Raw genomic sequence first — 67,166 nt, forward strand, 5'->3', positions numbered from 1 at the left:
CCTTAGCTGAGTTGAAAGCCAGTTTTCAATCAACAAAAAAACTTTTCCCTGCCTTGAGATAGTGAGAGCCTGAGGCAGGTAGGGAAAATTGAAACTACACGATCTTCCTCTGTCAGAGATGCAGCTGAAAGAGATACACTAAGGATATGCTAAAACTGTAAAATGATAGATTTGTTTGGATCAGCTTGTCCTGGTACAGAGGAGTATACTAGCTTTCAAATTACATGCTCAGACCAATCATGTGGAAAGTCTCTTGTTTACCTCTCGTGAACCATTTGTAGTGGATGCATGAATGAAAGCTAAAGCTCCAGAGGCTATCTCTGACCTCCTAACAAGAACAGTTAGTTACATCTTTAGCAGAATTACTGAAGTCATTCCAGCTCTTTCACTCATATTTTATGCATGGCTATTTTCTTGAATTTCTAATTTGTGTTTCAGAATGCATCGATGATTTAGTTCGCTCATAGGATATAGATTAGAATGCCTTTAAAAAAACAAAACAGTATCCATCTAAATATTGAGATGTTTATGTATAGTTGATTATATTCTAGAAGATGGGGCAGATTTTCAAGATCCCCTCTATTTAGTGAGGGACCTTGATGCTGTGTGTCCTACTTTACAGAGGACAGCCCTTCAGAAGTACCCTCAAGCTGCCTTCTCCTTCAGGGCATTGTAAGCCTGTGAGAGGTAAAACTACAGTGCCTAGAATTCTTTGAAGGAAAAGCACTATATGGTAGTAACACTCAATCCAGTGAGCAAGTGCTGTGGTTTCCAGCTCTCAAACATGCGAATAAATGTCTAGTGCACACACCATACTGTCATGTCTGGCTTTAAATAAAAATCAGGCAACCAGAAATGTAATGAGGCTAAACAAAGTAAACGAAAATAAGCTAAAGGATACCATTCAATTGCCCAGTTTTTCAAAAGCAGACAACGACTCTCCCCCCCCCCCCATGATTTAGCAAGGGAAAAGGCGAGAAAAGCTAAGCCTTACTGTTAATTGGTCTATTTATATAATGTTTGCAGCCACGTTGGTCCATTATAATAATAAAAAATAAAATCAAACCTTTATTGGGATTAAGCAAAATGTTACAAAACAGTCAACGATAATGTGTCTTTTTCAGTCTGTATGTTATATTAAACAAAAATAGCCAAGTAAGCATAGTGACTTATATAACAATCATGCAATGTTTGAGAAGGCACCAAATTAAACATTGTGTGGGCTTATGCATGGTGATCGTGTTAAGACATTAGGGCATGTGAGCATGCACAGGCAACTGAGCATGGTATAATACACACAGTGACTCATATACTGTAACAATCTTACGCTTTTTTTAGCAGAGCCCCAAATTTATATTAAATGTAGACTAATATGTAGTGATCATTTTCAGATATCAGGGCATGTTCATCTTTGTGCATGTGATGGAGCAAAGTATAACACATTGTCTGAAGACCATTGTGTATGAGTCACTTTGTGTTATGCTGTGCTTTGTCAACTGCACATGCACACACACCCCTGCAATATCAGCAAATGATCATCATATTTGGTGTGATTATGGTGCTTTTGTGAAAAAGTACATGATTATTATATGACACACCATCATCACCCTTCACCACAACATCCTAGAGCAGTTCACAATATTAAAACCAGTTTAAAATGAATACAGTTAAAAGGATAGGGTGGTTATAGGGTATGTATGTATTGTAACTATACATGCAAATATATTGTACAGTATTGTACATGCAAATATATTGTACAGTACCTGGTCCTGGCTATAAATACGAATCAAACCGTCAGAAATGAAGTGTGTGTTTGGGGAGCTTAAAACAATGGGATTTAAATAGGCAATAGGCCACCAACAAGCCGTCCAATTGTTTCAAAACAGACAAGGCCTTTTGGTAGTGGGGAATTATGCCCGTGCTCTGGCTCGTTGCTTGATAAAAATAATCATCAGAACACAGACCTGGACTCCACTGAGTTTCTGACCTCTATGAACCTCCTTCTCATCTAGCACTGTGGACTGCACCCCTGTGCAGTGAGGGCCCCTAGAAGAGGGATCAGTCATGATTAGTCTGACACTTTATTAATAGATGTTTTAATCATGTCCTTGAAGTATTTCCCCTCCCCCCAAAAAAAAGATAGCCAAAGAAGAAAACGGATTACTGAAATATTTCATACATTTACACTCAAAGTTGCAGTGTTTACTCAAAAGGAAGCATGCTGTGTCCAGCGAGGTTTGTATTTACCTGGGACTGCAGTTTCAGAGATTTTCATGCTGGCCAGAGGAAATGTTTTTTTTTTAAAAAAAAAATTAAGCTAACAAAAATGTAACTGCTTTCCTATTTTCCAAAAATCTTTTTTGTTACTTTGAATCCAGTTTTGGGGTTAGACTAAATGTGATGCTGTAAAGGGCAGGCTCAGTTTCTGTATTTATTTATTTATTTAAATATACTAATCTGCTTCCATCAGTTTTATTTCTTACATTTAGTCAGCAGCTGTGGGGCTATGTGCTCTTCTGGGCACACTGCATAATAGACAGCGGAACCTCGGAACATATGAAAATTTCATTATGTTTCATATTATGTGCAATGCTTCAGAGCAGATATTTAAAGGAAGGTCTTGCAAAGTCATCTTCTGCTTTCATGTCTGTGCTCCCCACTTAGCAATACTCCCTGAAGGAAATGTGCTATTATTGACGGAAAGCCCAGTGGCTGACAAGACAAAAAAAAAAAAAAAAAAGCTGAACAGTGTTCATGCAGGAATTGCAAATTCACGCAAGAACACATGCAAAGCTGGTTTCTTTTTCTTTTCACAAGACGACCTGCGATGGTGTGCAAATCTGTGGCTCTAAATTCCAGTGTTCACATTAGTACTGTCGGAGTGTGTGTTTTCCCCCTCCCTCAAGTTAGCCACAAAGCATATTGTTGGAACCAAGGTTGGAGGTTCCTTTGGGAAGGAGGGGGGAGCCACATATGCCATTTTTTCAGCGACCTTGGGAGCAAGGTGTGTCTGATATCATGTATAATAAAGAATACACCAATCAATGGATGATCTGCCCATCTCCATCCACTCAAATTGGGTACCTCAGTTGGTTAGAGCATGGTATGCTGATACAGTAATGCCAAAGTTTGACCCCCATGTGGGACAGCTGCGCATTCCTACATTGCAGGGGGTTGGACTAGAATATGATTCCAACTCTACAGTTCTATGAGGCTACGAAATGGAGTACCAGCCTTGAGTGTTTTTGTGTGTATTTTTCTCTCTGGCATGAAGTGACTTATGGGGCTGCAGAGGCCGAATGAGGGCGAGGCTGAAGGGGACTCTCCCCCTTTCTCTAACAAGGACTGACTGCTCCGAATAACAATGACAATTTTGAAGCGAGGTTCCCCAGTGACAAAGATTCTTCTCACCTGCCAGGCCCACCCAGCGCCATCATTTAATATCCTTTCGGCACTAGGTAAGGGGGAGGGGAAGTATTTCTTTCCCCCATTTGACGGGTGGCGATATTTTTTGCTACGTTGAGGTTTTCTTTTTCGCTTTATTTGGGTCTGTTTGGCGGGGTTACCGCACGGCTTTTATTGTGAGGTATTTTGTTTCTCATTCTCTCCGTTATGTTTCCCCGGATGGCTCTTTGCTCTTAAAACGAGTCGCTCGCAGGCCCCTTGCACTGGACGGGTAATTTTATTTACTTAATTTCCATAGCATAGCCTATTGTTCTCGTCAGGAGAAAGAGAAAGAGAAAGAGAGAGAGAGAGAGAGAGAGAGAGAGAGAGAGAATCCTTTTCCCGCGCTTAAAATAACGGCATTTTCTGAGAGAGAGCGAGAGAGCGGTTGGGCAAACGAGGATGACGCACTAAGAGAATTTTAATTTTGAGGGCGGCGGCGGGGGGGGGGGCGGAATAGGGTTGTTGGAGGGAAAAGATCCGCCAACCACGTGACGAGCGCTGACGGGAGAACCGTTGGCGTCGAACGGGGCCTCGTGACGCCACAAGAGCCCCGCGTGCCGACTAGGCGTTCGCCCGGCGCCGCACAGGCGCGCGCATCCTCCTCCTCCTCCTCCTCCTCCTCTCGGGTCCCCCTCGCGCCTGGCGCGCGCCGCGCCCGCTGGCCTCCTCCTCGTTTGCCTCCGCCCCTCGTTTCCCCTCCCCTCCCCCAATTCCCTTTTTTAACATTTCACTTCACTTTCTCCCCACCTACCCCCCCACCCCGCTCCCCTTCGTCTGCGCGGACGGAGGGAAGGGGAGCGTCACTTTGGGGGGGAGGGCGCGGGGTGGGGTGGGGGGGTTTGCCTGGAGCCCCTCGGACCCCTGGCTGGCCCAGGGGCTGGGGGGCGAAAACTATGCCGCGCCAGGAGCTGCTGGAACCACCCGAGCAAGCGAGGAGCAAGGGCAACAGGCCATGAGGAGCGACCACCATGGAAGCCAGATATCCTTCCTGGGCTGTTTTCATTCCCCAGCACCATTGGGGGAGAGTTAACGACGTTGTGTATTTCTAGCTATGCATACACCCACAGTCCTTGTGATTGCACATGCATATATGCATACCTATATGCACACACACACACACACACACAAACACACCCCAATTTCAGAATTGCACATGGCAGGGGGCAGGCTCACCCACTGCTAGAAAGTGCATCAGTAACTCAAGGCAAACCATTTCTGGTGAAAGGGCATGGGGCTTTTCCCAAGAAAGGAACATTGCAACCTGCTCAGCATACCGGAAAACCAATTGAACTGCTTTATGCCCGCCCCGCCCCCCCCCCCCATGAGACCACTCGTGCTCCCTGTTGCAGCAATGCTTCATTCACAGAAATACTGTTTTAAGTGGGTATCCATATACACATCCTGGAGCTGCTTCCCAACGCAAGGAAGCATGTGTGAAATTGTTAGGAAATTATGTGCTATTGACATGTAGCATTTGCAAGCACCATTCAGGATTTCCCTGCACCAAGAAGTTTGCAATATAAAGTCTGGAAGCTGATCTATCAGGGAGTCCTTATACACTATAGTGCTAAAGTTCTCCAGAAGGAAATGCGCCACCAATACAACCCCCAAAATGAATATCTGGGCACTTTGGAGGCAGTTTATCACTGCAGTACTACAGTATATGGCAGAAAGCCCTCTTGAATGCAATGGGTCATACTTTCGGAAACATTTGTGTAGGATTGCAGCCTATACAAATCTTTGTGTGTTGAGGTTTGGAAGTACCTGGTATATTGGACACTTAATACAGTCCCAGTGAAAAAAATTACATATATCACAGGAACCTTTTAATCTTTGCTTTTAATATTATTGCATCCTATCTTGTGTGTTACTATTAGCTCTCCCTTCATTTATTTTACTATAAAATTGTACTATATAATTTTGTACTGCTTTGTTTTGCCCTACAGTTGCAGCAATTTTCACAGTGCCTTGGATCATTCATAGATAACAAAAATAGCAGAAAAATGCATCTAAAACACTGGTTGAAATAACAAAACAATATTCTTAATCCCCCCCTTATAATCTAAGTGACTTGGTGCAGGAACTTGTGGGTTGTATCTAACTAAGGTGTATTTAGAGTAGACTACTGAAGTTAATGAATGTGTTAGTTGTGTCTATTAACCTCAATGGGTCTGCTATGAGTAGCACTAGCATTGGATAAAACTGCAATGGGAAGGATGGGATTGGGGATCCTTCACAATCTGGCTAAGGGAGAAAAATGATAAATGCTTAATAAAGACCGCTGATTTCCTTAACTAGTTTTCCATTTACGTGGTTTTTAAACGTCATCCATGACAAGTTTAGAAAAGGAAAGATTAATTTTGAAAGCACTTTGGAATTGCTTACTAAATTTGACATCCCCTTTGATTATGTGCATGTGAAATACATTTTTAAGGTGAGAAAACCTATATAACTGAATAGGATTGGAAGTACTATTAATCTGCAAATTGTTACTTTAAAATAAGGTTTTAAAGATGAATTTACTATATGTGAAATACCGAGCAGATTAGTTTGTCACTGAGTTCAATTATATTTGGAGACATTACTCTCTGTTCAGTATTGTAAAGTCTCTGTCGGGGACTGTGTCATTACTGTGTTCTGTACAGTGCTTTCTAGCACACTGTTGGAGTTACGTCATTACATATTAAACAGTACTAGCAGCAGCAGAGCGGAGTAGGAAAAAGCTTGTTGCAGAATAGACTTTTCCTCAAGCTAGCAATATTTGGTCATCACCTTCTGGCACATTGTGGTCATATTTTGCATTGGCCTTATACATTCAACACCTCAAAAGTCTAGCCTCTTTCATTCATATGGCATGTTATATGCTGAGCATGGCAACCAAAAGTGCCAAAGCTTCCCTCCCCACCCCCTGCTGTGTCCCCAATACTGAAGTTTGTAATACTGTATGGAGTTTCAATGGAACTTAAAAGTTTGGCCCTCATATGCAGCATTTTCCACACATTGCTTCTCTAGGACTTCCTGCTGGCCTGACAAAGATCATTCTCACAACAAGGAACGATATATTTTGGTCCTCATTTTATGTAAGATGTCAAGGAAATAAACACTATTTGATTTTTTAGAATACATCTGAAGGCAGCCCTGTTCAGGGAAGTTTTTAATGTTTGCTGTTTTATTGTGTTTTTAATATTCTGTTGAAAGCCACCCAGATTGTATTATTATTATTATTATTAGTCTCTGTCGGAGGTGCCCTTTTTCTCCTTTTCCTTTTAAATTTTAAGTTGCTTTTGACAGACTTATCTAATGTTACATAATTCCATGTTTATCCTGTTTCAGTATCCAACAGACTGTTACAAAAGTTACTGGTGGTTTAGCTAAATATAATTATATATACACATATATGTAACAATTATATGGCCATAATGAGTTATTTAAATATTGCTTTTAAAATATAAATATGTTTTTGTATAATCTGCAAATTTTGTCACTTAAATGAAACAGTTAAAATAAACTGCATATAAAAGGAGAAACTATTAACCTTATTATTCTCAAATGTATTTCCTCTTTTTCTTAAACCAAAACATTTTTTTAAAAAAATATTAAACATTTCCTCTCCAAGGGTAAGAACTCTTTATTTGTTGTATGAAATGAAGTAACATTTCGTGTGTGAAAAAATCAAAACAAGCTTGTATTTATTGCCTCTTGAGAGTTGGAAAGTTAAGATGCTTTTCAGCTGGATACATTTGTTGAAGAATTTAGTTACCTGGTTTTAATTTTATGAATGTGTAGCTTTTGTACAGAATGAATATTCTGTTGCTGCTTAATGCAGTGGCAATGCAAACCTATTTTACTGTGCAAAACAAGCTTTTTAAGTTCTCATGCGTATGTCAAAAAGCCATTAATTACATAGGAGAGAAACATGTTTTACAAATTTGAGGGACAATCCAGCCAATATTAGGTTGATAACAATAAATATTTAAGTATGTTTTTATCAGTCCCCATTGACACATACAGAATTTTAGTTAAAAATGCTTAGTTTTTACTGGATCATGCATGCCCTTACATTTTTGCTCCATATGTTATTCCCTGAAAATATTTGTGTGTTTTTTTCTGTTGCATTTCCCCCAGCCAATATCCAATCATCTCTTATGCTGCCTTTACCACCATCTTCATAGTCCCTGCTGCTGCTTTTCTCATCCAGGTGCTTTTTCTTTATATCTTCTTCAGTTACAGTGTTCACCCATTGGCATGATCCAGTCAAAGTTAAGCACCCTTAAAACACATGTGCATGTCCATAAAACAAGCTCATTGTAATAGCAACTTGGAAGTGCCTAACTATAAAATCAGAAATGACTTAAAGTGCCTGCTGAAATAAAAAGATATTTAAAAGGCGCTGGAAGTTCAGTGGGGAAGGGGCCTTTATGATCTCAGCATGAAGGGAGTTCCAGAAAATTGGACCCACAATACTGAATGAATATGAGCTGTGCATCCAAGCCATGGGGATTGGTAACAGTTACTCCCCCGAAGACCTCAATGATCGGGCAGGGCTGTAAGGAAGCTAGCAGTCCTTAACTACCCCTCTGGAAATTGTTCTAAATTAGATTTGGAAGGAGCAATCAGATAGCAAGTGTGCTACAAGCAATATGAAACAACAGTGGCAATTAGGAGTAAATTAAACCTAATGCATACCACCTAAAAACGAAAACAGACAACAGCATTTCATGCCTTGGGCAATCAAATAGAAGGGAAAGGATAGGAGCACATGGGCCTAAGATATGCCTTAAGGTGCTTAGGAGAAAATGTGTGTAGGAAGCAAATTAAACGAAATAAAATATGGGTCATTGCCCTCCAATGCTATTGTCAAATAGGAAACACTGCCTCTTAATTTATACAGGTTTTATGGGGCTACTGCCTCTTGGTGTGATCAAATCACATCATGGGAAGTGAGGGCAGATCTCACTAAGAACTGTCTGAAAGGCTACTACTTCAAACTCCAATATAATATCTCTGACTGGAAGTAGTCAGAAATACGTCGCTTAAAAATTATGACTGAAGCTTTATTTGTCAGAACCTTTTAAGAATTATGAATAAGTTCCAGACTTGGGCCATTTCACTTAATTCCTATTGAAATCGGTGGAAGTTAATTAATGACTTTCCCCCTCCATTTTAATATGAGAGGGGCATAAGTGAAATTCAGTAGGGCTTGCACCCAAGTAAGAAGAATTAGGATTACAACCTGACAGGCCATTTTAAATACAGAAAGCTGGTGGAACCTACCTTTATTCGAAACTGTTCATTTGCGGGGCTATGGTTGGCTGAGTCGGCCTAAGCCTTGCAAGAGGGAACGCAAGCATTCAAAATAGAATTTGATTTATACCACCCCTTTTGCCGACGCATATTCCGCTGGGTTGCCAGGTCATGTGGTTGAGCTGAACAGAGTTAGTCCCCACCCACCACTGCCCTGCCCCCAGAATGCCCATTTTTTTCAGGGCTTATACCAGCATACTATCCATTGGTTTCGTTTTAGTTAGCTGAGCAAAGCTGTGCCAGTATGAGGATGTTTCACTGGGGTATCTCTGGCTGAGTCAGAGGATGTGGGGCTTATGCTGTGCTGGGCATCCCAGCAGATCTTGGCTTTAGATTGCCCCTTAAATTAGTTTCACTCACATTAACCGACCCATATTTGAGTACTGTTGTTCAGAGAAATTATATTATCAATTAAACATGGCCAGATTGCAATTTTTTTTAGTAGTGTGCAGCTTTGCTGTAGTGTGTAGAATTAATGGCGTGTCTGTACAAGAGCATGTAATATTCCCTGTGGTTAACTGCAAATGATAATTTTGCACAATAGTATGCAGATATGTTCATTGGCTGTATCCACAAGTTGTAAGAGGAACATTAATAATGCAGAAAACCTGACGGAGCTTTAAAATTTATCAAACAGCTAATGGATAAAAGGGAGGCCTTTACTGCAACTTCACAAATGAAATTTACTAGCTCACGAGCATTTTTATTAGTATACTTGTTATAGCTGTGTTAGTCATATGTGGCTCAGAAAAGAAACCATAGTCAAGGTGTTATGCCTGGTGTTCTTATATACTACCTTGCATTTGATTATATCAGAGAAAAGCCTTTCCATGCAGAGAAATGCAAAGCAGCCCTTTCCCTACACAGCCCTTTTCTCTGTCTGATCCTGGTGTCCCATTCCACTGGTTCATAAGATTTGAAGAACTAAATGTGCAGGTTATTTAAGTGGAATGTGTACGTTTTGAAGACATCTCTCATCCTCAGTTGCTTTCATGTCCTCCTGCAAACATTTTGGAGATACCTGGCTGGCCACTGTTGGAAACAGAATGCTATACTAGGTGGGCCTTTTGTCTAATATAGCAGTACTTTTTAATGTTCGTTTTTAACATTATCACCATAAAAGAAATATATAGATACTTTAAAAAAATAACTAATTTTCTGCCTAAGAAGTACTGTATCTGATGGTTGCATGGAAGTGCCTGTCCTTACCTTGTTGCATTAATGATGTCATGCTGTGCATTTTTTTATGCATTATTCTTAACTCAGCCCCTCCCCTTTAAGCAGGCAAGTGATTCATTGAAGTCTGGAACTATTACTATAGAAGATTTTAGAGGAATTTATCGTACTATAGCACACAGGTGTGAAATCCATGATCTTTTCAAAACTCAGTCTCCGAACCACAAATTGCTCCCGCTTTCAAATCTAGTCCAGTTTCTTAGAAATGAACAGTTTCAGCCTGAAGTTGATGAAATGGTTGCTGCTCAACTCATTGCAAAGTTTGAGCCCATCGAAGAAGGTACACTGGATTTTTAAATATCTAATTTCATAATTGTTCTTACAATATTTTTAATAGCATTAATCACTGGTAGCTATTTTTTAATCTTTAAGTATGGTGCAATCTTATACATCTTTATTAGAAAATGAACAACTTAGTTCAGTGCATGGGAATGCAACATTGCGCTAAAGCTTGAAGTTGGATAGTGTCTGTTCTTGGGTACAATTACTGAAAGGTTCACAGAGTACCTTTGGAAAGTGGTACCTTCACAGAGTACCTTTGGATCATGGGAGCTGTAGTCCCAAAACATTTGGAGGGCCGAGTTTGCCTATGCCTGCTTTAGAGAGTTAAGTGAATGCTTTAAGCAGGTAGGCAATGAAATAGTAGGTGTAATCCAATGTTGGTAAATCTGAAATGATGTAAGCTAAGAAAAAAAAAGTATCCACACGTATGCTTACAAGGATTAGCAATCAAGAGAGTCATTGGAAACTGCATAAAATAGAATGCATGCTTGCATGTAAAATAATGGTGCGTCCACAGTTTGAGTACTCTACAAAGAATTAGTTGCCTGTGAAATAGTATTTAAAAGATAAATATTTTGTCTTCCTATTCATGGAATGTACAGGGTGTATTATAATAAACTTATAAAATTAAAAAATTAACAACAGTAAAGTAGTACACAATCTCAAATGACTATACAAAAGTAAGTATAAAACAGCACAAAATAAATCCAACAGCCCCCAAAATTGTAAAAACCATGCCAATTATAAGGTGAGTTAAACATATGGGAAGGTACGTAGAACCGTCTTCCCTAGAAGAGGCATCCCAACCCCTGCTAACACACTGTAGGTTAGGAAGAGATACAGAAGGAAACAACAAATGTGTTCATTTTTCCAATGAGAAAAGGCTAAAGGGATGTGAACCTTGCAGCATCAGAAAAATGCAGAGCCAGGCAAATATATCTTTGAAACAGGGTGCATATATTTACCTTTGGATACTGTGAGGACAAGAAGACACTTAATTTGTGATTGTAATCTGAGAAGTAAGGAACAAAGCGATTTCAGAAAGGATAGTCTGGTTCACTGGCTGTTAAGTAGGGCAGTCTGAGCCCATCCATCTTGAAACGTGGGTTCTCTGAAATAGCTTGATCAGCTAGAGGTAGAATGGGAAAGTATAGAAGTTTTTGAAATACAGGGTTGACATCTTCTGTTCAAACATTTTGTGTGAGAAGCACAGGAAAATTGGCTGGATGGATCATTTGCCCGACCCTCTCCAAATATTATTTGTCAGTAATGTCAGTGACTTCTTTAACCAAAAAATAATTTTGTTCTTTTTATGTAAAATTTTTGTTAGCTTCAGAGCCAGTTTACTATGCATTATGTGACAATCTATTCAGTTGTGGACAGTGTATTTTAAAAACTCCAATTTGGATAAAGTCCAGAAGTGATCAGAAAAGGGTTTTTTTTAAGAAAAGAAAAAGACAGAAGGAACATGTTACAGAAACAGGTCAAATTAGCCCAAGGAAAAGACAGCGCGGGGGGACGACGACGACGACGACAACCAGCAATATATTTCTGGATATTACATGGAAATGTTGCAAAAATGACAGAAATGAATTATTCACACTAGTCAGGATGGAAAGAGAAATAATGGTTATGGCCTCATTTCTTCAGCTGATGTAAAACATGAGAGAAGTGGAGTGCTGCACTTTAAGCAAAAACCTACTAAAGGGATTGAGATTGTGCCAGCTCAGTTGGCTGCTGTCCGCACAAAAATTGTAACAGCGCAACCTCAAAACCTTAATCTCAAAACTGCACCTTTATAATTTTCTGATTCTCTTCCATTTGACCCCCACCCTTCAGTTATCTGTTGATGTGAGCCACTAAGAATTCTCTCTCTTTTTTAAAAAAGTAATCTTTATTGGTTTTATTTACACACATTAAAGAATTCTCAGTCTCTGGGCTGCATCTTATATTATGATTTGTACTCTAGTGCACATGCCAAAGTACAATATGTGATCATTCAGACTTCTTCTTTTTTAAGTTACACATAAAGCATTGAACCCTACTTAAACTCAAATGGATTTAAAAGTTAACTCACAATCTTTACTAGAGATTCACTTCTCAAGGGGCAGATTTTATGTCTTTTTGGGAACAGCCCAATTATAACATATTTCCCAAAATCATTATTAAGTTATCAAATCAATAGGTTGTTATGTTGTTCTTCAGGAACTGTTGGTGACTCTTCCTGGTTATCAAGCCTTAAAAATTGCAGAATGAGATGCAGAGCCGATTATTTGCCTTTTAACCGCAGTCAGAATCGCAGTTGCAAATTACTCAGAAGAAAACAGCAACACAGCACCAACAATGCGGGAAGAAAGGGGAGGCTATTGTAAAGTGATAGTTTTATAGTTGATAGCAGGAGTCAGAAAACTTTTTGAGCAGGGGGCTGGTCCACTGTCCCTCAGACCTTGTGGGGGACCGGACTATATTTTGAAGGGGGGGGGAATGAACGAATTCCTATGTCCCACAAATAACCCAGAGATGCATTTTAAATAAAAGCACACATCCTACGCATGTAAAAACACCAGGCAGGCCCCACAAATAACCCAGAGATGCATTTTAAATAAAAGCACACATTCTACTCATGTAAAAACACGCTGATCCCAGACCATCCGTGGGCTGGATTTAGAAGGCGATTGGGCTGGATCCGGCCCCTGGCCTTAGTTTGCCTACCAATGGGATAGAGCGTCAACCAGTGAAACTGGCTTATTTTATCAATTTGAGACTGTAGGGCTACCTACACTTACCTGTGAGTAAGGGCTTATCCAAACTTACCTCTCCTCTATGCTTTCTAGGCATGGTTAGCACTTTAAAGCTCTGTGTCTGAGCACTTTTCCCCGCCCCATAGCTTTCCGCAAGAAAGGCCGCTCTTTATTGCTGAATTGGAGCAAACAGCGATCCATGGAAAACCTGAATTGACCTTCATTGAGCTCCAGCTTTAAAGAGAGTTTCTTTGTGGGGAAAGCTCAGACGAAAATAAGCTCACTCAGATTTGGAGTTTAAAAGCGCGGGCCTGTGCCTTGAAAGCTTGGGGCAAAAGATAAGCATGGCAGTGTGGATAAGCCCCAAGTCTCATTGAACTCAGTGGGACTTACATCTGAGTAGACATGGCTAGTATTGCAGTGTAAGCAAATCTAGGCAATGGGATGATAACTTTGTACAAAAATGCCATTATACCATGTAGTGCAAAATGTACAGATAAAGTAGTTGTTTGCTTTGTACATATCAGGCAGCTGTTTGTGCTACTTTTACCGGACACCTTCATTTGCCCTACCTGCAATAAAACATGTCTGTCTCCCATATTGGTGTCTAGAGCCACAGCAAGTGCTGTAACTCTCCAACGGTTTGACTTTACCCCCCATGGCACTCTCTTTCATTGTCTATCAAGATAGACATGCAGCATAATTCTTATTGGGAAGGCTGCCCACAAGGAGGGAAGACTTACCTCTTCACACCCCCACATCATGACATACAGACCCCGCCTCCTGGCAAGTAGGAGTCTTAGGAAAATAACCCCCATTGGCACTGGTTGGGATTCCCCTCCCCCCATATTTCAAGTTGCGTTGGGCAATAACCTCTGTCCCCGGTAAGAATTGGTCTTGCACTCATAATTATTCTAGGAAAATGCGTAGCTACATATTTGGTAGATATTAATTTTGCACCTGTCTTACTGGCCTCTAAGACCAGCAGTGCTTGAAAACAATACCGGGTTCCTACAACACAGTGGTGCTGGCAAGGACATGTTCCTGAAAGTTTGGAACAGTTTAGATGCATGTTTTGCTTTCAGCACTGGAGCAAGGGGATGGCTTCCCTTCTTACACGGCTTCTAAGAGCCTAACAGCCCAATCCTCTCCCACTTTGTAGTAAAGCAAAGAATTGGGTTGTTATTTAATTAGCTACAGCCTGCCTCTCCCAGGGGCTCAAATGCAAAACAGTCTTTCTCCTTGAAAAATATGGTTTCTCTCTTCCCAAAGGGCTTGCAGTCTAAGAAAGAGAGGCTTGGAAGTAATTGGGATCAAAGGGAAGAACAGAAGTAAAGATAAAATGTACTTTATGTAGAAATAAAAGATGGCTAAGCACTTCGCAACTCTGTGAACACCAAGCTGTCTCCTCCCTTTTGCACCTCTTAAAAGGTTCCAACTCTCTCCCCCACCCCACCACAAACACCCCCAGCCTCAAATGCAAATTTGAATACCAAACACAACAAAGACAAAACTTTTTACAACCCACAAAAAGTAGCTCAAATGTCCTTATATGATCCATGAGAATTGAACTTTTTGTATGGTTTAAAAGTATGGTCATAAATTTTATTATATATTTATTTATTAAATTTGTATACTGCCCTTCATCTGAAGATCTCAGGGCAGTTTGCAACATAAAACTCCCCCCCCCCAATTTTATTGTTTTATCTTTTTGTAATCCACTTTGAGGTGCCCCCCCCCCACAATCAAGCTAATGCTATTCTAGGCTGCATCAACAGAAGTATTGTATCTAGATCAAGGGAAGTAATAGTACTACTCCATTCTACCTTGGTCAGACCACACTTGGAATACTGTGTCTTTTTTTTGCTGCTGCTGCACCACACTGAGTTGAGTCAATGAGTCAAATATAAGATAGAGGATGTCTGTTTTCTAGCAGTACATATGAAAAGGATCCTGGGATCTTAGGGAACCATGAGCGTAACGTGAGTCAACAGGTGTTGCTGTGGAATCCTGCTGAGAGTTATATAGAGATTAAAATTTCCGCATGGTACCATCTCGGTGTATAACTAACTGTGAGGGAATAATATTTTATAGAAAAACAAGATAGAAATAGGATTAAGCACTTTAAAGCCTCAGGATGCCACAGAGAGTTTCTAGGCATGTAAGGAGTGTTCTGCCCCACCTAAAACGCCTTGAAATCACAGCGGTCTTCTGCAATATTCCAGTATATACCCTTGCACTTTTAACATAGCCACACTGCCAACTGGGGTTGACTGCAAAGACCATATGCCCGTGTTTATTTGTTACGCATGCATGCAGTGTATATGCATGGATTAATGGCAAAGTACATTCTCTCAGTCAACCCTAAAACTGGCTGCTGCACTGTGTACCAATTGGATTTACCAAATGCTCTTCAAAAGCAGCCCCATGTATTACACATTACAGTAGTTATCCTGGATAATGGTGAGCAAAATCATACCTCTCCAATATTGTTTTGAGATAACTTGCTGCATGGAGTCAAATCAGACTTGGGTGGACCCTTCATATGCTGGACCACTTTTCGTCAGCCCCAGCCAGCAAGTCTAGTCGTCAAGGGTGGTGCAAGTTGGGAGTTCAACAATATCTGCAGGGCCACAGATTCTTCATCCCTGAAATGAGAGCAAAAGCCTCACACGCTCCATCTCACATCAACATATTTAGTCTGAAATGGTTTGAAATTTTGCTTAATTCTGTAAGGAACCATGGTAGAGATGTAATTATTTTCCCTGTAACATTCTGGCTTTCAGCAAAGAGAAATTCACAGATGACATTTGAAGGATTTCTAAGATACATGACATCTGAGGAATGCGTGGTGTTTAAATCTGAGCACAAAACCGTTTACCAGGATATGACCCGTCCACTATGTGAATACTTTATTTCATCCTCGCACAACACCTACCTCATATCTGACCAACTAATAGGGCCAAGTCACCTGTGGGGTTATGCAAGGTATTTGTGCCCATTTTAAAATAGTAGCTTATAAAGTAGAATAAGTAGTTCAGAGAAGCAGCGTCTCCTGATTTCCCGCCTCTTACTTACAAAACCCTATTTTGAAATGTAAGAGACAATTATGGCCCACTCAGAAGCACAAACGGAAAATCAAGTGCCCCCCATCTCCCCACCCCACCCCGTGAATGTACAATGAAACTGGGTGTCTTTAACAGAGTTTGATAAGTTTCACTATGTGGCAATGGGATGGTTTTGGGGACTATAACATTAATGGCTGCTCTTTGGGACTGTATGGTGATTCAGTCGTGATTTCCCATTTGTGGAATGCCCCCCCCTTAGTGAGGTGCATCTGCCTCCCTCATTATTGATTTTCAGGAGAAATATAAAAACATTCCTGTTTACCCATGTCATTTGATGGCTAAAAGACACTGCTCCTGAGATTGCTAGTTGAGAATGTTTTTAAACTTTTATTTTTAAAGAATGTTTTAAAATTGCCTTCAGTTTTTGGATTTTAAAAAAATCATTGCGTGTGTTTGCTGCCTTGGGCTCTTTCAGGAAGAAAGGCATGATGGAAATCAGATCATACATACATACATACATACAGGGCCGGCGCATCCATTTAGGCGAACTAGGCAATTGCCTAGGGCGCCAAAATGGAGGGGGCACTGGCCAGGCTTGGGCGGGGGTGCGGGACGAGCTAGCAGCAGCTTCTCCGCTGCAGCGGAGAGGTGCTGCTTGCCCCCTACACCACCCCCTGGCTCCCGCTAAAGCAGGCTTGGGCGGGGGGCGGGGCAGGCGAGTAGCGGCTTCTCTGCTACAGCGGAGAAACTGCTGCTTGCCTCTCCACCCCCTACCTCCCGCTAAAGCAGGTTTTGGCAGGGGGCGGGGTGGCACCAGAAGATTGGACTCGCCTAGGGCGCCAGAAGCCCTAGCACTGGTCCTGCATACGTACATACATAACATGTTCTTCCAACTAGGCCTCTACGTGGGTATTGGCAGGAGGGCAAGCTAGTTGTAGGAGATCAGAATCCCAGCCAGCTCCCTATGTAATGAGTATGAGAAAATGGATGTAGGGGTGGGTAAATCTTGTCAATTTTGGTTTCTCAGTTTCTCATTTTGCCAATCTTAATATCAATTCTCCACATTTCCACATCAGTTTGTGTGTGTGTTTAAGAAGTCCTCATGAAAAATCACTAGCATTTTAATACATATCTCTCCTATGGCACACATTTTTGTATGCAGTTTTGCCTAATAAACATTTTTTTGCAGGCAATTTCTTCTTATACAACACATTTTAGTATGTTGCATTCACTAATATACTCACTGATACACACTTTCCCCTGATATTTTTGCTTTCCATTTGATTGGAGAGTTGCACCACAAGGGTTGGAGTGTGAATTAGGTGGATTCGAATTTAAATGCAAAGCGCATCAGATTTCTTCCCCGTTCTTAACTGGATGCAAAGATGCTCAGAGCAGCAAACCAGGGATGTTGTTGCAACCATTGCCTGGCCCCAGTTGTGAGCTTTCATAGTTGGGCAGCCTAAGGGTTGCCTCTAGCTCTGCTTTCTCTGAAAAGCTGCCGTGAGTCAAATGGATCCATGTCCTATCCTTCAGGTGATGGTTCCTTTGGGGCTGTCCACTAGATGCAGAGCAGGAGTTGGAGTTGTAGGGTAGCTTTATTCACAGTGTAAGGTTCTTAGGAAGAGTCAAAGTTAGAGGAGGACAAAGCAGATACCAGCAATGCTGTGGAATATAGATGCTGTGAAAAAAATGCATGCATGAGGAGTACCCATCTCCCAGTAAGCAGCTGTATGGAAGCACCCTTTGTTAGAGAGAAGGGTGCTAGCCAAATCTACCTGGGGTGCTATTTTGCATTTGTAGAGATTTATTCCTTTATTTATTACATTACATATATTCAACTTTTCCTCCAAGGAGCTCAGGTTGAGGCACCTGGCTCTCCCACTCTCCATATTATACTCACACCAACCCTCTTCCTTCCTTCCTTCCTTCCTTCCTTCCTTCCTTCCTTCCTTTCTTTCTTTCTTTCTTTCTTTCTTTCTTTCTTTCTTTCTTTCTTTCTTTCTAGTGCTCTAATGAAAGGATGCCGCTGCTTAGAAATTGACTGCTGGGATGGACCAAACAATGACCCTGTTGTTTATCATGGACATACATTAACAAGCAAAATTAGCTTTAAGACCGTCATCCAGGTGATCAGCAAGTATGCCTTTTTGGTAGGTACATGTGCGACAAATGCGGGGGTTTAACAGCGCACAATGACCAAGGCGCTTTCAGAGTTTTGGCCGTAGACAGTGTATGTGATGGTGTCCTACCCATGGAACTTCGCCCAAGAATGTTTGCCCGGCACTGTGCAGAGCTATAGGTGAAAAAAATCCATATTTTCCCAAGCTCTTTCTTATGGATGGTAATTATTTATTGCTGCTTCTGATTGTTTTCTGAGTTTTATTTTATCTTTATACTGCTCTCTTACTATTGTTAATAGTTTTTTTTTTTAATGAAGCTGATAATTGCATCCACCATAGTTGGGGAACTAGATGTTGTTGAATTCCAGTTCCAATCATCCCTGACCATGGCTGGGACTAATGGGAGACAGAGTCCAACAACACCTGGAGAGCTACTGGTTCCCCATCTCTGCAATACACTTTTGCATATGATTGAAGTCTCCCTGAGCTCAGTGGGACTTCCTTCTGAGTAGGCATTCAGAGCATTGCACTGTAAATATGCTAATGATATTTGCTTTTTGAATTTTAGCAAATGAAAGGTGGTGTAGAAATGTCTTAAAATTAACAATGTTAAGAAATAGTGCATTTCAGGTTTTGCTGTTTTGGCCATGTATGCTGTGGGTGTGTAGGCGAATGAAAATGAATTAGAGAATTCTAAGCATTGGAAAGGGGCCTAAAGGTAATTTGGCCCATTCCTTAACCATCCCCACAAGTTGAAACAAGTTGCAACAGTTAGAAAGCAGGGACACAGTGCAGAGGTCACCACAGGGCAAAAAGCCAGTATGCCAGTAGCCTTCTGGCATTTGTTGAACATGTGTGGACATAAACTGCAGGAGGTGTGTGTGTGTTGGGGGGGGGGGGCTTGTGTGTGTTTTTGGTCATATCTGCCCCCATCATCTGCACCACCTTTTCCAGTCTTGACTTTCCCACTTAATATAGTAAGGTCTGAAGAGGGATTTTCCGCATGCTTAGCTGAGACAAGAAGTGGATAGAGAAAGGGCACTCTCTAATAAACACTAAAACTCAGGGGTGTCCAATGAAGCTGAATGCTGGAAGACTCAGTACAGGCAGAATGAGGTACTTCTTCACTCTCATTGCTCCTAGTAAACCTGTGAAATTCACTCCCACAACAAATAGTGCCAGTCTGTCAAATGTATTTGTGAAAAACTATTGGCCATTCAAAAAACAGAAAACAAACAAACAGCAAATAGTACACTTTAACAACACATGTTGTACAATGAAATTTTGCTTGATTGGCTGGGTTGCTAATGCAAACGTAGAAACCTTATTGTGTCATGAATTTATCCTCATCCATCAACAAATGACAGGTTTTCTCCCTATTATTCAAAAAAGGAAACTCTGAAGAATTTTTTTTAAAAAACTAACCCTAGAAGAATTTAACAGGGAGCAATACAGTACATATTGAACAATATTTCCAACTCTCCTTGGCCACAGTACACAAACATTAGATTTGCAGGTATGCTGGTATATCTCCCACCTAAATATGTTGTGGGTATAGTTTGAAATCTCAAAGCTGTGCATACCTCCCTCAATGCATCAACCTGTAATTCAAAAAATAAACTGGAAGACCTTGATTAGATTACCCTGAATAAATTGGGGAGAATTACATATTTGGAGATGAGATCTACAGTAGCTAAAAGAAGGTCCCACTCTTTAACTTCACTTATAATAGTTTGCAAATATAGGGGTTGCAATCTTGCACACCATCAACAATCAGTCTCTAATTGATTATATGGATTTCACATTGGCTAGCCAAGCTTTGTGCAGACCTATTAGAAATTTGCTTCAAATAATGTTTTTTGGGGGCAACCTTGAATCTGGCCTATGCTGTAATTTCGACCAATATAGAAGCAAGGCAGTCTGAACTCTGGAAAATATGGCCAGGAGGGAACCTAACCATGGAATTGCCATCTGGGGATGTTTGGAGGTGCAGTTGGTGGGAGTGAAGCTGTCGCTAATAGTTCTGCACTCTTTCCATGGTTTATACCTGCACAATCTTTTGAAGATGGCCTTGCTTGGCCAGGAAGCTTACTATGTGGCTGCAGGCAAGTTCTATTTCTCATCCTAGCTTACTTCACAGAATTCTCGTGGAGAGAAAATGGGATAATCTGGAGTACTTTCCCTTCAACAAAGGATAAGATGAAATGTGGCAGATAAACTATTTCCATCTGGTGCCAAGGACAAAAATGAAAGAGGCTTTCACCTGTCAGTCTTAAATCTTTAGCATTTTAAATCAAAAGGCAATCTGGTTCAGCTGGTTTTGAAGGAGATTACACAGCAAAAATTCTTGCACATATCTGGCATTTATTTATTAAGGGAAATCTCGTATACACTTATTTTAACATACTCCTTTCTCTTAGTATATGTCTGGATGGCACCATAAACTAAAGGGACACAGTGGTGGTTGGCACCCATTGTGATTGGTAGGGCAGAAGGTAAAGAGACTAACAGAAGGTGGAACCAGAGCCAAAGTTTTGCCCCAATCCTGCTATGGCAAAGCTGGTTTAATTGCAAACGAGAGTCAGACAGGTGGGGACTTTCTGAGAGCAGGATGAGGTTGGTGGGGAAGTGACTCATTCACCCTGATGGAATGCAACAATGAAAGCACTGCAGCAACAATGAAACTTCAGGATAGTAATCGGAACATGACTCACCTTATATCCAAACCCTTTACAAGCTGTGGTTTGTAGCTGTAGGGCTGTTTCATGGCCCAAGGGACTTAGGGTGTATGCTTCTCTTAAGAGCACCTCCCCATGCCATACAGGCAAACTGCTTTTAGAAAAGGAGTGTGTCCCCTCACCTCACCTCCCAGCCTCCACAAATCTGTTTGTAATATGACATTGGCCTTACTTGTGTAAAGGGGAATAGCCAGAAAATCCAAGTTCTTGGGTATGCCAGAAGTAGCTCTTTGAAGTTTAACCTATCACTGATGCACACGCATTACAATACCACCACTGGTTCTGTACAGTAAAATGTATACCCAAATCCCAGAACAGCACTTGTGTGTGGTCTGTAGCTCAAAAGAGCACTGCCGTTTCTTTGAGAGGGGCTGCTTCTGCCTAGACAAATCAGCTGGGATATAAGATGTCGCAGTATTGTTTTGTATCTTTATTGCAGATAACAGTGCATGCTTCTCGTAGTATTCTTTTCTCTTGTTTTATACTGAATTTTCATATCTGTGTAACTGGGAATTACAGTACTCATTGAATTGTACTTCCAGGTCTCCGATTATCCTCTGATACTGTCTTTGGAGAATCACTGTAGCCCTAAACAGCAGGAAGTAATGGCAGATTATCTGACAAATATCCTGGGTGACATGTTGGTTATATCTACGATTGATGATATAATGCCAACTGAGCTCCCTTCCCCTGAGGTAACAAAACTGAGTTGCTCTTTCATAAAAGATAACAAGGAGGAAATCACTGCAGTTGGCATGGTTATTTCCTAAGAAGTTTATCATGCTACTCCCATTAAAATATGCAGAATTTACTACACCTGGAATGCATTCTGTTCGGTATAGAGTTTTTGTACAAATAGAAAATAACCAGAATGCTCCCCCCACACTAAGAAGAAAATATGTGTGTCAAAAAATTCAAGTGTAGACAGAAAAATTGGAAATACAATGCACTTTAGATTCCCTTGAACCTTCCAATGCATGTATTCATGATTTATTATTACCCTAAGGATGATAACACACCTTATATTTGTTATGCGATTTTAGTTATGTGATTCTAAAACGAAACAAAAGCCTGCAACATGTCAGAAAGGTACTTGTGTGGAATGCATTAAAAGTCTCACTACCTGAGCTTCATATCCCTCAATTGCTTTTCAAAGCAGACTTTAAAATATGCATTCTGGGAGTTCGCACATGTTTTTTTTCCCATCCTACATCTCCATTCCAGAGTTCTTGAATGAAAACACCAGATAGGCTACTGTACTTACTTGAGGTTGACAAGCATGGCTTGCCATGAAAGCTACTTGGCTGCAAGCTGTTCTCTGTGTCGCCACAGCTATGAATCAGGACAAAAGAAGGGGGCCAATGACTTCATGCACTATCCTAGCAACTTTTTCCCATGGCAGCTTCAAGGGATGACATTTAGAAAAGCTGGGATGGAGCACAACAGCTGAGTGATAAAGATTGACACTTTTGTCCCAGCCTTTGTAGTTTAAAGGACTTTCTGCACCAGAGTTTAATGTGGATTTGAAGCTCCTTGTGTCTCTAAACTATTTGTGGCATCCACTCAACATCCCCCTTATCCGAGTGACAGCCCATGAACCACATGAGTTGGCAGGGTGCACGAAAGCCCACCCCGATCTGCCCACTTCTGGCGCTGAAAACGGTGGTTGTGCATGTGCTGAAGTCACACAAATGGTGAGTTTCCTGCAGCAATAATGTGTGAAAAGGATCCTAGCCCTTGTGAATTTGAAAGGTACCTATTTGAATAGTTTTATTTGCACGGTCCCAGTTTTTTATTTGGAGATTTGCCCACTATTAACAAATACGTTCTAATTTTAAACCAGGAGTGAGCAACCGCAGGCCCAGGTGCTGAATGCTGCTGCCCTCCAGACCTCTCTGTTTGGCCCCTAGGGTTCTCGTTGGGCCACATCCCTCACTCCCCCACTCTGTGCCCTCTTCAACTGCTTTTTGCTGGAATGTGTCCTTGGTCTGTAATAGAGGCAACTCCCCATTTGTGTGCATCCAGGACGTGCATGACCACATGCCTTTTTTTGCACCAAAAGAGGGCAGAACAGTGGGGGGGGGCAGACTTACTGTCTCACTGTCGCACATGGTGCCTTGGAATGCAACCGCTGCGTAAATGGGGAGTTGCCTGTAATGCTATTTGCTTGCCTAGATGAACAGATGAGTGTGGGGAGGTGTGTGGGCTGACAGCTCTGATTTTTGCATGGCTGGAACATAGGCTATTGTAGAAAAGTGAGAGGTCCCCCCCCCCCCCGGAAGGTTGTCCACAAGGAAATGTGGTGCTCAGGCAGACATTGCATGTTTACACATGCAACTTTGGCAATTGGGTATTATTATTATTATTATTATTTTTAAAAAGGAGAATAAATGGGTTAAAGCCATCTCTTTCAGTTGCGGTGCACCATTAAAACCTACACAGGAGTACAGTGTAATACTTTTTATGAGGAGAATTTAATCATACAGATGCTCAGCAGTACTGTTCTTAATTGCAAAAAAGGAACAAATGGATCAGGAGAGAATTACAGATATAAAGCAGAACTCTTGGGAAATAATGCCATCTTGCAAGTACTGTTCACGTTTCTTGATTTCAGGTGGAAAGGGATATAAATAACTTTAAATGCACTGCAGAACTCAAAAGATTCGCTGTAAATTGATTCAGGAGGTATGAGGACTTCGGAGGGGGCTGGAATTCCAGTTATTGTAAAATCAGAGTACCTGCCCTTTCTTTTCTCCTGTGCTATGGAAACTCGAAATGTGCTCTTTTGTCTGTGTGTCTTTTCTTCTTGTTTCATACCTCATTCAAGCCAAATTTTCGCTAGAAATGTGAAAAATACTATCAGGATTCATTTGATGAAGATGATAACGATTGCCTGGTATCTCCTGGCTCAAACTCAGGCAACCTCTGAGCTTAACATGTGAGGAAAAGCAACAGACAAAGCAAACACATCAATAGCACAGCAAGCAGTGCCAGTGAACAGCTAGTCATGTGTTAGGCACAGCTTTGGGCTAACGGCAAAATAGGAACCCATGAGTCTCCAGAGGTTCTTGGATGTTGTCTCCCATTGCTCCGACCATTGGCCATGCTGGCTGGGACTGATGGCACTTGGAGCAACATTTCCTGGAGGCCCACACGTTCTGGATCATTGTCTTCCATTTTTAATTACTTTTTCTTCTTCCTTCTTGTGTTATTTATGTTTCTTAATACCTACTGCTTTCTTGTCACAGTCACTGAAATTCAAAATAATGATTAAAAATAAGAAAATTGGGACGCTTGAAGAAACGCTTGCAAGGAAGGGCACGGATAGCCATGGTCAGACAGGGGAATTTGAAGAGGAAGAAACAAGTGATGAGGAGCTGGACGACAACCCTTCGCACCCCAAGCAACCCCTGCTGAAAAAGAGAAGGGCACGCTGGAAAGGCTCAGCTCCACCTCGGAAAAAACAAAAGGTATGACCTGAAGTCATGTCTAGTTAGATCCCGGGTTTAAAACCTGCCAGAAAGCAAATACACCAGCCCTCCCTCCTCTTTCTGACATCTTTTTCACTGCTCTAAGATTTACTGCAATGTGCTCTGTGTAGGGCTGCCCTTTGGTCCTGAGGCTGCAGCTAGTGTAACGCCATCACAAAACACCTTCTTGTTGGATTTGTTCTGGCTGCCAGTTTGCTACCGGGCCAAGTTCAAAGCTTTGGTGCTAATGTATAAGGTATTTGCAGCACATGGCCAGGTTAATTGAGAGACTGCCTTCTCCCTTCTATTTCCAGTAGGTCAGTGTGTTCTGCAGGGGAGCTTCTCCTTAAGTTCTGAAGCTAGGGGATGCCTGCTCTACAGTAACTCGGAGCAGGGCTTTCAGTGTTGTTGCCCCTGTCTCGTGAAACTGTATCCCTGTCAAGACACGACAGGTGCCAACTACCTGCACTTCCTGCAAACAACTGTCTGCAGCCTTAGTTCCATATTGTATAGTTTAGCCATTAAGTGTTAAACAGAAAGGATGCAAATCTTGATTTACAGATCTTCAGTGTGGTATAGTAGTTAGATACCATATATTTAAAGAACCCCCCCACACCCCTAAGAATCCTGAGAATAGTAGTTTACCTCTAGCAGAGCTGCAGTACCCTTAGCAGACGATAGTCCCTAGGATTGTTTTCAAGCGGAAATGTGCTTTAAAATGTATAGCGTGTATCAGGAATGCCAACTTGGTTCTGCGACTGTGGGTGCCTGTGGCTTTGGGTGCCATGCAGTGTGCATGGCCCTGGTACCAAAATCTATGGGTCCCCGGCCCTTTCAGGAGGAACTTTGTGGGTGCTCGGGCACCCAGGGCCCCAGGGAGTTGGCACCTGTGGTGTGTATGCGGCTTCAGAATGGGATTGGGAAAACATGTTCATATCCCCACTCATGAAGCTGGCTAGGCTAAGTCACTATCTTTCAGTCTGGACTACTTCTTCGGGTTGTTGTGAAGATGAAGAGAAGGGAATCCATGTATGCTGCATTGAGCAATGAAGGTAGAAAACAGATATGAATTGATTTGACTATGAGTTGCAGCCAACTGAATTCTACTCAGAGAATGAAATTAATGGACCTAGTTTTGTTTCATTATTTAATTTTAACGAGTTTAACTCTGAGTGTGATTGACATTGAATAGAACCCCTTCCTTTGTGTGCTTTCAACAGAAATTGACATCTCAGTTGAAACTGAGATAGTATCTTAAAAAAAAATTATTAGCAAACCTTCAGTCATCTCCCATATCATTTATAGATGAAGAAAATAAAGATTGCCCTGGCACTGTCAGAACTTGTGATTTATACCAAATCTCGGAAGTTTGTAAGCTTTGAAGACTCAAGAGAAAAGCAGTTTTTTTACGAAAACAATTCAATTGGTGAGCTAAAAGCCCGAAAGCTGGCAAAACTCGCAGGTAATGTTGCTGTTTTCTCTTGCTTAAGCCTTCTGAACTGTCAATAAACTTTATGAGGCAGCTCGTCACCAGCTGGCAGGCAGTGAGATGTTTTGAGCGTTGATTCAGCGCTCTGCATGAGTTGAGTGGCTAAAGGTTTGTGTTGATTGGCTGTTAGCTACATTTCATCCAAGCCAAAAATATATGAAAAGAGGAAAGTACCAGTAAGTGGAAGCTTGCAGGGTTAAAAAAAAAAAAAACCTATAAAAAAACACCCTTGGATAAGTGACTGCAATTTTGTTCCACTGACCAGTGTTGCTTGGATCCAGTCCAGGCAGAGTTGAACCTGGCCTGGAATGCAGGAGTGTACCTTCCCTTCTGCCTCTCTCTGCAGAAAATACGTCAGTTGGGTTTTCCGTGGATTGACATTTGTTCAGACTGAGTGGTAAACAGCGGGTTTTCCTGGGGGGGGGGACAACCCCCCCAAAAAAACAAATGAACAAAAACTCCCACTCACTCTCTAAACTGGTTTGGCATAATTTGTCCGTTGCTAACCCTGATTAAAATAAACCTGAATGCTCTTCTCGATTTATACAGAGATTACTGTTTTCATCAGGGTTTCCAAGGTAAGTTCATGACCAGATTGAACCAGGTACATTTTAATCAGGACTAGGAATGATCAAATGTAACACCACACCAGAAAAAGGGGGTGGGAAGTGATTTGTGCCTAAGTAGGATGCAGTAAGGATGAAATAATGGTTTTGAGCCTGTGACTGTCTCTTGATCCATAAGACCTGTTTCTACTGTATTGGACAAAAAGTCCACAGAAACAGAAATATATCAGGTACAGGCCAACCTGCACGTTATTTTATTGATGCGTTTTGGGGACAATGGGTGCTTGAATTTTACTTGGGGCGGGGGTCAGCAGCTGTGAGCTCCCTATTCAGAGCTTCCTCCTCATCTGGATCAGGGCCTCACACTCGTTCCCTATTGAAAAGTACCCCCCTCTGGCTGCTGTTTGCTGCTGAGTGCCTTCTTTTGCAGTAAACAGCTGTTTCAAGGGCAAGTAGCAGGTATAGAGAGGGAGGGTCAGCAGGAAATGGGTGTGAGCCCCTAATCTGCATCGGGGAGATGTTCCAGATTGTGGCTTCATGGCTGCTTCCCCCCCCCCCCCCAAAATGGTGGCTAGTTTAAGAACACTGTTAAATAAGTTAATAACAATTAATTGGGCCACAGTATTATCATAATCATAATTATTATTACATATTACATTTGTTCTTTGCTCTATCTTGCCAAGGGCAACCCAGAGTGCCTTACAAACAAACAAACAAACAAACAAACAAACAAAACACCCACCCATCGATTTATCAAAATCAAGAGGAAAAAGAAATACATTAAAGACATCCCACCCATTTCTAAAAGACAGACAGATAGTTCAAGGCCAAAGGCCTGGTTATAGAGGAAAGTTTTTGCCTGGTGCCTAAAGGCCCTGATGAATAAAATATGGGGCTAATATCCATCCAATTTCATGTCACACGTGCTCCACCACCAGAAATTACTGCCTTCTGTATATACCTGAGACAGTCAGAATTTCTTCACTTTTAGTGATCACACCATTTGATCTATATAAAGAATGTTTTTATAGCTAATAAATATATGGTTTTTTGATAATAACTTTGTACTCCCCCATCCCTCCAGGGCATTAACAAGGTAAAGGAACAGATTATGACAAAATGAACGGTCACATCAATACACATCAGAATATTTTAAATGTGCACGTGTACTCAAACAGATTTTTTTTAAAAAACAACAACAACAACAACAACAACATTGCTTTCAATTAGTTGGGCTATTGTGTACCAATAACATGAATTTAAAAATGTCTTGTAGCTAATGAATTTGTTCAGCACACAGTCAGATTTCTTACAAGAATATACCCAAAAGGAACCCGGACCAACTCTTCCAATTATAACCCTCAAGAATTCTGGAACGTTGGGTGTCAGATAGGTAGGTGATTTAAAGTTGTTGTCGTTGTTATTGTCGTTCAGAACACGTCTTCTTGCTTGTGTATGGCACAAGGCTTGACACTTCGTTACAAGAATTTTTCACTCCTGTGAAAGATTGTCAGCATGGATTCCTTTTCAACCTTTTGCTCTTGCATAACTTGGATACAACACAAAGAAAGGGTGCTTAATTCCCATTCAAATCAGTGGAGTTATTTCTGTGGATTGTGAACTGCTGATGAAGTGACTGGACTAGTCTATGTATCTAGCTTCAGAAGCCCAAACATCCCCAGCCTCTTCCTGCTACAGTCAGATCACTGGAGACACCTGAGTTCCAGTAAAAGAGTGCAAGTGTTCTCCTGGCTTTCCCTATGTAGACGTTTGCTCTCCTTTGCTTGCTGTCCATGGAGTAGGTGAGAGAGCCTGTTTCTGCTGTTGCCTCTCTCACCTACTATCCTGACTCCAGGTCCCACCTATTTCTCCACCCATTATAGCCGCTCCTGTCTTGCTGCATGCTTCACAGTATAGAGCTAAGAGTGAGCCATGTATTGAGTTGTCTGTCTAAATCTACGCCCCTCCTTTATTGTAGCTAACATTTGTTGTAACTGAAGATTTGCTGATATTGCGACAGATCACAGACAGATATCTCACACGCAGTATTTAGCTATTGCATCCATAAATGTTAAAACAGGAACATGGTGTGCAGTGAGGAAATTGGCATGGGTAAATTGTAAAATCAGATTACACTTTGGGAATAGCAAGGCCCCTGAAAGACAAGCCTTCTAATGTAGCAAAACATATACAATAGAACCTTAACACTCAGCAAAAATTAGTATGCCTCCCACACGCAACTGCAGTGTAGGTTGGAAACAACTGGGTTAGTACATCTATACAATTATTTTCTTTTATTTATGAAGTAAAATGAAAAGCAGGGGATATATGCACTAGAGAAAAATGCACGGTGATTATTTAAATAAAGTGTTATTGTCTGCATTGCATTTATCTGACACAATAAGAAATAGCAAAAAAAAGGTTATAGAATTCAAAATGCTTTTGAGGTATTGCCTTAGCATTAATGAAACAGGAACTTTTCACACAAATGCAGTGCAATCCTTGCATGTCTACTAGAAGTAAGCCCACTGGGTTCAATGGGATTTACTCACAGGTGTGCATGTGTGGGTGTGACACACACACACTCTCTCTCTCACACACACACATATATATAGTTGCATCCATAGTGTAACTGTAGCAATGCTAAATAGTCATTTGATGTTGATAAATATTTTTGAAGTATTTAACGTCTTATCAAAATCAAGTTAGAGATATTAATGTTCCATGTAACAGCGCAATGCATCCCAATTGTCCAGTCCATAAGCTATTTCCAGAAACAGAAGATCAGACTTTCACATGGAACTCTTACAGTCACAAGATCTCTCCCAATATTACCTATCTCCTATGTTCAGGCTGTGAGTTCTAAGACAGGACATGCACACACAAGAAGGAGGTATCGGCAGGATGGGGAAATCTCCAGTTTTTGCAGAATTACAGCCAATTTTTAGAGGAAAGAAATACTAAGAGGAGAGGAAACCTTCGTTTTAGCTGTGGGTCTGAGGGATAACTAGATGCGTCATGAGAGATCTCCCACAAAATTTCTTTTCTTTCTTTCTTTCTTTCTTTCTTTCTTTCTTTCTTTCTTTCTTTCTTTCTTTCTTTCTTTCAAAAAATGGCAGATACGGGGTGAGTTAAATCAGACTGGGACTGCAATATTGAAGGGGGGGGGGTTAACCCCTTTCTTCTGCACCTTTTTCTCTTCCTCCAAGTTATTATTGGCCTGATGGAGAAACTTAAAGATACCCACATTATACCTATAAGTTGCACCTGTGAAGCAAATGGCGGCTCCGGGAGGGGCAATTTTGATCAGGAAAATTGTGAGGGGAAAGGCTTGACCTACCCTCCCACAGTCCAAAACCCCTACGACTTCACTGTGGCTACTTAAAAACAACAACAACAACAACAACAACAACAACAACAACATGAGATCCTAATCGTGGGCCTTAGAGTCATGTCTTATTTGGCCCTGACTCAGAGAAGTTATACTAGGTATAAGGTCAGCTTGAAATATGCCTTGTGAAATTCAGCAGGACATTTAGAAGGATGTCCAGTACACCAAGTCCTACCTCAGCTGTCTGGGTTTCCTTTTAAGCAAAGAGAATCATGAATCAGTATTATTGTTTTTAAATGACCAACTCATGCTTCACAGTTTCTATAAGTACGTGTTTACTCCCTGTGCAGGGGTGGGGATAAGAACTAAATCTGAGGATTCCCAAGGAATACAAGTATGGGAAAGCAAAAAGTTCACGACCCTTTCTTTCCAAGACTATATCTTGAAACTATGCATGTGAATGGATTAAAGTGTTTCTTTAATTTGAATGCGATGTTTTTTGCTCCTGCTCCCCACCCCCCCCCCCAAACAAAGCCGAGGAAGCAGAGCCATTTTCAACGTGGTTCCGGTTTGGTTCTTTTTTGAATGAAGTCTTAAAATAATATAATGCCCATTGTGCTGTGTTTTTGCTTTTTAAAATAACATTGGAGTAAAAGTGTTAAATTGGAGTTGCATGCAGTGAGTATTTTAAGCATGACCGATATGTGGCATGACTGTTTTAGGCATGACACATGCAAATCGGGCACTGCCTGCATTGTGAGCTTAGATATTATCTTTTGCAGCATATGCGTAACATTTGGCGTACATATTCAGTTTATTTGACTGTTAGAAGGGTCAGGAGGCAACCTTTCAAAATGAGAGCATGAGACTCCACCTGCCTCTGATCATTACTACCTATATACTTACCCATTAAAAATATTAGAAGTCTAGATGCTGAGCTCACGAGAATGTGGATGCCCCAGACCAGTCCTGGGGGTCTTCTTGGATAGAATGTGTGAAATGGAAACTCTCAGAATGTTTTCCAAATAAATCCAAGACCCCAACTCTATGGAGCTGGAGCTAGAGTTGGACTAGATGCCAAAGTTGTACTCAGCCTTGGAATTTTATTGCATCCACAATCATGTTTGCAGCTGCTTAGTAAAACTGCAGAAGAGAACCTGGCCCACTGTCTCCTGTTAGAGTAGGTGTGGGGAACCTTTGGCTCTCTAGATGTTGCTGAACTCCCATCATCCCTGAACTTCCATTCTTCCTGGGATTGGGGCAGCAACAGGAAGGGCTGTGGCTCAGTGGTAGAGCATCTGCTTAGCATGTGGAAGGTCCCACGTTTAATTCCAGCATCTTCCGGTAGAGTTGGGATTATCGCCAGCTTGAAACCATGGAGAGCTGATAGTGGTCAGCATAGTCAATACTGAACCAGATGGACCAGTGGTCCGACTCTGTATAAGACAGCTTCCTATGTCCTTAATATCTGGAAGGCCGAAGGTTCCCCACACCTGTGTTATAATTTTTACCAAATTGCCAAATAACCCAGAATATTCACTGCATCAAAATATTCTAGAAGGGGAGATTATTTGTACACACACACACACACACACACACACACACAGTACTCATCCAAGGCTACAGACTTTTTAGAGGACACAGTGATCTTGAAATCCAGTCTAGGTAATTAATAAGGAGCCAAAATGATTTCAGGTATTAACTTCCCCTTGAGTCTTCCTGACCATCTTAAGGGTTTTGCTATCATATTTCCTTAATTAATGTATTAAAGGCCTACTTTGGCAACAGGGAATAATGAAGCTGACTAAAGGCAGTCTGCTGTCAAAACACAATGCATTTTAGATGATATTAAAAACATCTCCCCGGTCTCTTTCAGGAAGTTCTTTTAGGCAAAAGTGTGAGTATCAGATTGATTTGCGCATTTTAGTAAAACCCCAGCTTAGATTTCCTTTAATGAGCAGTCCCCCCACCCGACAGATATTCCTCTCCCACTCCCATATACAAAGGATCCTGGTGGAAATGTGTTTTCAGGTGTAATTGGGAAATGGCAATGAATGATTTATAATAACTTTAAAAATGCTTTTGCAGCGGAGGCACCAACATTTGCAGTTAAATGGGAAAGATGAATGTAATTAAAAACATTAAAGTAACTGAGACCTTTAACTTTGCAGATGAAAATGACTTTATAGCTATAAAATGTAATTAGTCCAAACTTTTCTTGACACTGCGGCTGCTTACATAATTTCTGCCAAATCGCACAAAGCATATGCCCTTCCATATGCCCCATATGTGATCTCCCCTCACCCACCATCGTTTTTACCCATGTTACGTTGAAAGTTAATGATGACAATACATTCCCTGTGCATGTTTACTTGGAAGTGAGTCCCACTCTGTTCAATGGGGCTAAATTCCTTGTGTGTTTAGGGAAGGGCTGTAGCTCAGTGGCAGAAACATCTGATTTGCACCCAGAAGGCCCCTGATTCAATCCCCAACATCTCCATGCAGAACTGGGGAATGTCCCCATGTTGAGCCCTGGAGAGCCTCTGCCACCCAGGGCAGGCTGGGGGGGGGTACCTTTGGCCCTCCAGATGTTGCTGAACCACAGCTGGCCATACTTGCTTGTGCCGATGGGAAGCATAACTTAGCAACATTTGGAGGGCCAAAGATTCCCCACACCTGGTGTGGACAATCCTGATCTACATGGACCGATGATATAAGGCTGCTTCCTACGCTCCTAATTTCATCATTAATATGCAGTGATGAAACTGGGCATTTTAAGTGCCCTGTTAAATGCTGATGTGTATTACTTCATTTACTTCAGTATGTAGCTAGCCTGCCCTGCTGCACTTGGGGCTGCTTCTACTTATTCTGCTGAGTGGGGCCCCTGGATATCTGCCTCAGAAGACCTGCCTTGACAGCACCGCTGTTAGTACGCATATTTGGAAATGCAGCAGATCAGCACAAACTGACCAGGGGCTTATCTACACCTCTTTTTGATTTCTCTCAGTTTCCTATCCTTCTAAAGTTCTAAATAATGCCATTTTCGCAAATGTATGCATTTTCAATGCATGTTGTTGTTGTTGTTCAGTCTTTCAGTTGTGTCCGACTCTTCGTGACCCCATGGACCAGAGCACGCCAGGCACGCCTATCTTTCACTGCCTCTTGCAGTTTGGCCAAACTCATGTTAGTAGCTTCGAGAACACTGTCCAACCATCTCATCCTCTGTCGTCCCCTTCTCCTTGTGCCCTCCATCTTTCTCAACATCAGGGTCTTTTCCAGGGAGTCTTCTCTTCTCATGAGGTGGCCAAAGTACTGGAGCCTCAACTTCAGGATCTGTCAATGCATACTTCCGCCTAATATTCACATGTTTGTGAGCAGGGCAGCAAATTTCGTAGCAGTGCAAATTTTGAAAAATAGCTGCACTTTTGTTTGCATATTGTTTTGGGAATTCTGAATTTCCAGTGAGTCTGGAAATATCAGTTATAGATCAGCCTGTAAGGATGTTGTTGTTGTTCAGTCGTTCAGTCGTGTCCGACTCCTCATGACCCCATGGACCAGAGCACGCCAGGCACGCCAGTTCAGAATCCAGAACTCAAAACAGTGAGACCGAGAAGGATTCACATGCACATACCCCACACAGCATAACAAACCAAGGACTCTAAAATTCAGACATTTCTTCCTCAGATATAAAATGTGAAGTTGACAGCATGCAGTCAGTGGTTCTACATTTATCTCATAGCAAGAGAGAATAAGCCTCTTCTGAATTACTCTTAAACATGACTTGTGCCTCTTTGGGTCTGTATTTCTCTCTGGCAAACAATCAAGTACCTTTGCTTTCTTAAAAGCCCAAAATCATTTATCTATTTTATGTGTGCCGTGTTTGTGCTTTACTGGGCTGACTAGTGAATTTTCAATACAAGGAGCACCACAGTCCTAGACAAGGGAAGATTTTACTTCATGCCAGTGATAACTGTGCTGTCTTTCCCCCATGAATTATAATATCCTGTTCCAGGCAGTGTGCTGTTTTATTTCCAAAACTGCAGCAGCAAAACAACGGAAAGTGTTTTGAGCTACTGAGAAAAGGAAATTCTGACAGTTTTGTGTTCAAGATAAAGACCAGTGCTTTATGATTAAACTGCGAGGAGGGCTTGTGTAGCAATTCAAAATGTTTAGACAACAGAATGGTGCATTTTCACATAACTTACATAGATTGTCAAGCATATTTTCAGTACAGGTGTTGTTGTTTTTACTATAATTAGGTTTTACTACTTATCATTAAATTAGAAGTGCAGATCTTGTTTTTCTCTCTCTTTCATTCGACACTGAACAGCCGCTGAAGGGTGAGTGGGACCTGTCAGTTCTGCTTTGTAATTAATTCATAATTTAAATTTATTAGGGGTTCTGCAGAATAATTAATTCAGAAACCAAGGCTGTCCAAATTAATTATAAACAGGCACTTTCATGTTTATTATGGCATTGGTGCAGTGCGAGTTTTCTGGAAAAAGATGTGCCAGAACTTACTATGAGTCTATGAACACCTCCCTCGTTCTCTTTGAATGGCAATGGCACGCAACTGAGAGGTGCTGGAACTGAGTTCCAGTGAGTTCAGGCTGAAAAAAGCTCTGCATTGGTGCATACAATTGACATAGAAGCACTTGAGCAGCTTCTCAGCCTGCACGGTAAGGTTTCCACCAACCCTGCTACCAGATTTGTCCCTGTGTGGTTGAATAAACATGCTAGAAGCATCTGAGAGAATGCGGTCCTTTCCGTGCAGCTCATAGTTTGCTTACAGCTCCTTCAGGCCTCATAGCACAAGGGAATTACATCTCTCATGTTGCTGAAAGGCACTCAAGAGTTCCAGGTTTGCTTTTCCCCAGTAGACCTTCGGGTATAGGGTGGTATAGAAATCAAATAAAATAATAATAATAATAATAATAATAATAATAATAATAATAATGCATTGCAAAATTCAGAGAAGTTTGAGTTTCAATGGACGGCTGTGTTTCAGTTTGCATATTGTTTCAGAAAGTGTTGATTAGGTACATTTGCCTTGCATGCAAACTGAAATCTAATTTCCTCCCCATAGCTACTGTTATGTAGACCTCAAGGTTTTGGAAAACAGAAAGGTGGTCCAGCCATACCCAGCCAAATCCCCAATCTTTTCATCATTAGAACAAAACTTTCACAGACTGAGGCATTGGACCACCCTTACCCAAGAGGTGGAACCAGTGTGGGGCAATGGTTGATAGCTGGAAACAACTTCTGTGGCTAGGCAGGACAGGAGAGATTATAAGTGGGATTGGTAAAAGATTGTCATTGAGGGCCTGGGCTGGAATAATTGCAAGCGGGCTGTTCTATAAATTATTTGGAAGCATCATGTTCCTGCTATGCATATGAAGCTAATTATCTTTGTAACCTGTCTTGGGAGGGTTTGCCTTGAATATTTCAAATCCTCTAAAACAAACAAGCAAGCAAGCAAAGCTTACTCCTTAGTAAGTGTGTTTAGGATTGCAGCTGACATCACTCTTGTTCATATGTTGCAATTCCATACACTAGAGACATGCAGAGAATTTTAATAACTGGGAATTCCAAAGAGGTATGGCTTCCACTCTTCCATAATTTTGAAAGATTGGCCATATTTTTGGAGCACTGCTGTCCACAATAAGCAGAAAAATTGTTATAGATGGAGTTTGCACATATTGGTTTGTGAAGGCAAAATGATGTGAACAAACAAATCAGAGCTGCCTTCCATTTCATACATTTTTTTTTTTTTTTGCCGCCGGGGGGGGGGGACCTCTGGAGGCAGTAAAACTACAAAGCATTTTTTAAAAGAAGTTAACAAATAAAAGCAATTTTTTTAAAAAGCAGCAGCAAAATATGTATTAACTATCCAGCACATGGACTAAGTGTGGGGCTTTCACATCATAGAGTAGATGTGCTAGGTGATGAACTGATCCTTGCCATATGTGAAGCCAAACCGCTAAGGCACTGCTGCCAAATAAAAGTTGTAGCCTTGTTACTGCACTGCAGTAACATTTCACCCACAGCCTTGCAATATACCCGGGTTTGCAAAACAACAAGCATTGTGCTTCGAGTCCCCAAACACCTTCCCTATAGAAATAAAGACAAACTGACTCAGAATTAAATTTGAATGTTGATGGGCAAATTTAGGCCACACTTTATTGAAAAAGTCCCAGAAGTGTGACTGGTATTGGCTTGTTTTGTGTTCAGTCGTTCAGTCGTATCCAACTCTTCGTGACCCCATGGACCAGAGCACGCCAGGCACGCCTATCCTTCACTGCCTCTCGCAGTTTGGCCAAACTCATGTTAGTAGCTTCGAGAACACTGTCCAACCATCTCATCCTCTGTCGTCCCCTTCTCCTTGTGCCCTCCATCTTTCCCAACATCAGGGTCTTTTCTAGGGAGTCTTCTCTTCTCATGAGGTGGCCAAAGTACTGGAGCCTCAACTTCAGGATCTGTCCTTCTAGTGAGCACTCAGGGCTGATTTCTTTGAGAATGGATAGGTTTGATCTTCTTGCAGTCCATGGACTCTCAAGAGTCTCCTCCAGCACCATAATTCAAAAGCATCAATTCTTCGGCGATCGGCCTTCTTGATGGTCCAGCTCTCACTTCCGTACATTACTACTGGGAAAACCATAGCTTTAACTATACGGACCTTTGTCGGCAAGGTGATGTCTTTGCTTTTTAAGATGCTGTCTAGGTTTGTCATTGCTTTTCTCCCAAGAAGCAGGCTTAGGCATTGGTATTAACTATTCAGGCTCCTGTCCGCCCTGCAGGCAGCCCGGGAAGGTAAACAACCAGCAGAGGGAGCTCCATCAATGCGTATTGACTGGGCTCACCCCCCCAGAGTCCCTGGGTCCTGGTATGGCCCTTACCCTATCAGGGTTTCAGACAAGACCCCAGGTACCCAGATTCCTTTAACGGAATACCCTTGAATTGGAGGGGCAGGCGATGGCCAGACCTCCCCTCCCCCAAATTCCCCTTCCCCCAACCAATGCCTAACCTCCAAATCTTACAAAGTTGTGACGATTGCTAAGGAGTAGGCAAAAACTAAGTGGCCACAGCCAATTTGCCACAATGGAAAAATTCCTACTCGGTCCCTGCTGCAAAACAGACGACCAACTGAAGTCCAAATCAAGGCCATAGAACCTGATAATGGGCGGGCGGGTGGGCGGGTGTTCAGCAGCGCGGAGCAAGAAGAATCCCATGTCGCATTGCCGCAATTTTAAACCCCAACCCCCAAACCTTGCCACGTTACCAATTGGCTAAAAAGGCCATTGGCAGCCATAGCTCTACCGGCCTGTGCCGGGGCAAGCCCCGCCCCCAGGCCGGTTGGGGAAGATGTTTTCAGGGCTGAGCACAACATGGCCCCTCTGTTAAGAGGATCCACCTTGGATGAATTTACATAACCATGAGCTATGATCCCTCTTTCAATGTGCCTTCAACTAATTCCAGCCTGATCCTCTTAACGTCCTACTGATTTGCTGTACTCGGTCTGAGATTGGTTAGTTGTTCATAATATGCTTATTTTAAAAATGGAAAACCTTCTAAGAAGACAACCACAATAGCTGTATCTACTCAAGTGCTTAGAATCCAAAGCTGGAGTTACTGTGGTGTGTATATTCAAGCAGCTTGCAGGGTGGATATTATAAATATATATATATATTTATATTGTAGCCTCCTGCTATCTACCTTTCTGTAATTGAACATTCTGCTTTTTCATACAGTGGCCTTAAATTTCCAAACAGCAGGACTGCAAATGGATCTTCAACTGGGAAATTTTTGGATAATGGTGGTTCTGGCTATTTACTAAAACCAGAATACCTAAGAAATAGAGACACACAATTTACCCCGTATGCTATATCTGCCAACTGCCAACCGGTTCTTCTTACTATAAAGGTCAGTTCATTTTATTGATAACATTCTTTTATCTAATTTGCCAGACCACTTGAGCTTTTTTTTTTTTTTTTTTTTGCAAATAAATACTACAGGTGCTTTCTCTGTATTTTCCACCTCAGCTCATGATAAGCACTTCAAGTAACTTGTACTTGATAGCTGATTGGTGTCAATTGTGTCAATTAGCAGCATAATTGCTGCGAGCTGAGTTTAAGATTTTGTTGTTGGCATATAATTCCTGCACAGTTTAGGACCAGGTTATCTGAGAAGGAGGACCCTTCTACCTAGACCAGCTTGTTCACCTTAGGTTTTAGATGAGGTCCTTCTAGCATCTAGTAGAGACACATCTGGCAACTCAAAGGAGGGCCTTCTTTGTGTTAGCCCCCACATTGTATATGAACTCCACTTAAATGTATGATGGCACCTATGGTGCAGGTGTTCTGCAGCTTGGTAGATTTCAAACTATTTACTGTACATGGGCACTCCCAAGCTCAGATCCTTAATACTGTACTGACTTTACATTGACATTCTGCTTTATGTTTTTGTTATTGTGTTATACTGGTTTTATTTTGTAAACTACCTTGTCATTTTTCACAGCAAAAGGTGGTCTATAGTTAATTTAAAATAAAATGTGCACCAGCAGGGCCCCTGTGCTATCATTTGCATATGGTTGCTCTCTCTTTGCTTTCTGGTAGATTTGTGAAGATGCATAATAGCTCCAAGGCACTTACTCAGCTATAAACTGATTCAAGTCACACTTATAATGTGCCATTTGAAATGTGGAGGAGCGATAGCCTACATATATATATTGCTGCAGTCCAGCTGATTCCAGTGACACTGCATAAGCATTTCTGAATTTTCCTCCTAGGAATGTGTATAAGGAGGTCCTGGGGCTGATGCAAATATGAAATGAGTTTGATTGCTAGGGATATGCCTACACTGTCAAATTGTAGTGCTAATTAAAAACTCCTGTTTGCTCAGGTGTCTGGTGGCACTTGATTGACTACCTGCTCTGTTTTATACTTACTGTGTATTATCTGCTTTTTTAATTTGTGTAATTATTTTTAATTGATTAATGAATTGTTTTAATCATGTTGTTGAGACAGGTGGAATATAAATTTTAAATGACTAATGAACACCAACCCCAAATAACCAAACCAAATAGCCTTGGCTGCAGCAAATACCACTTTAGCCTCCAAAAGTTTGTGCATGACATCGACAGGATACAGGTTTTAAAACATAGATCTAGAGCAGCCTTCCCCAACTTGGTGCCCTCCAGATGTTTTAGACTACAATTCCCATCAGCTCTAGCTGTGCTGGCGGGAACTGATTGTGTTCAAAACGAATGGAGGGCACTAGCTTGGGGAAGCATTGTGTATGGAAAGAGTTAGAGCCCTTAGCACACTTAGAGCACACAGGTTTTTATTTCAGTGCATGTTTGCTAGTCTCTACCTGGTTATTAACTAGGGATGCAGGTGGTGCTGTGGTCTAAACTACTGAGCCTCTTGGGTTTGCCGATCAGAAGGTTGGCAGTTAGAATCCCTCTGATGGGTGAGTTCCCGTTGCTCTGTCCCAACTCCTGCCAACATAGCAGTTCGAAAGCATGACAGTGCAAGTAGATACCGTATTTTTCGCTCCATAGGACGCTCTGGACCATAGGGCGCACCTCGTTTTAGAGGAGGAAACCAGGGAAAAAATATTTTTCTGGTTTTCCTCCTCTAAAACCCATGTGTTTTTTTTTGAGAATCAGCTCAAAGTTTTGCAGCTTTTTTTTGCAAAGGGAAAAGCCCTGCTTTTTGAGGATCAGTTCAGATTTGCAGCTTTTGCAAAGGGGGAAAAGCATTGCTTACAAACCAGTAAGCACCAGTACAAACCAGTACAGACCAGTAAGCACCAGCAGGTAATAGGAAGCAAGAGGAAAGCAAACCAGTACAAACCAGTAAGCACCACTACAAACCAGTACAGACCAGTAAGCACCAGTAGAAACCAGTACGTACCAGCAAGTAATGGGAAGCAAGAGGAAAGCGAACCAGTACAAACCAGTAAGCACCAGTACAAACCAGTACAGACCAGTAAGCACCAGTACAAACCAGTATGCACCAGCAACTAATAGGAAGCAAGAGGAAAGCAAACCAGTACAAACCAGTAAGCACCAGTACAAACCAGTACAGACCAGTAAGCACCAGTAGAAACCAGTACGTACCAGCAAGTAATGGGAAGCAAGAGGAAAGCGAACCAGTACAAACCATACAGACCAGTAAGCACCAGTACAAACCAGTACGCACCAAGTAATAGGAAGCAAGAGGAAAGCAAACCAGTACAAACCAGTAAGCACCAGTACAAACCAGTAAGCACCAGCAGGCAATAGGAAGCAAGAGGAAAGCAAACCAGTACAAACCAGTAAGCACCAGTACAAACCAGTACAGACCAGTAAGCACCAGTACAAACCAGTACGCACCAGGAAGTAATAGGAAGCAAGAGAAAGCAAACCAGTACAAACCAGTAAGCACCAGTACAAACCAGTAAGCACCAGTACAAACCAGTACGCACCAGTAAGCACCAGCAGGTAATAGGAAGCAAGAGGAAAGCAAACCAGTACAAACCAGTAAGCACCAGTACAAACCAGTAAGCACCAGTACAAACCAGTACAAACCAGTAAGCACCAGTACAAACCAGTAAGCACCAGTACAAACCAGTAAGCACCAGTACAAACCAGTACAGACCAGTAAGCACCAGTACAGACCAGTACGCACCAGCAAGTAATAGGAAGCAACAGGAAAGCAAACCAGTACAAACCAGTAAGCACCAGTACAAACCAGTACAGACCAGTAAGCACCAGTACAAACCAGTACGCACCAGCAACTAATAGGAAGCAAGGAAAGCAAACCAGTACAAACCAGTAAGCACCAGTACAAACCAGTACAGACCAGTAAGCACCAGTACAAACCAGTATGCACCAGCAACTAATAGGAAGCAAGAGGAAAGCAAACCAGTACAAACCAGTAAGCACCAGTACAAACCAGTACACCCAGCAAGTAATAGGAAGCAAGAGGAAAGCGAACCTGTAGAAACCAGTAAGCACCAGTACAAACCAGTACAGACCAGTAAGCACCAGCAAGTATAGAAAGCAAGAGGAAAGCAAACCAGTACAAACTAGTAAGCACCAGTAGGTAATAGGAAGCAAGAAAAAGCAAACCAGTAAGCACCAGCCAATAATAGAAAGCAAGAGGAAAAGTAACAGAGAGCCTCAAATGGCTGAAAAACTCAATTTCCCATGATCCTCAGCCCTCCCAAAGGGCTGTGCAAGGGGCCTGGGCAGGGCAGGAAGGGAGCTAGCTCCCTTATCTCCCTCCCCGATCTCATGCAATCAGCTGTTGAGCGGGTTCTTTTCAACACTCTCTCCCCTCTTTAGCCTTTAGCTCTTTCTACAACAGAAAAAGCAGGATCTGCCTTTCCCCCCTGGGCAATTTGGCTCCAGGGACCATGCATTCGCTCCATAAGACGCACAGACATCTCCCCTTACTTTTTAGGAGGAAAAAAGTGCGTCTTATGGAGCAAAAAATACGGTAAATAGGTACCGCTGTGGCAGGAAGGTAAATGGCGTTTCTGTGTGCTCTGGCACTCGTCAAGGTGTTCTGTTGTGCCAGAAGCGGTTTAGTCCTGCTGGCTGCATGACCCGGAAAGCTGTCTGTGGACAAATGCCAGCTCCCTCGGCCTGAAAGCGAGAGGAGCGCCACAACCCCATAGTCACCTTTGACTGGACGTAACTGCCCAGGGGTACATTACTTTTTTTACCTTTACCTGGTCACAGAAGTCATCTCAATTTATTTTTTTGTCTGACTTTACCCTTTGATTATTCCGAAGCTGCTTGTTCTGGCTCCCATACTGGTGGTTTGTTCTGCCTCACGACTCAAAGAGCTCAAAAACAAGAGCTTACCCTTTCCCTGCCTGTTCTGTTTTGTTTGCCTTTAACTTCATAGGGACCTTGCCCCCACAGCTGGTGCTGCTGATCAGATGTCCTAATCTTAGTGATGGATGCTGGAGAATCATGGTGGTTAGAGGGTCAGGTTTGGATATGGAAAACTCTGGTTCAGATCCCTCTGGAATGCAAAGTTTAATGACTGGTTGTGGGCATCTTTTAGTAAACTGGCCCACAGGCATGTTGTGAGGCTAAATGGCACACTGATCTCCTTGGAGGAAGGTTTAGGGCACATTTGCAGCATGTTCCAAATTTCCTCAGACGTTGCTACCTGTATAAGTGGCCTCAACTTTGGGTTGCTTGAACCTGCAGGGCACTCAGTTTAGTAATGCAGTCTGAATCCATTCCTGTACCTTACTTCTTTCAGGAAGCAGGTTGGCTTTCCTCTTATCAGTTATTGTTTTGTTATGCTGAGATTAACTAGCTTATTCTTCGCATATAACCTATAAATATCATTTGTGTGCTAAAACCTTGTGAAATAGACCTTTTAGTTCAAGCTGTGAGGCTCATACATAGCAGTGGTGCTGAAAAATTGCCAGTCAGAACTAAAATAAATCACACCTGCTTGATTTATTATCTGTAATATTTCCTTCTGCTTTTTTCTCTGCTTGCTGTTGGAAATAAATACTTGACTACCACAGATGCTGAGACTAGCTTCTTGCAAATACTATTTAGTCATCAAAGGCATTTGGCACATTATTAAATACCACTGCTGTAGTTCCTTGTCTTGTTACACAGTTGCCATTTGGCCTCGCGTTTGCAAACATGTGACAATGAGCCAGCTTTGTAACACCGATTCACATTTTAAAAAAAACACACTCAAAAAGTTTGCCCCACTTAATTAATTGCAAAAAATAAAATAATGACTGAAAGATTTTGTTCATGCCAGTGTGTGCTTTTAATTAACAGTAATTCTTCACTTAAGTAAGGGCTCTCTCTCTGGTGTGATCCAAAACTTCTGATTTGCCCAAAGCGAAGCCAGATGCTATGATATATATATATATAGTCAATAAACATCAACACGTTGCAATTTTACTGTGCTTTGAGCCTTTTTTGTTTAAGGGAGCTGCTGCAAGGCTAAGGGAGCAATCCAAAGTCCCAGCCAAGGAACAGTGGGGCTGGACAGAGGCACAGCAACACTACCACATTCAAAGCTCTGCTCTTGGCACTGGCCAGGGCAGAAGCCTATTTTACATTTTGCTAGCTCTAGGTTTCTGCTGCAGAAAGTCCCAGTTTGGCCCCATCTGTGGCTGCCAGGAGGATCCATCGCTGGCCCAGCTCTGCCGCTCCCCCCCCCCACAAATTTCAGGGCCTCCTGAAGGGAGCAAACACCCCGGGTAGGCTGTCAACAGCTTGTGCTGTTGGTGGGCACAGCAGAAACAGCCCCCTGCCATCTGTGGAGCTGGTGGTGTTGGAGAAACCTCTGCCACATCTGAACCTGTCACTCCCTCCTCTAGAGGAGTACAGAACCACGGTTTAGGATCGCTCTGCAAGGAAGTGAAGTGGGAAATCCCTGGTTCAAATGTCACCTCTGTCATGACCTCACTAGATTGCCTTGAGCAAGCCGATGTTCTCTCTGCCTCAGTGCCACACCAGCAGTATGGGGATAATAATACTTAACCTGCTGTGCAAGGTTATTGTAAGCACCTGAGATAATGTACCCCAAGCCCGATATTGGTGTCCAAGTATTATGACTATGACTCCGGGCATCCCTGCCTTTTCAATGAAGTTGCTTGATCAGCATCTCTATGTTGCAGTCCCCCTCCCCCATTTTACTGGCTTTTGGTCTGGTCCTCTTAGCCCTCTGACATCCCATAACCTCTTTGTATGGGTTTCCTGTAAATGTGTAGTGCCTCTGCTTAAAACGTGGGGCTAGGTTTTTGCATGGGCTTATTATGTTTAGGAGCCAGAACACGGCTCAATGTATGCACAGACAGATATCAATACCTCTGCTGAGACTGAGTGAGTTTCTTTTTCTCCAGTGAAAGGTTGGGAAAGACTATAAAATGCCTGTGGGGTTGTGAGGAGAGCAGGATTGTTCAAGGTCGGAAAGAGAGAGAAGGAGGGAGAGAAGGGATTAAGTAGGTGGTGATTGAAACAAGTGATTAGTGAATGGGTAGATATGTACTAAAGAACACCCCTCTAATAAGACAGTTTGTGGTGGATCAGTTGCTAAGAGATGTGATAAAATAAATGCCCTTGCAATATAGAGAGTATTGCAGTAATACTAGGGGCTTTTTATGAGAAACTAAGGGCACTTCCAGTTGACCTATTGAGCATTCACCCTCATTTGTTTGCAGGATGATTAGATGACATTGGCTGTTTATTGAGAATTCATTCTTATTTGTTTGCATTGAGGTTAGATGAGGTTGCGTCAAAGCATATGTTATCTCATATGTCGCTGTGCATTTTCCCATCGTTTTCTTTATTGCAAAAGTCCGGTCTTTTGGGGAAGTGGGATTTTTGCACAAGACCTCTCAATCAACTATAACACACACAATTTGAATTTGCCAAATATATGATTAAATTCCACCTGAGAATAGCAACTGTCTGGCAGTGCCCTAAGTCTGAGAAATACAGGCATGGAAGCACCCTTTGGAGCAGGATTTAAGATGTTTTGCATCGCATTCTACTCAAACTTCACCTGATATAGTCTGAGAGAAGACTCATGAGCAATAGCTTTTGCAGGTTTGGGCTAACTATATGAAAAAGATTTATGCAAATAACAGGCAAAGCAAGAAGCCCATCTAGTACCAAGGACTGAGTATATTTTGCCAGTGACAAACTGCTTCTGTTCTCCATTGGGATTTTCAAAAGTGGTGTTGAAATCATAAGTCATCGTTACTCGGTATAAAATATAGAACCGTTGATACACATTGTGATTTGCAAAGTAACATGAGCAAAAAGGAGAAGTATTTGTCCCGAGAAGCTTGTTGCAAGCAGCATTCTGACAGAACAGAGACAAAAAGAGGCACAGAGGGAAATGCATAAGAAAAACATGCTCAGGTTCACTGTACTTACTTTTACTTTCAAGAGGGAATGAGGACCTCTTACCTAGTTACAGATTCACCTGGGGGTCTTGGGTGCAGAAAATACTAAAGATTGAACATAAATGAAGGAAAACAGGGGCTCATACTAGGCATTATATGTCAGATACGTGTGGTTTTTCTTTTTCTTTTTTTTAAAAAAATCTTTTAAAAATGAAAAGTGGCCATGGGAATTGTAATCCTGAGTGGAGGAATGGCAGGTGAGGAGTTGCTTGATCCTTTCCCATGTAGTCATTTTTTTCCATTCAAAATTGCTCTTCCTCTTGCTGTGCTCTTCCTCTTTCCAACTGTGGTTATTCAATAACATATATATGGGAGGAAAAGAAGCTTGGACTTCCCAGTATTACCCAGAAAATTGAGAGGACATGATTAAGCAGCCCCTCCCTCCCACAATTCCTCTTGCCCCAATTATAGCAGCCCAAATGCTTGGACTACTGCAGTGCGCTCTACGTGGGGCTACCTTTGAAGGTGACCCGAAAACTGCAATTAATCCAGAATGCGGCAGCTAGACTGGTGACTGGGAGTGGCCGCCGGGACCACATAACACAGGTCCTGAGAGATCTACATTGGCTCCCAGTACGTTTCTGAGCACAATTCAAAGTGTTGGTGCTGACCTTTAAAGCCCTAAACAGCCTCGGTCCTGTATACCTTAAGGAGCGTCTCCCCCCATCATTCAGCCTGGACACTGAGATCCAACACCGAGGGCCTTCTGGCGGTTCCCTCACTGCGAGAAACAAAGCTACAGGGAACCAGGCAGAGGGCCTTCTCGGTAGTGGCACCCGCCCTGTGGAACGCCCTCCCTTCAGATGTCAAAGAGATAGACAACTACCAGACATTTAGAGGACATCTGAAGGCTGCCCTGTTTAGGGAAGCTTTTAATGTGTGATATTTTAATGTATTTGATTTTTGTTGGAAGCCGCCCAGAGTGGCTGGGGAAATCCAGCCAGATGGGCGGGGTACAAATAATAATAATATAATAATATAATAATAATAATATTACAGCTGTTTCATAGTTAAGGGTAAATAGCGCTCAGGTAGCTTTGTCCTGTGTGGTAGACTTCCCTGTCTGTTTTCAGTAAAACCATTGATGCCAGAATAATAATCAATTGCATTTGATATCCCAGTTGAAGCTTATGTACTGTTTCCCCCCCTCTGTGCAGCTTATCAGTGGTCATCAGTTACCACCTAGCAGTCTCTCCAGGAGTAATAAAGCTGACCCCCTAGTTCTAGTAGAAATTTATGGTGTTCCGGAAGACCATGCAAAGCAACAGAGCTGTGTAGTTAAGGGCAATGGTAAGTGCAACAGTCTAATGGTTACGTAATGTTTCAGTAATTTAGGGATTTAACTCATGGACTTACATAGCTTATCAAAGTTTTACCTTTGGCAACTGGGCCTATATACAGAAACAGCAGTGCATGAATTAGTAAGGAAAGCATGAATGGTACATACACACAGTTCTTATATGGAAAATTAAAAATTCCACTATTTGAATGAATTAGAAAGGGCAGGCTAAATACATACATTACATGTGTATGGGGGAGAGTAGAACAAAGGAAAGATCAAGCTTTGTTCTAATTGCATTCTGTGGAGGTGGACAGGTTTGTTTCCCACCTTTCATTGTTTTCCTCAGAGCTGTAAGCGGAAGAAAACAGACACAGAGAAAATGCAGGAATTTGTATGCTTGTAGTACCAGTATAGCCTACCTATCTTTCAGTGTTTTTGCTTGTCCCTAGTTGTCCGCTGTGGTTTTTGTGCTTCTTCTGGGGTGTGTACACATGTATGCTACTTGAACGGTTGAGCCACTGCAGAAGCATACAGGTCCCCACACTGTGTACAGACATACACTTTCCTTTGCGGAAACAAGCTCATAGAAAGCCAGTCCTGTAAGCTGGCAGCCCAAGCCAGCTGTGTGCAGCGCTTGACTGGTGCCTGCAACACCACAAATTCCCCTTTCCTTTTGGTGATGGGCAGGGCCAGAGCCCAAAGTGGGTGGAGCAATAGATAAAGATTTCACTTGTGTGTAGTAGGCTGCATTCTACACAACCTCACACATGCCTCTCTGTTCTCCATCTAGACAAGCAGGTGGCGATGTCAGAGTTCAAGGACACATTCCATCCAGGCAAAAACACACGGGGAATGAAGTGGGGCCACTGATGGATATGTCTCTATATGGGGCAGATGGAGGGGTCTCTAGGCCATGTTTGGTCTCTGAGCCAGAGGTTTCCCATCCTTGTCATCTATAGAAACTGACCTGATTGCAGGTGAATCTTGCTTCAACACTGGAGATGAGGCAGTGCCCTTCAGCACACCTGAGGACAGCAGACTAGCTTGTGGGGAGCAGGGCAGACAGTGTGAAACGCATCAAGCTGTGTTCACCAGCATCTCACTGGCACTCTATAGGATCTGCCTAGTGATAAGGCCATCCCTTCAGGAAAGTTTGTTTCCCCCTGTCTGCTTCTGGATTTCAGTTGTTGGGAATCACAAGTGGCGAGAGAGTAAGATTGTCTTCCATAAACATGGTTTTAAAAGTGAGTCTGTAAGTGATTGTGGAGGCCAATTCTGGACCCACACGTCCTTCCACAGTGGGGAGTAGGTTTCCAGGAGGGAGTTGATAATGGTGAGGGTTCGCCAAGCGTGCCTTCCTCTTAGCACATTTCTCCCTTTCGTCCTGAGTTCGAGCATCTCAAAGCCCATGACACCTTTGATAAAGGCTGTTCTACAATTGGAGCACTCGCAAGCCAGTGTTTCCCAGCAGTCGGTGTATATACTACTTTTTAAAGATTTGCCTTGAGAGAGTCTTTGAACCTCTTTCGTTGACCACCAGCATTACGCTTACCATTTTTAAGTTCGGAATAGAGTAGTTGCTTTGGAAGACAGTAATCAACGAAGTGGATGATGAAGAATCATTGCTTCGACATTGGTGATCTTCGCTTCTTCCAGCAAACTGGCATTAGTTTGCCTGTCTTCCCAAGTGATGTGTAAATTTTTATAGAGACACTGCTGCATCCAACTCCTTGCAGGCTTCCCACGGCCATCAGGTTGGCCACTGTGAGAACAGGGTTCTGGATTAGAGAAGCCTTGGGCCTGGTTGCTTTCTTAGGCTCGCTGTAGAAAAAAAAATCCTGGCAAATGTTTAAAGTTGTGTCTTTTATGCATCCTTGGTGTCTTTCCACTATCCATCTGCAAAGAAAAAAAGAAAGAAAAGAAGCGATAAAATTAAGGGAGGAATCAAATCACTGTGTCACTCCAAATGGTTCACCCATTATGGTTCACTGCTGGAAACTGCATAGTTGTGATTAAACTAAAAAGAAAAGCCTGTCAGTGGATCATTTAAATTCCAAAGGGAAGCTCCACTGCAGTATAATGCCAGTTTTAACATCAGGCAAACCAACTCAAGACTAGGTGTAGTTGAATTTTTCAACTTTCAAATTCCCAAAATGAGGATGCTAAAAAAAGTTGTAACACGACTTGGAATTCAAAAGATCTTTTGGTAAAATTAATGTAATTTATTTTTCTTGGTAAGCAAAATGTGTGTAAAATGCACAGAAATCACTAAAAATGATTGCCAAGTACTTGCAGTTACATATTACCATTATTATCATTATTTAGCATTACCTGACATTTTCAGAAGGTATAAATTAAAATTCTCTAGTTTTCCAAAAACAGTTTATGTGCTTCTTCATCAAACTTAGACCAAGCTAAATGTTGTCCAATCATAAAAAATAATAGCAGATTTGAATTCCTCACACCCAAAAACTTATTTTTAAGATGACATTGGATGGCCATCAGTCATGGATACTTTAGTTGAGATTCTTGCATTGCAGGGGTTGGATTAGGTGACTTTTGGTGTCTCTTCCAATTTTGCAGTTCTATGATATTCCCCCAGACTGGGACTCAAGATGGCTTACAGATAAAAAATAGAAAAGCATAGATATAAAACAGAAAAAGCTAAAAACATAAGAAGAGTTTCTACTTAGCCAGCCTTTGTTTTGCATTTGTGGGAGCATTTCAGATGTGTACTCCTGCAATCAGTGAGAATCATCAATGAACAGAGAAAGAAATAGGAAACAAATGGAGGTTTTATTTTCAGTGGTCAGTGAATAGAACACAATTAGCAATGTAGAGTTGTTTTAACAGATCATTGCTTGTCTTATATTGCTTTCTTTATTTCAGCTTTGAGTCCCAGGTGGAATGAAACATTCACATTTAACATCCAAGTTCCAGAGCTTGCCTTAGTACGATTTGTTGTAGAAGATCAGCTTTCTCTCACTTCCAATGACTTCCTTGGGCAATATACTTTACCACTTCTGAGCATGAATAAAGGTATTAGTCCGTCCCCCCATGCACAAATCCCTAACAACAATTTTTTCTCTTCTTGATGATGATATGCAACATAGCCTTAAACTGAGTGCTTCCAAGGTACAGTGATTGTGTTACTATCATTGCTGAAACCAGACCTGTTCAAAAAAAAATGCTGTGGTGTTACTATTTTTAACCATGTTAGTTGCCTAGCTTTAATTTGTGACATTGTGCAGAAATGAATGAGGCATTAATTGCATTACTTTTGAGTCTTCACTGTTCCTAAAAGTGTGGACTCTGCTTTCCCTTTTATAGAGATCAACAGTGTTGTCTTTTAATGTGCATCCTTTTGGAATTTCTGCAATCTTCATTTATTTCAGCTGCAGGAGCTGTCCTGTGCTCTACCACATGCTTACTTGGTTACTTACAATTGTAGCTGACCCTTATAGGTGAACGTAGGGCCAGTTAATACGCTAGTTCACATACAGTTGCTTTAGGAGTGTGCAGGTCCACAATGGTGCTTACAATCTATTGGTGTGAACCAGTACCTCCATGTTGACTGTTTTTCTGTAGCCGTCCTGATTCCCGGATGCCACTGGCCACTTCTTCAAGGTTGCAAGCCCGGTGACTGCTCTTTGCGCTCATAGGTTCTTATAGGAACTTGTCTTTTAGCAAGTCAAATCTTTGGGTTCTTGTCACTGTCTACACTGACTGGCAGTGACCTCCAGGGATTCAGGCAGAATCTTTACCAGCCCTACCTGAAGATGTGAAGAGGACTGAACATGGCTCCCTCCTAGGTTCCAGAACTAAGGTTTATATGTCTCCATGAATCCTTTGTCTGTAATCCACTCATTCATTGCTATTGCATTTACAGGTTATCGCCAGGTTCCACTTTTTTCCAAACTTGGTGTCAACCTGCGTCCTGCTTCACTCTTTGTGCATATTTGGTACTTTAACCAATAATGTTTGCTAACAGAGCTCCCTCAGCAGCCTGTATCCTCAATAAAGAAACCATGGTTTAATAGTACTACTTTGTTATTGTCATAACTTATTTTACTTGTGTGAGCCAATGGTATTCAGTACGCATAAAGGCCATATGAGAGTTGCTTTGCTGAATCATTGTTCTGTGTCAGTCCCAACAGCCAAGTCAGATGCTTCTCAGAGCTCATGCAGGGAATGCAGGTGGCAATATTTTCCATTGTTTACCCCTGCAATCTGGTGCTCTGCAGCATGTTACTTCTGTACATGGAGGTCCCATTTAGCTCCTGTGATCACTACCTATCAACAGAATGTTATCCACTAGGACAGTGTTTCTCCACCAGTGGGACTTGGGCCACTTTCAGGTGGGCCTCAGTGCCATAGCTGTCAACTTTTTCCTTTTTTTAAGGGAAATTCCCTTATTCCGAATAGGATCCTCGCAAGAAAAGGGAAAAGTTGACAGCTATGCTCAGTGCCATGACCTGTTCAGTAATTCCTCACTTGCCTGCTGCTAGTCATGCCAGAGCTATTTCACCTAACCAGTGACAGAGAATCTCAGAGGAGGAAGAGGGAAGAATGGTTCCCTTGACAGTAACGGCTAGGGGCATGGAAGAAAATTAGAAATAAAAGGTTAATATGCCTAATGATTATAATAATATAATGGGTATAGAAGGGGTAAGAGAGAAGTGTTATAGCAGGGAGACATGAATATACGCAGAGAAGGAAAGGGAGATGAAACAGGGGAACAAACAAGGTCCAAGTCGAGTGTGAAAACACAAAGGGAGAAGAAATTGCAAGTGGTGGGTTAAAATGTTTTTGAGACGCATGTGGGGGTGAGAAGAGAAAACTGTGTTTTGAGTAAGGCATGTTAAACTGGGTGCCACAACCCTCTAATCCCTGGATCCAGCAAGTGTTAGAATTTAATCAAGGCTTCTATTAGAATAGCTAAACTAGCCTCCTGGTGAAGTGATAACCTGGGTGATGGGCCGTTAAGGGGCTTGGTTCAAGGTGGCAAATGGGTGGGGGCCCCTTCCTCGAGGATAAAGCAGTGAACTGGAAAGAGAGTCAGAGCAAAGTTTGAGAGCAATGTTTGATTTCTGTTTCAATCCAAGGCTGTGGGTATGGGAGAAAAAGACCCTTGGGGTTGTTAATGCTGTGAACCACCATCATAGGCTTAGGTTGTATATTATAAATTATTATCATAAAGACACTACAGTCTCCGCTGTGCCTTATTTTCAAAAGGAAACACAAACTTTGGATAAGTACCTGGAACCCATGGAATCTTACACTGCTCAAAGATTGGGGGAGGGGGCATGCAACAATAAAATAAAACACCACCTAAAATAGGAAGGTTGTCACAATACCTCCAGAGCAAATGTCTGTACTGAGCTTGAGGAATGCTGACCTATGGAACTCCTTTCCAAAAGATAAATGCTGCAGGAAAGAATTTAGGAATTTCTGAAGACTGAAGACCAGTAGAAAATGATGCTAGTAATTGCCAGCTGATTATGCCCAACTCTGATCCATCTACCATCATTTTGTGACTGACTTGACAGCCATTTTGTGACTGGTGGGCCTTAATAATTCTCAGCTGTCTCAAATGGACGCCGGTGATAGAAAGTTTGTGAACCCCTGCTTTAATTTATATTTCAAGCTACCCAAGCTAGTGACGGCCATTACGTCCTGGGGCTGTGAATTCCATTGTTAAGTGCACACTGTTACGATGCATGAAAGTTTAAGCATGCAATCTCTCAAACACCTCAGATCCTTCGCATTTTCTAAGATATTCCACGATTAGAGGTGCAGGGCATGCCAGCCATGGAGATATGCAACAGGCTTAACATGAGAGCGATTGGTGTATTGCCCATTGGAATGAGATGAATGTAGTTTGGGAAGTTTGCAACGTGGACATTTTTTGTTCCTTGCATTCTTTATTTATCTGGCATGTTGAGTGTCATTAATGCCATCTAAGAAAAACAATGGCCCAATTTTCTGTTTTATGAGCAGCTGCCTTGTGCTATACTTTTTGAATCCAGTAAAATAATTCCTTAAGAAAACAGTTTGCAGTTTATAGCTCACTAGTGACTAAGGTCCAACATTGCTTGATTTAAGGTTTCATTTCGAAACCTCTGGGAGCTAAAATGTATGTGATGCTCGGTCACATGTAGCTTGTCCCCATTTAGGAGGAAAATGCCGAGACTGGGCTAAATTGGGAAAACAGCACTGGAGGCAAGTGTTCTTAACCCTTCCCCGTATGCCATGCCTTTTGCCTTGCAGGGCAAAAAACAGCGTGGGGGGATTTTTAGAAGAATGGCAGGTGTGGAAAGGATAGTAATCTGCCACTGAGTTGTACTCCGGTTTTCTGCTTTAGTTTGCAGATCCCATAGCTGTGTTTGGTCAAACACAACGAATGTCCGATGCAAACTACATATGACAATATTATTTTAATGCACTGGACAGGGAAGATGGTAGTGGCAATATCGTTGGGTCTAAGAGCACATCAGGGAGTTGTACAGCGTAACAGCAACACGGGACCACAACATGCAGGAACGGGAACAAAAATTGGAACTGGAATCGGAGACACTATGCACACAAATGTGCAAATTCAGATTCTTCAGCCCCAAACCCTGTCCAGAACTCCAATTGTGACCTATATTAAATAACAAAGTGGATGTTTTTTTCTTTGTCGCTTGTAACTTAGCCAGCTGTAGGTTTTCTTGGCTTCTAGGTTAACACACGCAAATCATTTCCCACTGAAGTATACAAAGGTGCAACTGTGTAGTAAATGAGCAGTACTTTTAAGCATAAGTATGGAGGGTGGCTGCAAGAGAGGACCTTGTTATTAGAGGCCCCATTATATGAAACGCTCTCCCCAGAAAGGTCTGCCTGGCACAAACATTATCTTCTCAGCGCCATTCTTAGACATTTGACTGTTAATGTGTTGGCTTGATTTTTATGTTGATTTTGTTGCTGTGAGGTTAGGAAGGATTTTTATTGGAAGCTGTGTGGGTTTTCCTCAGGATCGTTTTTAGTTCTGTTTATTATGATATAGCTGCAATTATTTTGTATTTTGCATGTTTTGTATTTCTGATTGTAAATCGCCATGAACCCATTTTTGGTTTATGGTTATGTATGCATGTAGCTATGTAAGTCCTTTGACACGCAGACATTCTAAAAATAGAAACAAATATGTGATGAAGGGGAACCATACCGGGGTGAAGGTGTCTTCTTCAGTTTGTCCCCGTGTCAGTTTCAGCTTACTGGTTAGTTTTTCTAGTAGGGCTGTTTCCCATACTGCTTGGTACCATTGGTCCATGTTTACTCCTGACAGGTCTTTCCAGTGTCTGGTTATGATGTTTCTGGATGCTGAGAGTAGATGGATTATGAGTTCTTTGTGTTGTAAGTGGGCATTATTGTCTTGGAAGATGTTGTAAGACCAATTCTGGGGTGATTTCTAACACTTGCTTGGTTATTTTACACCCCCCCTTTCTTTTCTAATGTCTCACCAACACAGACTTATAAAAATGTTATATGGAAAAATTCGAGAGAGACATTGTACTACCTTTGAAAATCTTTAATAAAATATTTTAAAAAAGAAACAAATATGTAAATATCTTCTTTCTTTAACCTTTGGGATTCTTAACAAACACAGGCTCAGCTTGCATATTTCATTAATAAATTAGTGAAATTGTCATTCGTTTTATCTCTGTCTATCTATCTGTCTATCTATCTATCTATCTATCTATCTATCTATCTTTCTATCAACTCAGTTTAACTTCTTTATCTTCTATGTCAATATTTTGGCATTCACACCAGACTTGACAAATTTGCAAACTATCTGCAACTAGAGAAAGAAGTGCTGTTCATGAAGTGTTTTACTGCTGCCTTGAAACATAAGGTCTCTCCATGAACTCTGAGTTGTGTTCCTGAGTGTTGTGGATGGCTCATATTTCAGGATGGCCCATAGCCATAATTTTCAGAAAGCTTATGGATAAAAGTTTTTCCGCTTTGATGAAATGGATGGCTGAACTGAATATTTTGCCAAGTTCAAAGTTTCAGCAACTCTGTACCACTATGATTTTGATATCTCTATCCAGGTGCATCAACGGGCCATGATACTTGCTGAGTCTTACAAACTAGGGCTACTATCCACCACAGTTAGGCAAAATTGGTGGGCTTATGCACTCCTAACACTGTGTTGAATTGTAGGCCAATGCCATTAAGGTCCTCAAATATATTTTGGAGGTCCCGAGCAACAAAGATGCTAGGTTGGCCTCAACCAGGGCCAGGGCTTTCTCGGTATTGGCACCGACGTGGTGGAACAGTCTGTCACAAGAGACCAGGGCCCTGCGGGATTTGGCATCTTTCCGCAGGGCCTGCAAGACAGAGCTGTTCCACCTGGCCTTTAGGTTGGTTTCTGTTTGATAGTTATGCTTCATTCTTTTATTGGTGGGCTATTTGGAAATGAGACTGCAGTTTTAATTTTGAATTTTTAAATTTGTATTTTAAACTGTATTTTAAATTGATTGTTTTTGTTTTTGCTGTGATTTTAATTAGTGTTAGCCGCCCTGAGCCCGTTTTTGGCTGGGAAGGGCGGGGTATAAATAAAAATTTATTATTATTATTATTATTATTATTATTATTATATTATTATGCTGTAACTTGAAATGTACAGCAGAGAAAAGCATTCACTGATGAGTAAAAAGAAAACGATTATTTTAGATAATATTTAATTATTTATATATAAAAAGCCAAACATTCTTCAAAACTTTAGTGCATGAATTAAGACACTTGGGCAGCTGTGACTACATAATTTGCTAACATTACAGATGTTAGATAAAATAAAGAGAAATGAGGGGACAAGTAAGTGCTTTAGGCACAGATGAGAACAGAGGAAGAATTAGAGTGCAGTGACATTTTAGGCACTTTTAAAAAATGGGATGTGCATCTAGTATGATTGATTATCATTTCAAATGCTGCGTTGCCTTTTTAATCTTTTTATTTAATACCATTCTCGCGAATAAAGCCGTGTGTCTTTGTGGTTTGAAAGTCATTGCAGACATGGTGCCTTGGGAGTTCTCACAAAAACACAGCAACCCTGGGTGGGTGGGGGGGATGGTCTCCATTTATTTTCAGCAGAAGAAGCTAAAAAGAAACCCCCAAAGACAATAAACAGATGTCTGAAATAAATATTGATTGAATTTCAAGGTTAGTAAATTGGTTAACGATGAAAAGATGGGTGCCAGGGGCCGATTGTGTATATGCATCTGGATCCATTCTTTGATCATAGATTGCAGGATACTTAATTCAGGCCTTCTCCTGGATTACATTGTGATCCTGACCATGTCTACTTAAAATGAAATCTTATTGATTTCAGTGGGTATTGCCACAGGTGCCCGGTGCCCGATGGGACTGGTGGAGAGGCCAACATTCAGGAACACAAGTGCAACAGCATTTCCCCCTCTTGTGCTCCCCAACAACTGGAATTCTTACGCATACAGTACCGTCTCCAATACTGGAGGTAGAACACAGCCATAATGACTTGTAGCCACTGATCAGGGCCGACCCTATCATGAGGCAGAGTGAGGCAGCTGCCTCACATGGCAAATTTTGAGGGGTGGAAAGTGGTTAGAAAGTTGTGTCATGTGGTCTGCCCTGCAGCCGCTAAGCTAGCTTGCTGTCATAGCATGGCCAGTGCATGTGAGATAACCTGCCTTGGGGAGGTATGTTCCAAAGCGGGCAGGAGATCCCGATCCATACTCAGCAGCAGCTTCCAACTCAGCTTCAGGTAAGCTGAAAATGCACCTGAAGGCCATAGCCAAGGAGCTGCATCGCTGCTGGATTCCTCCCACAGCGCTGGGGTGCAGGCCTGGATCTGGAGCGGGATGTAAGTGGCACATCTTGTCTCAGGCGCCGAAAGGCTGGCACTGCCATTGACACCCTACCCTGATCTATTGAAGCCATTGCACAGATTATGCATTGTGTGAAGAAGGTTGGGAGAAGTGCCATCTGCACCAATGGACCAGCCTCCACTGGCACTCTCAGGCAAGTGGGGCTAGGACAGGCATTGGCAAACTCGGTCTGCCAGATGTTTTGGGACTACAACTCCCATTATCCCTGACCACTGGTCCTGTTAGCTAGGGATGATGGGAGTTGTAGTCCCAAAACATCTGGAGGGCTGAGTTTGCCTGTGCCTGGGCTAGGACTACAGCCTTAGCAGGCTAGAGGGCGATCTGGGAAGAGTAAGCAGCATATAAACACATGGATCCAATCCAATCCCGCTATCTGGTGTGTTTAAAGCTTCAGATCTGGATGTCTGTTACTTTTGAAGGATCCAGTGCATGAAGGCACAATGAAGTCCCCCTGCATTTGGAGAGACAAGAGTTATTCTTCAGCTCTGGCAGCCAACAACCAAAATTTTGGCACTGGCATCCTATTTTATACTTCACATTTGCTTGCAGCGAGTTTCCATTCTGTATAGAAACAGTTCATACCTTTTCAACACTGCGGAGGCATCTTAATGTATTTGCTTGTGTAGCTTTTCTTTCTTCGTCAGGGGATCATAGAATTGTGGAGTTGGAAGAGTTTTATTTCCCCAGGCAATATGGTGGCTCTGTTCCAAGAATGACAGAAACCACCAGTCATTTTTGGCACTGCGAAGTATATTCTACTTTATCCAAATTCTGTTTCTTCTCCTACATTGCAATTATCCTTCGGCTCCAACAGCTTTCTAAGCTATAAGCTCCTTAAGTCTGATTTGTGTGCCTTAAAACTATTGTATTTTCATGTGTGTGGTGGGGTGTGTTTGTGTGTGATGTGTCCACCCAGGTTCAGTCATCTGCAGACCAAAATGTCATCTGCTAGTCAAAATCCATTGTAATAATATTGTGCCACAGCCAGAATCCAAAGATGCACCTGGCTTGCTCCTTGTGCTTGAGGAGATTTGGAGTTAGGTTTCTCAACAGCCACTCCTGTGTCCCCATGGTAAATCACTTCTGGCACTGAGGAAGAATAACGAAACAAAAATCCCATTAGGAATGTACAAGACTGGGTGTGCTTAAAGGAGGGCTCTGGGTGCTTTATTTGGTGATTAAAGCCTTAAATGACTTACACCTGAAGTATCTGAAAAATCCCCAGCTTCCCTACAAAGCTTTGCAGATGTTAAGAGGAGGCCCTGTTGCCCACTTGGCCACACTGAGACGTTGGAGTGGAGACAGCTCAGAAGAAGACTTTCTCTGTGGCAGACCTCAAGCTGTGGAAATCCTTCCGTAAAGAGGTGTGTCTAGTTACAAGTAGGTAGCCGTGTTGGTCTGCTATAGTTGAAACAAAATAAAAAATAAAAAAAAATTCCAGTAGCACCTTAGAGACCAACTAAGTTTGTTATTGGTATGAGCTTTCGTGTGCATGCACACTTCTTCAGAGGTGTGTCTAGTTAGGGACAGGAGAATCTTTCAACTTCAGTTTTTCATTTTTCCAATCTTGACTTCAGTTCTGCACATTTCCACATCAGTTTGCAATTACAAAAAAATAACTTCGTGAACAGTCACCAGCATTTGAGTGTATTTCTTCCCTTAATATACAAATTATTGCAAAGCAATTTCCTCTGATGCATTTTTTTCATGGCGTTTTCAAAAATACAGGCAACTTGCCATTTATGCATGGGTTGTGTTCCGAGGCACAGTGCGCATTGTCGGGATGTGCATAAGCTCACCTCGGCCCGTTCTGGTGCCAAAAACACACCTGCATCAGCAGTTGTGCGTGTGCCGCATTTGCACAAATGGGGCGTTGCCTGTACATGCATTTTTAATGCACATATTACCCCAGTATATGCATCTTTTACACCTCCTTTGGCTAGAGAACTGCACTGCAAAATCTGGAGAAGTGCAAATTCCGAAAGATGGCTGTGTTTTGTTTGGTTCACATATTTCAGAAAGTGCAAATTTGATATGTCTGCCTTTAATGGGAACGGAATAGAATTTCTCCGCCATCACTACTCTAGATCCATCTTTACTCAGCTTCCAGCTGTTGAAAAGTATTTCTGAGACTCGTGCCTTATAATTGTTAATGTTTGACTTTTGTTGCATATGTGTGGTTATTTATTTGTATTGCTTGTGTTGTAATCCGCCCTGGGATCACCTCAGGGTGAGAGGTGGGGAATAATCATAATGATGCTGGTCTACAGTTTTGGCTACTCAGAATTACTGTTTGTCACCAATTGAGGAACTATTTTCATTCATCTAGGATTTTGCTACAGAACACAAAGGCTCTATACTGGGGGGCTCTATACTGGGGCTGGGGACCTCATAAGTATGTTGTATCTCTTGCCGACAAAGGTCCATATAGTTAAAGCTATGGTTTCCCCAGTAGTGATGTATGGAAGTGAGAGCTGGACTATAAAGAAGACTGATTGCGCGAAGAATTGATGCTTTTGAATTATGGTGCTGGAGGAGACTCTTGAGAGTCCCACGGACTGCAAGAAGATCAAACCTATCCATTCTGAAGGAAATCAGCCCTGAGTGCTCACTAGAAGGACAGATACTGAAGTTGAGGCTCCAATACTTTGGCCACCTCATGAGAAGAGAAGACTCCCTGGAAAAGACCCTGATGTTGGGAAGGATGGAGGGCAGGCAAAAGGAGAAGGGGACGACAGAGGACAAGATGGTTGGACAGTGTTCTCGAAGCTACCAACATGAGTCTGACCAAACTGCGGGAGGCAGTGGAAGACAGGAGTGCCTGACGTTCTCTGGTCCATGGGGTCACGAAGAGTTGGACACGACTAAACAACAACAATCTCTTTATGGGTTTGTAGGCTTGTGAGACCTTTCACAGCAAATTTTGAAGATGTGCAGGGGAGGAGGAGAATTGTCTGAGCAGAATTCTGCTGGTGCAACATGGATGCAACATTTTACTTTAGCCTGATCCGCTGCCAAATACCTGGGGATGGAATTTGACCCGTGTCTAAATCCGCCAAATGCATAATAATCCTGTCCAGAAGATTGCCCATTGCACTAGAAAGGATTGCCACCTTTGAAATTGCATGCCAGGAAATATATATGTATGTCTCTTAAATGTTCGTGCTAATGGGAACCGTTTGCAAAGAGAGGGTAGTAATTCCATGAAGATAACTAAATGACAATGGACCATGAAAAACTCATTATAATATCCTCGTGATTAGTGGCCTACTCGGTGCACTTAGTGACTTCCCTTATGCACATATTCTCCAAGGCAAACACTTCAGCAAATGTAGCAGAAGTGCCAGTGGGGAAAGGGGGAAAGAAATCTTAATGAATAAATAATTCAATTGTCTAAGACAATGTTCATATTACACTGTTCCCCCTTCAGGTATCACTTTTCTTTGTCTAACTGGGCAGTGTACAGCTGAATGCTAATGGCTCTCAGAAATGTTCCTGAGCTTTTCATGATGGGCTGCAAAGCATGTCCTTAAAGCAACTTGATAACAGCCTAGTTCTCACTGTGGTGCCTGAATTACACCATAGAAGACTGGAAGTGGAAGTGTGAATATTCCATCAGTCCCTGTGCTTAGAAGGCTAGCATATCAGGGAAAACGGAGGGTTGTTTTTTTTTTTGTTATGATAGAAGTTTATAAAATTATGCACACAGAGAAAGGCATTTCTTCCTCTCACAACACTAGAACCCACAAGACATTGGAGGCAGTAATGCTTCTGAATACCAGATGCCAGAAACCACGGGAGGGGAGAATGCTGCTTGTCGGTTTCCCACAGGCATCAGATTGGCCACTGTGTGGTCAGGATCCTGGACCAGATGGCCCGTTGGACTGATCCAGCAGGCTTTTATGATTTCATCATCATTTATTTATACCCTGCACATCTGGCTGGGTTTCCCCAGCCACTCTGGGTTGCTCTCAACAGAATATTAAAAACGCGATAAAATCAAACATTAAAAACTTCACTAAACAGGGCTGCCAGATGTCTTCTAAAAGCCAGATAGTTGTTTATTTCCTTGACATCTGATGGGAGGGCATTCCACAGGGCAGGTGTGACTACCGAGAAGGCCCTCTGCCTGGTTCCCTGTAACTTCGCTTCTCCTAGGGAAGGAACTGCCAAAAGGCCATCGGCGCTGAACCTCAGTGTCTGGGCTGAATGATAGGGTGGAGACGCTCCTTCAGGCATACTGGGCCCAAGATTTATCTCTAGCACCCCTGCAGTGGGTCAAAGTCCTCTCCAGAGCTGTCCTTATTTCTTAATCCATTTAATCAATGTAAATTATTTGCTACATAGAGCGGAAATAATGCAAAACCCAGTCAGCTCAAGCAAGCCACTCTGCTTCATATGGAAAAGGAGAAAGGGGAAAGTTCTTAGGATCACCAACCACCCAAGTGTATTCAGAAATATGGAAGCAAGAAACGAATCTAGCTCCCTAGTTTTCTCCAAAGAACCAGCTGAGGTTTGCAAACGGTTGGATGTTTAAAGAGAAATAATATTCTGAGATGTACATATGCAGTATAGGGCTTCTCTCTGTTTTGTCGTTCCGCTCTCCATCTTCCTTTTCATATTAAAGGACAAAACCTTATTTTGCAACGGATGCTGGTATTTTGCCCAGCACATGAGGAATGAAATGAAATAACTCCTGGCGAGACACTACTGACCTGCGTACTATTCATTCTGCCGAAGGACTCTGCATTCCCATGAACGATCAGGCAATAAATCAAGGGAATCAATGTGAATGTACTCAGCGATTGTTGTTTTATTTGGCCAATATTTCATTCACACAAGACACTTCAGCAAGCATAATGGGACATCACTTCAGGATGCCTTCACCTCTCTCCTCTAACTAGTCAGCAGTTTATCCCAGTTGATGACAGTACGAGTGACTGGGAGCGGTCTGCGCAGTGCTCTCCATATTTTATCTGACAACTTCTGGAGCCTTTCCACCAAATCACTCTGGAATTTGCTCTCTTCGGCTTCAACTAATTTCACAAACTCTATAGCAAACTGGACACGGCCAGTTATGTATATGGACTCTCTAACATCTTTGCTTGCTGTCCAGTGGAGGTTAGCTTTCTTGAAATAGTGTGCCTGCAGGTCAATTTTCCCTGTGACCTGTGCTGTTGGCGGTGCAAAAGCGATAGTCCACTCAGATTTCCAAATGGCATTGCAGATATCATCGTTCCGATGGCCTTCAATGCAGACCACGAAGAAGGGGTTGCTTCCGACCATTTTTTTGTAGACACGGCAGTCTCCTGAAAGGAAGTGTCTCCTCATGTAGGACTCCAAAGTGATATTGAGTGTTTCTCTCCATAACTCTGCGCGATCTTTCCTGACGCTGTGATAAAGCAAAACTTTATCAACTCTTTTGGTCAGGTGATCAAACCTGAAGGAAAGTTTGATCTGTGGATCAAAGAAGCGGTTTCCTCCAAGGTCATTGTAGCGAGTCACAAGAGCATTCTCCCCTTTTACACGCACAGCTGTGAAGTTGTTCCTGGTGTGATTGGCACACACCTGAGCTGCCTCGTACCTCATGAGATGATCGTCATGTGCCAAAATGCGGAGGTCTTCAAAAACATTCCTGTATTCACCTGGGGGAGCCTGTTGAAGCAAGCTGCAGATGACATTTGTTTTCCTGCTCAGATAATTCACAGTCATTAGACATCTCAGTATGTCTTTGGAGTGGTAAAGCTACCTATGGAATTGAAATGAGAGGAGAGGGAAGGGACAATAAACATCAGCTCTTTTAAATGTGTAAAGAAAAATATTGTTTGCTCTTTAAAAAACAAACAAAAAAACCAGCACTAAAATGTTGGCTTCATATCACTGGCAAAATAGCACCAAACATTTGTGCTCCTGAGCTTTTTCTTATCTTCATCTTCAAAGCTTTATCTAAACACAAACTAGAACCAGTCGAGGGCTTTGGTTCAATACAGAATTTTCAGCCTAAAATAGTCACTGTGAAAATCAGAGCAATTTGTTCTGAACACAACAAATAAGATAATGAAAATATCTAGACTGGAATCTACTGCTAGAGTATTAAAAAGTAATGAAATAACTAACAGCTACACATACATACACCTGGGTACCCAGGTGGCACTGTGGGTTAAACCACAGAGTCTAGGGCTTGCTGATCAGAAGGTCGGCGGTTCGAATCCCTGCGATGGGGTGAGCTCCCATTGCTCGGTCCCTGCTCCTGCCAATCTAACAGTCCGAAAGCACATCAAAGTGCAAGTAGATAAATAGGTCTGCGGACAAACGCTGGCTCCCTCGGCCTATAGAGCGAGATGCGCTGCAACCCCAGAATCGGACACAACTGGACCTAATGGTCAGGGGTCCCTTTACCTTTACTTTACACATACATAGATATACTATTTTGATAACTCATCCAAAATGCAGGGTTCAATATACAATGTTTGCAGATACCCCAAGACTAGTATGTAGTAAGCTCCATCTAATTTAGTGGAAATTGTTTCCAAGCAATTGTACATAGGATTGCAGTCCTAATTCTGGAGATATTTATAAGCACATGGGTGGATAATCGTTTCCTTCCAGAATAAAGAGCTGTTGATGGAGCAATGCTATTAATAAAGCATACAAACCATGAAATGTATTAAACAGGCATTGCTTTCTACTCACATTGGAGACTATTTGGCTGCAAGGTTGAATAGGATTTTTGAACTTGCCACCCTGTTCCTAAGGATATCTTACTCAAGTAAGGCGAGGCAGTTCCATTCTACTACGGTATGTCTGATGTCAATTGCAATCACATCCCAACAGTCTACTTATTACAAGTTACTGGGCACAAATGTTGCTGCTATCTTAAGTGTGCCATTTTATTCTACTCCATCTCATCTTTGGCCTGTCATATATGTATGGGCTTATCAGTTACACTCTGGGGACTTGCCCACACCAGAGATTTTATGCTTTCCCTTTGTAAATTTGGGTTTACTGCATATGGATATAATCCAATTATTGGGGAGGGAATTAGGTTCCAAGCTGCTCCACTCATGGTAGCAGATTATTTGTTTTAGGTGTTTTGGGGTGGGTGGATCAATGATCCCTTTCTGCTAATCCCTTTTCCATGCCCGCTGCTTCCCCAGTGCTCTCTTTTCTTTTCAGCCTGTGCTCATAACTGTTTCCAGTGTGTTCCTGAATGGAGCACAGCTTTATGCATATATTTTGTTTTGAGCCCTCACATTTGCACAAAACTAGAAAACTACACAAGCAAACCACATAACAAATTTCTGCACCAGATATTGCACAACTATCTGAAAAGTGCATGCTCAGAATTGACAGTGGCTTTCAATTCTTTTACCATTGGGCTCAGTGCACTCCTTAGTAGAGCTTGGATAGATTTCTTTATTATATCATATTTGCACAAAACCAGAAAACTGCAAAAGTGAGTGGTGAAAGTTTACAATTGTATGACTGTGTGCTTTTGTACACTTCCTGAGAGGGTAGTTCCCTCTCCCAAGGTCTGTTATTTGTGTGCATGCCCCATCAGGGACCAATACAAAAGGGAACACCTACTAGTATGAACATGGGACATGGCTGAAGCTGTGGGTTAAACCACAGAGCCTAGGGTTGGCAGAATCCCCACGACGGGGTGAGCTCCCATTGCTTGGTCCCTGCTCCTGCCAATCTAACAGTCCGAAAGCACGTCAAAGTGCAAGTAGATAAATAGGTACCCCTCGGATGGGAAGTAAACAGTGTTTCTGTGCGCTGCTCTGGTTCACCAGAAGTGGCTTAGTCATGCTGGCCAAATGACCCAGAAGTTGTACGCTGGCTCCCTCGGCCAGTAAAGCGAGATGAGCGCTGCAACCCCGAGTCGTTCGCAACTGGACGTAACAGTCAGGGGTCCCTTTACCTTTACCTTACTGGTATGAACAGGAAAGACCAAAGTTGCTCCTCATATGCAAATTCAAATGCATGTGATTTTGGACTAAAGGTAAAAATCTAGACCTTCTGATCGGCAAGCCCTAGATTCTGTGGTTTAACCCACAGCGCCACCTGGGTCCCTGATTTTTGACTGCTCCTGTCTAATTCAAATGGAAGGAAAGTGGATCAACAGCTAAATAAAGCTCTCCTGTGGACAAGCCCTGGATCTTCCCAGTTCTGTGGTGTGAGTTCAGGGAAGAGATGCATGCAACCAGAATGCAGTGGCACCAGCCTATTTGATAGCAGTAGTGTTGCTGCTGTGCCATTGATATTATGGGCTATTGCGCGAGATCCTTAAAACATTTTAGGCTGTTCTACTGTAACCTATTCCTTATGGAGTTTTCACTGTTGTACAGTGCCGTGAAGCATAATTTGACAGATCATTCAACTTGACAGTGAAGTTGTAACTACAATGGCTGAAGGTAGGTTATCCAGATCTCCTGGCCATCTGAATTCAGAGTGGACGCTGTAGATCACAATGCTATGTACACTTAACATTGAACCCAGTGGAACTTCCTGAGTAAACATGTATAGCTGGAACCTGTGGCCTTCAGGTGTTTTTGGACTCCAACACCATCAGTCTGAGCCAGCACGGACGATTGTCAGGGACGATGGGAGTTGCAGTCCAGTAGCACCTGAAGGGTCACAGGTTTCACACCCCTAGAGCATCTGATTGGGCTGGAAACTGGTCAATGTTTGTTACCTCTTACAAAAAGGACTCCCATTTATATAGAAATTGGATTAACAAACTGTTCAGAGGCATCTGCCCCAGGCTGTTCCTATAATGGTGCTCTGCAGCACTCAAGTTCAAAAGAAGATTGCTTAGTGAACAACTATTAAACAAGCGTTCCCCAATGTGTTTTTAAATTTACCTACATGCTCAGGATCATTTAACAGAGCTTATACCTTAATTGTTAAGATGCCCAGAGTATGTACTTATACGATCAGACACTTTTGTTGTGAAGTACATCTAAACCATGTACACCACCTTGAGCCCCTTGGAGGAAAAGGTGGTATATAAATGTAATGAATAATAATAATAAATAATGAACAGCAAACTTGGGTGCTAACTTATGACAGGCATGTAACTAAAATGAGGTTACTGAAAAACCACAGGGAGGTATCAGCATCTTCTGGGGAATCCCAAGTTTTTGAGATGCAGGGAATATATATATATATATATATATATATATATATATATATATATATAGATGGAAATATCCTAAGGAGGCAACTCCCTAAAACATCAACAACAAAACAACCAACCAACAAGGACTGACTATATCCAGTATTGGCCTCCACAATCACTTGCGGACTCATTGTTAAAACCGTGTTTATGGGAGACAATCTTACTCGGCTACAAGTGATTGCAGAAGAAGAGGAAGAGGAAGAGGAAGGAGAAGAAAGAAGAAAGAAGAAGAAGAAGAAGAAGAAGATACTCAGTCACCACAGAAGGTTGACTCTTGGTTGAAAAAGAGAAATGGAAACTGCAGCGGGGAGGGAAGGAGATGGACTACCCCAAAAGAAGTCATGGCTGACTGGAACACTGAACAGGAGCATTGCACTTCGCAACTTTCCATTGCATGTCTCACTTGGTTCTGCTTAATCCAACATTTGTCAAAAGAATCCAGGCAGTCAGCAGATGGAGAAACCAACCCTGGAAACTGACCAGTGGTTGACTTTTGGACCATAGTCTTATTTTCCACCTGCCCCTGTATCCAAAGATTGGGAGTAGTATTAGTACCATACTGACAATTGTGGTCAGGTAAACAGACTAAATTCTGGGAGAGGTGGAGTTCGCAAGTATTACGTTTTTGTCCTGGTCTGGGTCTTCCATGCAACTATCGCCTGTTCCTGCCTCTAAAGTCAAAATCTGGCCACCTGTATTGTGATGTCAGCAGCAAAGAGGTCACAGGGGGAAGCAGCTAGCTTACATGGTCTACAGCACTGCATTATATACCACTTTAACAGCCATGGAGAATCCTTGGGAACTGTAGTTTGTTAAGGGTCCCAGGAATTCTGTGTCTCTGAGGCAGAAGGGCAACAAAGTTTGCACAGCAAAGTAGATGGAGTATTTTTCGTTTCGCCGAGTTTAAATCCTCTTCCTCCATGGACACCTTAGTGTCTTGAGCAAACCACTTCTTTACAGTCTGATCTGTAAAATGCTTGGGCTGTTGTGAGGACAAATGCAATAAGGGTACCAAAGCAATTGGTGCATTCATATAATAATAATGATGATTATTATTATTATTGAGCGCTTTTAATCCTGGCTAAAACCATTTAATTTGCGTCTGGTGAATACAGTGTTTTTACAGTTCATCTGGCAGGATTAGCAGTTCATGTGACTGGCTGCCTATTTCTCCAGGTATCGAAGTGCTTATGGAAATCCTGCTTTTGCAAACTACGCTAGAGGGGTGGCCAAACTTGTAAAGGAATTGGGGCATCTATCTTTCTTTCAAAATGAATACCCTGTATTTCCAGGGTAAATCATACTCAATCACACTAGTTTATAAATGTCACAACAAGTTTAACAACAAAGCAAATAAATAGTTGCATTTAAAAAAAAAGAACGCCAGAAAAACATTGTCAGCAGACAGCATACCAAAAAATATTGTCATGGAATTTGTCATAGAGGAAAATCTAACAAACCTGGGAATTTTCAGCTTGGAAAAAAAAGACTACTGGTGAGACATAGTACAGATTTATGAAATTATGCCCTACTTGGATAAGGGACTGAAAGAAGACTGACTTGTAGGCATAAGTATTTGAGAGCCAGTGTGGTTTATGTAAGTGGTCTATGTTGGCACTTGTCGGAGGTTCAAATCCTCCACTCAGCCGCAACGTTCGCTAGGTGACCCTGCACAAGAGGCCACTTCTCAGCCTAACCTGCATTGCATGTTTCTTGTGACGATAAAATGCGGTGAACAGAAGTGGAAATCATTTCAAACGTACTAAAAATATGTAGATCCTATCTAGGTTACTTTTCACATCACATCCTCTGCTTTGGGACTGCAAGCTGGTCTCCTGTGCCCAAGCCTGTGGGCATCTCTAGGTTGTATGCAGGAATTGGTTATTATTAATATTTATTTCCATACCTTTTTTTGCTGCCTCTCCCCACCCCCCACAAAGATATGGCAATAAAAGGCTACTGAAAGGAGAGAGAAGGGAAACGGATACTGGAGACAAAATATCAAAATACAACAAAGATGCAAAAATCAAAGTATCTGAAGGAAAGGCACTCTG

At 42.0% G+C, this 67,166-nt stretch overlaps 2 protein-coding genes across 2 annotated transcripts; one reads left to right on the forward strand and one right to left on the reverse strand.

The window, feature by feature from the left end:
- Positions 1-4,305: 4,305 nt before the first annotated feature.
- PLCZ1 (phospholipase C zeta 1) lies at positions 4,306-50,065 on the forward strand. The gene is given in 14 exon segments (XM_033163195.1): positions 4,306-4,426; positions 5,758-5,881; positions 10,036-10,267; positions 15,797-15,998; positions 18,087-18,231; positions 21,482-21,634; positions 24,188-24,409; positions 25,715-25,871; positions 27,741-27,857; positions 37,544-37,585; positions 37,588-37,715; positions 45,899-46,031; positions 48,913-49,062; positions 49,913-50,065. Coding segments are annotated over 14 exon segments (1,905 nt in total). The 5' UTR covers positions 4,306-4,415; the 3' UTR covers positions 50,002-50,065.
- Positions 50,066-60,721: 10,656 nt separating this feature from the next.
- Positions 60,722-61,640, reverse strand: CAPZA3 (capping actin protein of muscle Z-line subunit alpha 3). The gene has a single exon (XM_033162787.1). The coding sequence runs from the start codon at positions 61,638-61,640 to the stop codon at positions 60,825-60,827; it is 816 nt and encodes a 271-aa protein (XP_033018678.1). The 3' UTR covers positions 60,722-60,824.
- Between the last annotated feature and the right edge of the window lie 5,526 nt (positions 61,641-67,166).

The sequence above is a fragment of the Lacerta agilis genome, chromosome 10 (assembly GCF_009819535.1).
Source record: "Lacerta agilis isolate rLacAgi1 chromosome 10, rLacAgi1.pri, whole genome shotgun sequence".
NCBI lineage: Eukaryota > Metazoa > Chordata > Lepidosauria > Squamata > Lacertidae > Lacerta > Lacerta agilis.

Coding starts and splice junctions, on each gene's coding strand:
- CAPZA3 (XM_033162787.1), bottom strand. CDS start 61,640: ATGACTGTGAATTATCTGAGCAGGAAAACAAATGTCATCTGCAGCTTG.